General features: G+C 35.0%; 13 protein-coding genes and 2 pseudogenes across 16 annotated transcripts; 9 read left to right on the plus strand and 6 right to left on the minus strand.

The window, feature by feature from the left end:
* Window positions 1–1219: 1219 nt before the first annotated feature.
* Window positions 1220–3380, plus strand: LOC8289465 (caffeoyl-CoA O-methyltransferase). The gene is made up of 6 exons (XM_015722001.3): window positions 1220–1507; window positions 1615–1725; window positions 1854–1933; window positions 2030–2174; window positions 2546–2677; window positions 2786–3380. The coding sequence occupies exons 1-6, from the start codon at window positions 1430–1432 to the stop codon at window positions 3077–3079; spliced, it is 840 nt and encodes a 279-aa protein (XP_015577487.1). The 5' UTR covers window positions 1220–1429; the 3' UTR covers window positions 3080–3380.
* Window positions 3381–4677: 1297 nt separating this feature from the next.
* On the plus strand, window positions 4678–7409 carry LOC8289466 (caffeoyl-CoA O-methyltransferase). The gene is made up of 6 exons (XM_025158144.2): window positions 4678–5047; window positions 5160–5270; window positions 5832–5911; window positions 6010–6154; window positions 6737–6868; window positions 6957–7409. Exons 1-6 carry the CDS (start codon window positions 4970–4972, stop codon window positions 7248–7250), a joined length of 840 nt encoding a protein of 279 aa, XP_025013912.1. The 5' UTR covers window positions 4678–4969; the 3' UTR covers window positions 7251–7409.
* A 2174-nt stretch (window positions 7410–9583) lies between these two features.
* On the plus strand, window positions 9584–11809 carry LOC8289467 (F-box protein At5g67140). Its single transcript, XM_002523575.4, has 5 exons — window positions 9584–9888; window positions 10027–10173; window positions 10797–10932; window positions 11163–11261; window positions 11333–11809. The coding sequence occupies exons 1-5, from the start codon at window positions 9800–9802 to the stop codon at window positions 11543–11545; spliced, it is 684 nt and encodes a 227-aa protein (XP_002523621.1). The 5' UTR covers window positions 9584–9799; the 3' UTR covers window positions 11546–11809.
* A 385-nt stretch (window positions 11810–12194) lies between these two features.
* LOC8289468 (PI-PLC X domain-containing protein At5g67130) lies at window positions 12195–16390 on the minus strand. Its single transcript, XM_002523576.4, has 9 exons — window positions 15814–16390; window positions 15586–15708; window positions 15343–15480; window positions 14877–14975; window positions 14480–14783; window positions 14161–14384; window positions 13991–14077; window positions 12836–13314; window positions 12195–12428 (listed from the first exon to the last, which is right to left on the minus strand). Exons 1-8 carry the CDS (start codon window positions 15919–15921, stop codon window positions 13135–13137), a joined length of 1263 nt encoding a protein of 420 aa, XP_002523622.1. The 5' UTR covers window positions 15922–16390; the 3' UTR covers window positions 12195–12428; window positions 12836–13134.
* Window positions 16391–17425: 1035 nt separating this feature from the next.
* Window positions 17426–28410, minus strand: LOC8289469 (histone-lysine N-methyltransferase CLF). Of its 3 annotated transcripts, none has more exons than XM_048376395.1 (17): window positions 28074–28410; window positions 27661–27762; window positions 27215–27540; window positions 26549–26710; window positions 25680–25764; window positions 25313–25462; window positions 25179–25226; window positions 25021–25092; window positions 24209–24918; window positions 23537–23690; window positions 23199–23422; window positions 22872–23003; window positions 19487–19577; window positions 18424–18471; window positions 18216–18344; window positions 18048–18125; window positions 17426–17940 (listed from the first exon to the last, which is right to left on the minus strand). In XM_048376395.1, exons 2-17 carry the CDS (start codon window positions 27742–27744, stop codon window positions 17749–17751), a joined length of 2685 nt encoding a protein of 894 aa, XP_048232352.1. In that variant the 5' UTR covers window positions 27745–27762; window positions 28074–28410; the 3' UTR covers window positions 17426–17748. The 3 variants fall into 3 exon arrangements, with proteins under 3 accessions (XP_048232352.1, XP_048232351.1, XP_048232353.1); XM_048376394.1 differs by having other exon boundaries at window positions 28115–28409; XM_048376396.1 differs by lacking the exons at window positions 27215–27540; window positions 27661–27762; window positions 28074–28410 and having other exon boundaries at window positions 26545–26666.
* A 2762-nt stretch (window positions 28411–31172) lies between these two features.
* On the plus strand, window positions 31173–33413 carry LOC8266599. The gene has a single exon (XM_002540260.3). It carries the CDS (start codon window positions 32401–32403, stop codon window positions 33274–33276), a length of 876 nt encoding a protein of 291 aa, XP_002540306.3. The 5' UTR covers window positions 31173–32400; the 3' UTR covers window positions 33277–33413.
* A 1270-nt stretch (window positions 33414–34683) lies between these two features.
* On the minus strand, window positions 34684–35307 carry LOC112535548 (annotated as a pseudogene).
* Window positions 35308–36057: 750 nt separating this feature from the next.
* Window positions 36058–37061, plus strand: LOC8289473. Its single transcript, XM_002523581.3, has one exon. It carries the CDS (start codon window positions 36122–36124, stop codon window positions 36953–36955), a length of 834 nt encoding a protein of 277 aa, XP_002523627.1. The 5' UTR covers window positions 36058–36121; the 3' UTR covers window positions 36956–37061.
* A 1152-nt stretch (window positions 37062–38213) lies between these two features.
* On the minus strand, window positions 38214–39193 carry LOC8289474. Its single transcript, XM_002523582.4, has one exon. The coding sequence runs from the start codon at window positions 39191–39193 to the stop codon at window positions 38342–38344; it is 852 nt and encodes a 283-aa protein (XP_002523628.2). The 3' UTR covers window positions 38214–38341.
* Window positions 39194–39810: 617 nt separating this feature from the next.
* On the plus strand, window positions 39811–40956 carry LOC8289475. Its single transcript, XM_048376569.1, is given in 5 exon segments — window positions 39811–39895; window positions 40067–40126; window positions 40129–40216; window positions 40373–40454; window positions 40633–40956. Coding segments are annotated over 5 exon segments (639 nt in total).
* Window positions 40957–43503: 2547 nt separating this feature from the next.
* Window positions 43504–44430, plus strand: LOC8289476. The gene has a single exon (XM_002523584.3). The coding sequence runs from the start codon at window positions 43537–43539 to the stop codon at window positions 44359–44361; it is 825 nt and encodes a 274-aa protein (XP_002523630.2). The 5' UTR covers window positions 43504–43536; the 3' UTR covers window positions 44362–44430.
* An 11063-nt stretch (window positions 44431–55493) lies between these two features.
* On the minus strand, window positions 55494–56413 carry LOC8289477. The gene has a single exon (XM_002523585.2). The coding sequence runs from the start codon at window positions 56343–56345 to the stop codon at window positions 55494–55496; it is 852 nt and encodes a 283-aa protein (XP_002523631.1). The 5' UTR covers window positions 56346–56413.
* A 517-nt stretch (window positions 56414–56930) lies between these two features.
* LOC125370593 lies at window positions 56931–57887 on the plus strand (annotated as a pseudogene).
* Window positions 57888–58035: 148 nt separating this feature from the next.
* LOC8289478 (protein IN CHLOROPLAST ATPASE BIOGENESIS, chloroplastic) lies at window positions 58036–60827 on the plus strand. The gene is made up of 11 exons (XM_002523586.4): window positions 58036–58241; window positions 58345–58428; window positions 58975–59049; window positions 59142–59184; window positions 59261–59318; window positions 59424–59591; window positions 59662–59724; window positions 59811–59905; window positions 60012–60093; window positions 60167–60277; window positions 60362–60827. Exons 1-11 carry the CDS (start codon window positions 58127–58129, stop codon window positions 60500–60502), a joined length of 1035 nt encoding a protein of 344 aa, XP_002523632.1. The 5' UTR covers window positions 58036–58126; the 3' UTR covers window positions 60503–60827.
* Window positions 60828–61287: 460 nt separating this feature from the next.
* On the minus strand, window positions 61288–66732 carry LOC8289479 (filament-like plant protein 7). Of its 2 annotated transcripts, XM_015722018.3 has the most exons (6): window positions 66261–66732; window positions 66034–66182; window positions 65044–65188; window positions 62397–64884; window positions 62199–62250; window positions 61288–61971 (listed from the first exon to the last, which is right to left on the minus strand). In XM_015722018.3, the coding sequence occupies exons 2-6, from the start codon at window positions 66133–66135 to the stop codon at window positions 61471–61473; spliced, it is 3288 nt and encodes a 1095-aa protein (XP_015577504.1). In that variant the 5' UTR covers window positions 66136–66182; window positions 66261–66732; the 3' UTR covers window positions 61288–61470. The 2 variants fall into 2 exon arrangements, with proteins under 2 accessions (XP_015577504.1, XP_015577505.1); XM_015722019.3 differs by lacking the exons at window positions 66034–66182; window positions 66261–66732 and adding an exon at window positions 65534–65969.
* Between the last annotated feature and the right edge of the window lie 1091 nt (window positions 66733–67823).

Raw genomic sequence — 67823 nt, forward strand, 5'->3', positions numbered from 1 at the left:
GTATTTAAATCGTCTCTTATCTTTTATTTTATTTCTTTATATGTTTTTCTTCATTCTATGACTTTATATATCAACATTTAGTTAAAACCATTTGGTTTTTTTGAATCATATTGTCAATATTTGATTGGATTAATTCTTTTATATATCTAGAAAAACACTTCTTTTTTCTAATTGATTTTTTACTGTACATAAGAAAGAAGCTAAATGCATACTAAACACTTGAATTTTGTCTATTAATTTGATCAAACCGTCCACTATATTATGTATGGATATTTAAATGTTACCAAAAAATAGAATTTAAATGTAAACTAACAGTTAAAGGTAGTTATGTAATATAAATTGATTGTAGGTGTCTATTAAGTTAAATTAAAAGTGTAAACATTATATGCTTTGACATTTCTTGGTTCCTTGGCACAAATTGATGACTTACAAAAACATATATTTGAGGCAGGTGATACCTGAGGATGGAGGATTCTCCGTCTGATTGGAACCACATTAAGATTTGTTTTCTTCCTTACTTGCATTAATTACAACGAAAATACTCAGTAACACTTACATATTTCTGTCTATAAGCTTAGATGATGTACGTAATATCAAAGCCTAAAATACCACATAGCAGAAAAGACCACAGAAGAGGAAAGGAAGACTTATCATTTAGCAATTAGCAAATGAATGGCTCCAAGTTTGGAAGCGAAGCAAAGCCAGGAAGGTGGCCATACAAATATTACAGAGTCTTGCTATTTCCAAGGCAAGCAATAATGTTTTACATCTATTCCAATATTTGGCTTTTTAGCTTTAAGAAACAATATCGGTTGTTTTAGCTTTAACCTAATATCCTGTTCTTCTTTTACTTCTTGCAGGATATACCTGAAATTAAGGAGCCTAAACCAAGAAGAATGTCCGTTCTCTTAATTTCCATGTATAAATTTTGATCATTGTAAGAAATAAAATGTATTAGACACTATTATAGCAATATAAAGTTGAAATCATATTTAAGCGAAATGCAACTTATAGATGTTAGATGGATAATAGAGTTTTGGTGCTTTCTATGGCGACAAGGGTGCTTTCTGGGCACCCTTACTCTGAACTTGACGTCGTCCCGCGCTGCTTCCAGGCATTTTCCATGAACAAAATAGGTTAGAGAGTTGGTCGATAGTAGTGCTTGTCCTACTGTAAGTGTCAAGTTTTTGTATCACACATCAAAGGTCATCAATCTGTGCACCTCACTTGTTATCCTATTTACTTGTTTATTCAAGCTTCTTCTTTTTTTAATTTCCTTAATTTTTTCAATAAATAAACTACACCTACTCGGTATCGAGTACCAACTACGACATACACCATCTATAAATTCAGATCATGTAATATTCAAAGCCCACAACAAAGAACAAAGAAGAAGAAAGTAAGACTAATCGTTGGCAATTAGCAAAAAATGGCTCCAGGTTTGGTAGAGAAGCAAAACCAGGAAGGTCGCCATACAAGTATTGAACAGAGTCTTGCCATATACAAGGCAACAAAATTTTACATCTTTCCCAACATTTCGTTTTTAGTTTTATGTAACAATGATGATTGTTTTAGCTTTAGTCTAGTATGCTGTTATTTTCTCATTTCTTGCAGGACATACTTGAAACTAAGGAGCCGGAACCAACACAGGACCAAGAAAACCAAGCTGGTAGGCATCAAGAAATTGGACACAAGAGTCTTTTACAAAGTGATGCTCTTTATCAGGCAAGCATTGCCTATATTTATTAACCGACAAATTTCAATAAAAACTATATTGCATGCACTTTTGAAATTAATTTACAAGTAGTTTTTAAGTCTAAAGCTAATGCCTTTTTGGTTCCATCTTTCTGTAGTATATACTTGAAACTAGTGTTTATCCTGGGGAGCCTGAACCAATGAAAGAACTGCGCGAGTTGACAGCAACTCATAAATGGTAATCTTAAATTGTTCTACATATACATATACTTCTTTTTTCTATTCTGGTGCCATATGATTATTGAGATAGAGTTTATCTTCAATAAATGGACAGGAATATCATGACAACTTCAGCTGATGAAGGGCAATTCTTGAGCATGCTGCTTAAGCTAATCAATGCCAAGAACACTATGGAAATTGGTGTTTACACTGGTTACTCTCTTCTTGCCACTGCTCTTGCTCTTCCTGAAGATGGCAAGGTATTTAATATGTCAGCAAAAGATCCCTTATGCTTGTCTTTTTAAGGGAAAAGAAACATGAAACTCTTTACAGTTACGTTATTTATGATTCCGGTAAAACAAGACTTCAGTAACCAGTCACCTAGAAATATACCGAAATTATTAGCCCACAGAGTGATTTTGGCTGCAAGAGATATTTTCACTTTCTTTTGAATCTCCTTATCTAATAGAATGCACAAATTAAATCTAGCAATAATAAATAAATAAATAAATTTAATCGTAATTGAATAATGCGTGACATATATGCATGATTATGGGTTCAAAATCCTGATTACTTCTTCTATAAAAGTTTATGTAATGTATAGAGAACAATTTTTTGTTGAATGTTTCAGATATTGGCCATGGACATTAATCGTGAAAACTATGAATTGGGTCTTCCAATCATTAAAAAAGCTGGTGTTGCTCACAAGATTGACTTCAGAGAAGGACCTGCACTACCTGTTCTTGATCAATTGATTCAGGATGTAAGTCTTCTCTTCAATATGTACATATCCGTACCCTCTATATTTACAATGGAAAAAAAAATAAAATTCACTTCATTCAACCGTAACTAAAATTACAAATATTTGCAGGGTAAACACCATGGAACATTTGATTTTATCTTTGTTGATGCTGACAAAGACAATTACCTGAACTATCACAAGAGGACAGTCCAGCTTGCTAAGGTCGGAGGAGTCATCGGCTACGATAACACCTTATGGAATGGTTCTGTTGTGGCATCACCTGATGCACCATTAAGGAAATATGTCAGGTTCTATAGGGATTATGTGATGGAGTTCAACAAGGCCATAGCTGCTGATCCAAGGGTCGAGATCTGCCAGCTCCCTATCGGTGATGGCATTACCCTGTGCCGCCGCATTAGCTGATCATTTCAAGTTTGCAGTGCTATATTACTGCACTTGTATGATTTATGCAGTTATATATTTGCAGAATTACAAGCATCCCCTTAATTATTAAAAGGGAAGTAATAAAGTCTCAGTGACTCGACCTAATGCAGGGAAGCTTCGCAATTATGCTTTTGTAATGTCTCAAAATGGGTTATTTTCTTCTTTATTACAATAAACTAAATTTGAGATCTTACTCAAATTGAGTGCCTATAAATACAAAGTTGTCTTTAATAATATCATTGAAGTAAAAGGATTTTAAGATTAATGTCTCCTTACATAATGTAATGTGTATATAAATACTAGGAAAAATATATATTTTGCTGCCTGCACTTTTATATTTTTTAGACAATTATCTCCTACACTTTTTGTTGTCTACATGCAATTTATGCACTTTTACTTTTATTAACATTAAGTCTTTTATAACGTTCAATTAGTGCGTGTGAAATGCAGCCAGAATATAAATGATTTTTTAAATTTTATATATTAATATTCTTAATACATTTGCTCTTATATATATATATATATATATATATATATATTGATATTAAGTCTTTATATTTATTTTTAACAATGTTGGCCCTTCCAAATTTTTATTAGCATATACATTCTTAATATATTACTAATGAAAAAATAAAATTATTAAAATAATATTTAAATGGACATCCAACTACCATCGTATATAATCTAATTTATTGTATTATTTTAATTAAAATATTTATAACATTTTATTTTCATTTGAATTAAAACGTCAGCCATTAAATAATTCTATCTGTTATTTGGCTTCGCATGGCTTGTACTTGCAAACAATTGATTGATTATTAAATTTTTCTGAATCACGTTGAAGTTAGATAGCTTCAAGGGATTCAAATTTTGTCATCTTGTTTCAAATGGTCTCATATTCAAAAATTTCTTAGGATAAATAGTTTCAACAGTACCCAAACTTCGTCATATTCTTTTTAAATAGTATCATATTTTTAATTTTCTTTTAGTACTCAAACTTTAGTAATAGTTTTAGATGAATGGTACCCAAAAGAACTTTATATAATTGTGACTAAAAAGTGAGAGTAAGTCAAAATGGAGAGACAAAAAGAAAATAGATTTAGGTGATGATATGGCATTTAACATGGCAGCTGAAGTTGAGGATATATTTTAATATTCTTTCTCTGGCTTAACAAATTTATCCCTTTTCTTGAGTACATATTCTTTTTGCCTGAATTTAAATTTGAGATTTGGGTACTGAAAAGAACAAAAGCAAAAATATATAGTATTATATTAAAAATATGTTAAAATTGAGGTATGTTAGTGGCGAAGCCACATCATGGAGAAGGAGAGTAATTGCCCTTTTTATATTTTGATATCTTTTTTAGTATAAATGTTATGTAAGCTTTTAAATTTATCCTTTATAAAGAAAAAATAACAATTGCCCTCTTAAATTTGGTGAACTTAAGCATTTAATTGGGTCCGTTTATTGTAAGTTTGGCTCCCATGATTTATATATAGCCACCGTATATTAGTTGAGCTATTTTCCCCACCAAATTTGCATTTTTTTAGTCTTTGGATTATTAATATGCAGTCGTCAGTGGGTCTTAATATTCTTTCATTATTTACGTTCTGGGTGATGACTGAATGATTAGATTCCAATATATAGCTCAAAAAAAGAATAGATTCCAATACATTACTGGGTGATGAACTAAACGCCATTGGCGCGGCGTGCAGCATGCTGGTTCATGAAGCATCGGTCATGCTGTAACTACTACGAACTCCCATCTATAAATTGAGATAATGCAGTATCAAATCCCCACAACGCCACACAAAAGAACAAAGAAGAAGAAAGATAATATTAATTAGCAATTAGCCAAAAAAAAAAAAATGGCTCCAGCTTTGGAAAAGAAGCAAAACCAGGAAGGTGGCCATACAAATATTACACAGAATTTCGCTATTTACGAGGCAATAAACTTATGCATCTTTTCCGACATTTGGTTTTAACTGTAAGTAACAATGTCGATTGTTTTAGCTTTGGTCTAATATCCTGTTGCTGTTCTTCTTTTACTTGTTGCAGAATATACTTGAAACTAAGGATCCCGAACCAACACTGGAGCAGCAAAACCAAGCTGGAAAACATCATGGGTTTGGACACAAGAGTCTTTTACAGAGTGATGCTCTTTATCAGGCAAGCATTTTTCCTATTTCTCATTATCCAACTCATTAAAATAAAAACTATATTGCATACACTTTTCAAATTAATTTGTACTAAAACAAAATTCATATGGAGTCACATTCTTTTCTTTCCTGGAAAGAACACAAATACCTACCTGTGGATTGACGCATTTTCCATGGAGACATGTGACCTTTGTTTTATCTTTTATCTTTTTGCCAGAGAGATTATGGAATATGGACAAAAATTGACTAACATTGTTTAGAAAAAGTAATATAATAAGAGGTGAAATAGAGAATCACATTGAAAATAATTTTTTAATTTCTGCTTGTTGCATTAGTTTTTTAAACACGTAGCTCGTTTTTTAATTATGTCTATTACCAGAATCAACCATCAAGATTTAAAAAGAAATTAACATAATTTTATGTAAAAATATATTAGAGAATATTGTTTATATATATATTTCAAAAATAGTTATAAGAACTGTTAAAAATAGAAGATTGCAATATGATTAGAGTAATTCACGAGTAATTTTAAGTCTAAAAACTCTGCCCCTTTTGTTCTATCATTTTGCAGTATATACTTGAAACCAGTGTTTATCCTAGGGAACCTCGACCAATGAAAGAACTACGCGAATTGACAGCAACTCATAAATGGTAATCTAAATTTTTGTCTCCATATACATATACTTCTTTTTTTCTTGATGACATACGGTTATTTATTGAGGTAGAGATTATATTCAATAATTGAACAGGAATGTCATGACAACTTCAGCTGATGAAGGGCAATTCTTGAGCATGCTGGTTAAGCTAATCCATGCCAAGAACACTATGGAGATTGGTGTTTACACTGGTTACTCTCTTCTTGCCACTGCTCTTGCTCTCCCTGAAGATGGCAAGGTAATTGTTATATCAGCAATTTGATCCCTTAACTGGTTTTTTTACGGGGAAAGGAAAATGAGAGTCTTAACAATTACTTTGTATATCTTTATGGCAAAACAAGTCTTCAGTAACAAGTCACCTTGATATAGAAATCATTAGTCCATTGAGTGACTTGGTTGGCTGCAAGAGATATATTTTTATTTTCTTGTGAGCCATTAAACATCTGAATGTTGATGATTTGGGTCCAAAAAAAAAATTAATGTAATACATTGTATAAATTATATGTAGCTGTAATAAATAAATGAAGAATAATTAAATCATAAATTGAAAGATGATGATGTATGACATGCATGATAATGAGCAGTGAAGGGAGCTAAACTGAAGTTTTTGGGAGGAACATATTAAAATTTTTCTTTTAAAGAAAAAAGATAAAATTAAAATATTAAAGATTAAGAAAGCCCAAACTAAAAATTGAAATAAAAAGAGTATAAGATAAAACTAAAATTTCGAAAAATTGTCATCCATCATGAGTTGAAAATTGAGATTATTTTTCATATAAAAGTATGATTAAAGAATAAATTAATTGTTGAAATGTTTCAGGTATTGGCCATCGACATTAATCGTGAAAACTACGAACTGGGTCTACCAATCATTAAAAAAGCTGGCGTTGCTCACAAGATTGACTTTAAAGAAGAACCTGCACTTCCTGTTCTTGATCAATTGATTCAGGATGTAAGTCTTCAATATATATATATAATTTATATTTGTATATTAGTTCAAATAATAGTAACTAAGAATTTCTTTTTAAAACAAATTGCAGGGAAAACACCATGGGACATTTGATTTTATCTTTGTTGATGCTGACAAAGACAATTACCTGAACTATCACAAGAGGACAATCGAGCTTGTTAAGGTTGGAGGAATAATCGGCTACGATAACACCTTATGGAATGGTTCTGTTGTGGCACCACCTGATGCACCATTGAAGGACATTATCAGGTTCTATAAGGAATATGTGTTGGAGTTCAATAAGGCCATAGCTGCTGATCCAAGGGTCGAGATTTGCCAGCTCCCTGTTGGTGATGGGATTACTCTGTGCCGCCGTATTAGCTGATCATTTTAAATTTGCAGTCGTATATTGCTGCACTTTTATATGATGTATCCAGTTATATGATATTTACAAAATTGCAAGCATCCCCACTATTATTAGAAGGGGAATTATGAAGTCTTAGCGACTCAAAATGCTACATAATAAAGAATAGTTATTTCAGTATTTTTATTTTATATTATTATTTACCAAACATCTAAGTTAATTTTTATTTAAATCAAGTCCATCTCATGAACTAAAAAATTATAGATACTATCCCGTCATATTTTTATAGTTCATAATGAACTAAATCTAAGCAAATTTTTTGTTGATAGTTATATAGTTATACTTTTATAACATTATATGTCAAAGAGATCGTGTTTTAGCAATGTCAATGTTCTTTCATTTCTTTTTCTATTTGTTGCTTCCTCTTTTTAATCCTATTTGAGGCGTATGCTTTTGTTATGCTTAGAAAATAAGCTTTCAATTTTGATCTAAGTATCTAAAGTGGTGCATTCCACATTTTTACTCCAAAGAAACATAGATATGATAGTTTATTTTTTAGAATTTTTATTAGAATTTTTGGGCCAGTTTAATATTTTAAATTTATTTTTATAACTAGTCGTTTAACCGTGCATTGCACAACTTTTATTATTATTTTGATTATAAAATTAAATTGATAGATATAATTTAATAAAAATTTTAATATTTGATATTAATTTATAAAATTTTAAAAAATAATAGCAAACTAAAGATTTTAAAATATTTAATTGTTTTAAAATTCTAAATTTCTATTAATACAAAATAAATTTTAAGAATTATTAATTTTTTTATTTGTTAAGAGAATAGTGTTTTTCACTTTCTCAACTTGGGGGGATTTTGAACAAAAAAAAAAACAAAGTTCTGGGCTTATTTAAACAGAAGAAGTCAAAATGAGTGAATTGATCTTTTTTAAAAAGTTGGAGGGGGAAATTGAACCTTATTCCTTTTCCTTTTATTGCTTCAATATAAATTTTGTTCTTTCCTGCCTTCTTCATACATTGTATTTTCGTAGTAATTTATTTCTCAGGCACAGAGAGCTAGAAGAAGCATTGAACCTTCCCATACAGCACCTCCAACCACAAATGAACCTCCTACTGGAATTACATCTATGAATAAAATTGCACCTTCCAAAACAGGGAAACCTAGTGCCACTTTCATCTTCTTTCTTGTTACTTTCATCTTCTTTCTTGTTATTTTACATGATTGTGTCATGAGGAAATTGATGACCCTACCTCATTTGGAATAAGGTCTTCAACCCACAAATTTTGTTTATAAATAATAATATTTTCATATTTTTTATTCTTTATTTATTTGTGGTCATATTAAACTAATAAATTTATTATATATATATAATAACAAACATTTGGTGGCTCTATTTTGCAACCTTTATTGCTAATTCATATTTATTTATTTTTCCTTTTCTTTATTCTTACTAATAAAGGCAATTATAAAATAAAAACTAGTTGAAATCAGAATTAAAAGAAAATATACAAAAAAGAAAAGAAATAAAGTGCTTTAATCATAATTTTGAAATTAGAGGTAGATCGGCATAATTAATCAAAATATAGAAAGTAAGATAGATATGAGTGAACAAGAGAAAAATAAAAATATATATATATATATATGAAATATGATTGAAAATGGAGAGCAATTAATAAGAGCCCATTTAATTAATAAAATCTTAATGAAGTGATGGACTAGCAAAATAGGTTGTAAAAATAGAGTCACTCATGAAAGTATTAGAATAATCTTTTATTCATTAAAATAAAAAAAAAAATTATATAAAAACCTATCTCCTATTTCAGTTTTCAGAATCTCTCATTTTGATGTTTTATTTTTATTTTTTTCTTTCTAAGATTTTTAGATGAATTGTAAAATTTATTATTTTTATTTTTGAATCAAACAACGAATTTTAGCAAAAAATACATAAATTCTACTAAATTTCTTAATCTTATTATTCTTTTCAACTAAAAGAATATTCAAATAAAAAGTGAGAAATTTGAGAGAAGGGAAGCAAAGTAGGCCAAGGAAAGTTTCAAGAAAGAAAAGAGTAGACCAAGGCAGGATTAACGTCCACGTGGGATGGGATATTTCAATCCCAATACACAAAAGAAAAAGAAAACTACTAATTACGTATGACGACTAATACTCAACTCAGTAATCACGCAAAGTTTTTGACCTTTTTTTAAATATAAGAAAAAAGAAAATTCATTTTCTTTTTGTTAAAAGATGCATCAAGATTCTATACTGTCACAAAATAAAATATAAAATATAAAACAGAAAATAATCTCAAATGAATGAAATTATGACAATAAGATGTCCACATCTTTTCCCCTTTTCTCTTCTTCTTTGCATAATCTGAAGAAATAATTTGTTAAGAGTTTAAAGAAGAAAAAAGCCCCACCCTCTTGTCCAAGAAACTATACAACCACAAGTTTTTGTTTTTACGTACTCTTAAGGATTCTCTTTCCTTCTCTCTCTCTCTCTATATATATATATATATCTGTTTCTTGGAGTAGAGAAAGCAAACAAACATGGAAGAAGGAACAGAGATTGATAGACTGCCAATTGACTTGTTAGCTCATATCTTTGTGTTGATCAATTCTTTCACTGATTTAGCACAGTAAGTATTAGATTACTTCATAACTAACAGCTTCTTGTTCTTGTTATTGTTCTTGTTCGTGTGGTTATAATTAACAATACCAAATTCTGATTATTGGGTAATTATGTTTTTGGTGTTTTATATATATATATATATTAGTGCGAGCAGTGTGTGCAGGAAATGGAAAGAAGGGGTGAAACGATCTTTAGGTAGGAGAAACAGTTTGAGCTTTGCAGGGTTAAAGATGGATGATCATTCTACTGCCAGAGTTGTACGCTATGCTTATAGTCTTAAAGAACTTGACATGTATGTATGTATGTTCTTTCTTGTTTTTGTTTTCAAGATTTGGAAGCTGGGTGGTGGTTGTTGATTTGTGTATTACTTCTAAGTTTATTTAATTATTATTTTCAGTGATTTAGATTTTGTTGGTTTGATAAAATCAGTTAGTAGATGCTGGATGTTAATGAATTCAGAAAAGTACTTATGTTTGATTATTGAATTTTAGGATAATTTGAACCAGTTATTAGTTTTGAGTATAATATAATCCTGGTCAACTAACCCTTCAATGTCAGTAATGCCAACTCAGCATCATATCCACTTAACACATCCATTAGCCATGATTTTCATTTCCTTGCATACAATTGAAATCAAATTTAAAATATGTGCCATGAATAATTGAGTTTAGAAGAATTGGATAGAATTAAATCTGGGGATAAAATATGGGTTTGAACCCACATCAATTTGATTGCCAGTTGCCAGTGCTTTTAGTAGATATTGCAACTAAGTGGATCTGGATCTTCTGTGCATTCACTACTGTGTCTAATTTTTTCCAATTGGTTTGAAGTTATTATGTGAGATGTGGAGCTTGCCTTGCATTGGCAATGGCAACGGTAAGTACAAAAGATAAAATCTTTCTCATATGTTTCCAGTTCAAGAAGCCGTTGGGGTTGCCAGATAACTGACAATGGACTGTATGAAATATCTTTGGCAAAGTGCATCAGCAACCTAACATCCATTTCCTTATGGGGCATGACAGGGATCACAGATAAAGGTGTTGTTCAATTGGTAAGTGATGATTGTACATCATTTGCATATGCTCAACTTGCACAGTTGTTACAGCTAAATCCTTAGAAGCTGAACCAAACCTTTTTCTCTCTATTTTGCTACCTGGTATTTGGTATATATAGTTATCAGTGCACTTCAGCATTGCTGTTGTTTGTTTCTTTTATTTAGTTATCCACTTTCCTGTTACTACTTTTTGGATATGATCAACTTAGATTCAAATTTTTCAACAGATGTCGAGAGCCAATTCATTGCAACACCTCAATGTTGGTGGTACATTTATCACTGATGAGTCTTTATGTGCTATTGCAGATAGCTGCCCACATTTAAAGGTAAGTTATATGACAACATTTTTCAGTAGATATGACTATGGATATAAATGTATTATTGTTCTCTTTTTCAGAGCATCGGCTTATGGAGCTGCCGCCATGTGACAGAGATCGGACTTATTTATCTTGTAAATAAGTGCCGCAAACTGGAGTCTATTAATGCATGGGGAACCAGAGTCCCCATAGATTGCTTTCTTTGTTTGCTTACTGTTAGTCCAGCTCTTCGAATCAAGCATGGGGGATTTCTGCTAAACATTGGAAATGCATCTATGTTGCCTGTTGCATGAGCTGCTCATCTTAATTTACTCGTCTCTGTACAGATTATTCTTCTGCTTTTTTATTTGCATTGCAATTGAAAGTTGAGAATTCCAATAAACTAGCAAGTTCTTGCTTTCACATTCTTGTGTTGTAAAGCTGCTCTATGTTGGTGGGTTTATTTACTTATGTCAGCAAATTATTTGGCATTTGGCTCTGTATTGTACCCGAATTTTGTACAGTCAATGTTTTACATGTTCAGGTTTTCTGATTCAAATTCCTGAACTCCAGTTCAATCCGTTTCACCAAAATAAATGGAAATATTGTTATGCTTTTGCCTAATACTGGCAGATATAACAATGTCAGTTCATAATGAGAATATTTCACTCCCCTTTTTATTCTACCTTTCATTCTCATTATGCACCTGAGGGAGGAGCCGTATGAGATGAAATGTTCGTGTGACATTTTTCAACAACATTAGTAGTACACACAGGACGGAATATCTTTACTTCTACCAATAACATTTCCATGCTACAACACAAGGGCAATTAATCTGGCTAGAAAGCTGGTAAAATTGATATTTAGGGAGAGTAAGGGCAGGAAACTTCTTCAAACTGCATTTCACCCAGGTGAAGGAGATTTTTTTTTTTAAAAAAAGAAAAAAAAGACTCCTGGACATGCTTAGTGTAAAAAACAAAAGTAAATTCCATATCAGTGGCCTAAATGTTCCAGAGTGATCAACCACATGGAAATATTAAAACCGACCAGAGTATGTGTGTGAAATCAAACCCAAAGAAATAAAATATTGAAATACAAGTATAAGCATAACCCAAATAAATGAAAGTGGAAGAACCCTTAATGCATGCCGCACCAAACAATTTGCATTATACTCAAAAAGCATGGCCAATAGAAAACCTGAAAGAAGCAAAATCAGAAAGAAACTGTCAGCATTAGAAACAAAGAAAGGTTATTTGTTTTGACGGAGATCCATGATTGTTAATTTTTTTTCTAGCAACAAAGTAAAGCATGTAAAATGAATTGGCAAGATGCTGCAGAGGGCAATTTCTGTGGCTCGGATGGTTTCTTATATTATGATTAGCTAGTACATTAATTATAATAAAGTTGAGAGGCACTCGGTGAGTTTTATTTAGAAGAGTGCAATGAATCATATGCTTTTGGATGTTTTCAAAATTATTTGAGGCGTATTTATTGATGTCAGTCTCCTGATCAAGACACAAAACACAAGAAGAAGAAATAAAGATTACTATTGCATGAGAACCAAGATGTCAAATGTCAATCTAAAAGATGCAGGCATTGCATACCTGAACCATATGTTGATATATCCAGATCTCCTTTAGCCGCTATATACCTCGTTTTGCTTTACGAGTCTTTACTTTTTGCCTCCATATAAGAATCTCAAAAGTTCTCTGTTCACAATCACATCTCGTACCTCTGGCAAGTATATCTTTGCCTTCCTCTATTAACACGGGGATGTGGTATACCAGTTCAGACTAGAGAATACATACTGACACTAAAACACTATACCCGAAGAGCAGCTAACTAAATATTTAACTAATGGAGTAGCAACCTAACCACCTACACTGCAAATCAGTCATCTCATTCATAATAAAGATGCCATTAGTGAAACATAAAACAAGTGGAAAACCAAGTAATTCGAAGAATGGACTGTTGATGCAGATTTTGAAAATTGAACAGATCCTGAAAAGCTTCCTGTAGCAGTTGTCACAGGACTTGTGGTGGGTACTGCAATATTCTTGCAAGATCCAAAAGGCGCACCAGCCTGCATCATCAACAGCATATTTATATACATACTAGAATATTGAAACCAGTGTAAGAAACTTTTTGCAAATCAGATCCTATAAAACCAAGATGAATTTGAGCACAAGAAAAAATCATGTTAGTTTTGCTTACTACAGGTTTTAATTAAAACATGTGCCATGTTAGGTCTTTATCATGCATGTCATTGAGTTTTTATTAAGACCTCAGCCATCACCAACCTGTCTTTGCACAAAATGGGCTGCTTCATGATTTTGAACTGATTTTGATAACTATGGGCTCTTAACTTACATATTTATAAAAAAGAAAAAAGAAAAAAAGAGCAGATGTTGGAACACTGAAATTAAATCAAATATGTTCTATAAATCCAATGATAAATTGGACATAAGAATAATTAACTTCACTGGCTCCACAGGCAACTAAAGTATCTGTTTAAAAAAGTTAAAAAAGTGCAAGAATTAAATATATTCAAGTTCATCTTAGTCAATTTTCATGTTTGAAAAGCATATCAGTTGTTAGAATTTAGTTCTTGAGTTAATAAAGTTACTTGAAGGAAATGATATCATAAATATTGGGAAAATATATCCTAAGACCATTTCAATTTAAATCTTTTATTGACTTGATTGAATTCTAGCACAAGATCATTCCAAACAGGGGTAAAAGAATGCAGTGTAACAGACCTGGCAGGCAGTCACAGTACTGCAACCACACAATGTCTGGCCATTCATTCTATCCACAACATCAAAAACACCACCACCGTCACTTCTCTGCATTGTTTGCATTGCAATTAGAATGCTTAGCTATGATATGTCCTCAGTGCATTATCATTATCCATTCTTAAAATTAATACCATGTAAAAGTTGACTGCCAGAAAATTGGGCATCACATTTCCTGCTGCTTTATAACAGGTACCAACCATCTGAGCAAGCGGAGTTGAATGCTCTTTGCAAGCTTCACTCTCGACTGGATAAGTTGGGAAGTAATTCTCTAGGAAAAGTGATGCACTTTTGGAACTCAGTAGCTTTGACTCTTTTCTATTTGGGCAGGAGCCTGGTTTTACCCCAGGATCTCCAGCTGGGATCAAATACATAATGGTGTTATTATGGTGTTATTGAACAACATGTCCACAAAATAATAAAAAGGTAAATGGTTATGAATATAATGCTTACACTCATTTTCCAACATATACTTCCATTGATAAGCAATGCCTTCCTCTGCTTCCTTAGAAGCAATAGAAGTGAAAACCAGAAGCCGGTGATTCTCTTGCACCATCTCAGTCACAGTGGGCCAATCTTCACCTTTTTTTGGCATTTTGGAAACAGGAAACCAATACTTATCTAAACCAGCATTGCTGAACAGATTTGATAACCCTTTTGGTATACGCACATAGTCCTCAATAATTATGGTCACAATCGCAGTTGGATTTTCACTCAAGAATGCTTCCACTTCCCTCAAGGTGTTAATGGCAGGTCCCTGAGAACAGCCCATAAGAATGCATTGCAAACTAATTCCTAAAACCACTTAAATATATCAATTTGATAAATAGTAAACGGGAAGAAACATTACAAAGGCTGTGAAGTTGAAACATTGCCCTCGGAATGAATGGCAGAGCCAGATATCGTCCTCAAAATCATACATATCCAGCATTAGTCCCCTTACACCATTCTGGAAAACAACCACAAAACACAAAAACATAATATCAAGCAAATGAAAAACATAAAAACATAATATCAAGCAAATGAACCTATCAGAGCTTCTCTCTTTAACACCAAAAAAATTTGGGAAATTATCACTGTTTGTGTAATTCCAAGCAACCAAGTGCAACTTAGAAACGATATGTGCAATTTAACATTTAATCTACTACGACTTAGACAAAAAGAATGAACAGGACATAAACCAGACTCTCAATTTCCTTTCACATTTGTGTCTTAATTCTAGATTCCTAAGTACCAAATAAAGCCATGACAAAAAAAAATCAAGAATAAAAAAAGGAAAAGAAGGAGAGAGAGAGAGATAGAGCAGGACCATATACCCTCAGCTGGTTAGTAACAGTATCTTCTTGATTATAAAAGGTGAGTCTTTGAACACCAGGTAAAGGAGGTGCATCCACAATGCTAAAAGAGTTATGAGTCACTAACCAGGTATACTTATTAAAAGGCAGCCCATCAATCTACACAATTTACAATACAGAACATTAGACAAAGTTTTAGGCTTTAGCTTAACGAAGAGGAACGCAGTTAAAGAAAAATAAAATCTAACACCAAAGAAAGCATACAATAGAAGTGGGAATTATAGCTTGGCCTCTAGTGCAAACGGGTTGATTCTTGCCTAAAGCAGGGCAATTTCCACAAAAAAGGCCAGCCCCACAATTGGTAGCTGCTGTACATGAGTCGAATACCTGAAATTATTTCACATTTAAGTTCAATGGCTAAAAAAGAGAAGTAAAACTGTACGGATCACAGATTAAAAAAAAAAAAAAAGAGTAATGGCGAATGGGGGTTACCTGTGCATTTGCTGCTATCATGAAAGATGAAGAGAGTAGGAGATAGAGGTACCCAATTGAAAGATGGGCTCTGCATAAACTACAGTAGTCCGCGAAGCACGCAAACATGGCCAGCGTGCTTATGCCGAGCTCGAGAACTGAGGGAGAAAGAGGGAGAGAGAGAGAGAGAGAGAGAGAGAGAGGTGTACTACAAAGAGAAAGAGAAGGTTTACTGTACAAGGACAAGCGTTGTTGTCTTTTCTTTTGGGTATTAAAGGCGGGCTTAATGCCTTAATCACAACAACGCACTTTAATTTTTATTTTCTTTTGTCTTTACAAGTAACGATTTTTTCTTTTTCTTTTTCTTTATTTCTTTTTTTAACGTGAAAACTTTTGTTTGTTTTTCTTTTTTTACGGTGCAACGACGCCGTTTTCTGGTTTATTTGTGCTCATTGGTTTTGTAAATCTTGATTTCATGTGTTCAAGCTTTGCCGCACTTTGTCAGTGCCTTTCACGTGGTGGGGTAGGTTTGCCTCTGCTAAGGCTAAGGGACATGTTCTATTTGGACACAATCTTTGTGATTTCTTGACCCTCTTGGCTTTTTTCTTTTTTTTTTCTTTCGTGTAATTTCTTTTATCCTATGTTTTTGTCAAGTCGAGTTACTTTTGTATTTCTTTTCTATCCCAATGAAACCTATCTTTGGTTATAAATAAAAAAGAGAAAAAAAAAAAAAAGGAAACTGGAATTCTGTACCCGAATCCCATGTAGCAGGGGGAAATTTGATGGTTGGTTGAGTTTGATGCCGTTCTTTTGCAATTACTACTTTCTATATATATCACATCATATGCTTTAAATATTATATATAAATAATAAAATAATTATTTTTATACATAATTATCCAATCTATAGTTAAATGTAAGACGTTAGAAGTAATGACGAAAAATCCTTCTATTTTTAGTCAACAAAGTTGGTTTGGGAGATTCGGACAAGCAATACATTTTTATTGCAAAAACTGCAAGCGCGTCCGGTAGCTTGCTTTGGCCGGTAGGAATGCTTACTCTCCTTCATTAATTGTAGTTAGGCAAAATATAAAGGACAAGAATATACCAAGAGATAGACTTCAAGTTTAGGATTGGACTGTAACAAATGCATAACCATAATTGTTACTTTTTCTTTTTCAAATGACAATTAAAAATAATACATATTGTTTTGCGTTTTCCGCTAACGAGAAATAAATCACACAAAATATAATTAGAATATCCCTTTCTCTCCTTAGCCCCCACCCCCTTCAAATCAATTAGAACAATGATCACCTCTTTTGGTCCCCAAAAGACCTGCTAACTAGAGGATTAGCATCTACACTCTCAATCCCTAATTTACTTAAAAGACTTTGAAGTAATGTAACCCTGAGCTAACAGCTAGACCCAAACTTAACCTGAATGTCAATATATAAATAAATGCAGACTCTTGACTCCTACGAACGACTAATACCAATTATCTTTCTCATCACTCAACAAGCCAAAGTTTATTACAAGACTTTGTCGGAAGAAACATAAATATCTTTGATGAAAAAGATCCTCTGAGTCATCTGGGATATTAGAGACTCAAAAAAAAGAAAAAAATACAAGCAAAGTAGAGAGCCAACAATCCTTGTCATTGAAAGAGAATTGATGAGATTGCTTAACAGTTATCCCGTTACATGAATGCTTTGATGTTAGATTGTATTGTATCACTGGACTTGTAGGTTTCTTTCGCTTTAGCGAATACAATGTGCTCAAGAATAAACAATAATTGAGTGAAAAATTTAAACAAGTTATAAAGGGAGATGACAATGGCCTCTCCGACAACAAAATGATTTTGCGTGCAACTATCCTCTAAGCTATGAGAATGACGACATTTTTGCCTGTAGAAAAAATGATAAAAATTTCGAATTGAGGATATAAATAAATAACCAGATTAAGCCACCTTCTTTGCACGACCACTTGTATGAGCTCCATCTTCTTTTTTAGATCCAGATGCTTCAGGCTTCCTGGCCCAAGCAGGGGCCCTGTCCGGCTCATATCGATAATCATAGAAAAGTTCTTCTCCAGCACTAATTCGTTCTTTGGCAAATATGCCCACACGATGATCCCCAGCAACCATTATCACCTGCCACACAATGGATGGAAGTGATAAAAAGAAGTGGTAAAACTATAAGAAAAGATAGAGAAGTGGTAAAAATATCAGAGATTCCATGTGCGCCAGTCCATCTATACCTTTGCATAGCAATTTGGGTCCGGTGAGTGGTTGGCAAACTTCAGTTTGTCACCCTTCCGGTATGCATCGAGAACAAACTGCATAATGAAATCTTTGAATCATGAGAGCAAGAAAAGATAGCGATTGAATATTCATGCGAGATCATAACATGATCCAAAAACTCATGCCTGATCATTCAGATTGAAGAGAAATGATGAATTTTCACGGTCATATATCTTCCCACGCTTATCTGCTTCTCTATGTGAAATCAGCTCCCCAGTGTATTCACCAAGGTACTCGTGCTTGCCAACACTATTCTGGAGGGTGGCCAAGTATATACATCAGCAAGATGAAATGCAATCAAATAACAAGATCCTACGAAATTACGAATATTACCTTCAAGAAAGCTCCCCAACCAGATACATCAGATCTTCCAAGTAAAACCTGCACATGTATGAGAATCCATCTCAAGGTTTCACCAGGATATGAAAAAATTATCAATAGCTCATTTTAGGCAAAATTCATGAAGATAAACAATTCCAACATCATAGCATATTGTGAAACCTAATGTCAGCAGATGAAGTAATGTCTGCAAATGGAATGTTGTAAACAGATTCAAAACCAAAAGAGTTAATAGAAGCTCTGTAGGATTGAAGTGATTGAGATAGGCTGAGTTTAAATTAAGTCCCAAAAGATATATGAGGTCTGTAAGACTCATTCTGTCATAAAAGAAATATGAGTTGCATCCAAGTCCATTATTTAAGAAAGCGGGCCCTATAAGACCTTAAATTTTAGGTGAACATATCCTGCAAAACTACAGGAGAATTTCATGAAAATTATTAAAACTGAAAAGTCCAAGAAGAGACATGCAAGAAAAATCGAGAACAATTTCCAACTTGCTGGCACTATAGAAGCTTACTGGCTGTATTTCTAACACCAACTAAGAGTGGAATTCTACTCTTTATTACCCGGGATGTACTGGTAACATTTCTGCATCAGCTCTGCTTAGGCACAAACTTTTTACATGGCAGTAGAAAATTTTAAAAATTTCTCAATGTTGCAGTCATCATTTTTGGTCAACCATCCCAGACTTCTCCTTTAGATGTATTCCCATGTACACTCAACATCATGAGATCTGTTCTTGTGTTTCTACACATATATCTTTACATTTTCCATCACAATCAAGCCATGCTAAAAGAAACATATTATTTTCCATTGTCACAAAGCACAATATACCAATTGCCATTCTTAGAGACATTATATTCAGCCTAATAAAAGCTTTAAAATCACATTGAACACTTATTGCTTGGTATTGCAAAAAACAGCCTCCACATAGAACTTCCCACTAAAACATTACTTAGAAACCTTAAAAACTTCATATGGCAGAATATTATAACACCATGCATCTCGATTGAATGGTAAACAATGAAAATAAATACAAATAAAAGAATGTAGTTACCCTTTGTTGTTGTTTGAGAAGAAGCTTCATGTTCCTGCATTCATAATTATCACCTCTTTGGTTAGGAACCCCAAGAGAACCATCACCGCAACTGCAAAGAGTTCAATTTAATCAGCTCACAGCAGTAGAAAGAAGCAAGAGAGAGAGACAGAGGAAGAGAAAGATAGAACGACAAGGTATTTCCGGACAATCAATGAACAAGAAACTATTAGAAATTGAGATGTTAATCACATTATGCTTCCTTGATAATGTATAGAAAGAAAAAGTTTTGAATCCTAGAAACATTTGAATAGTATAAACCCATTGCTTAACACACAATGCAATAAATTGAAAACAAGAATACTAAATCATGAAATGGACACAAAAAATTGTAACTTTTTACAATGCAAGCAATTAAGGTAGTGTGAAAAAATGTTTATGGATTCTCCTAGTCTCTGAGGTATTGATATTAGTGAAAGTACCGGTTATGACAGATAATTATGACAGCAACAGAAATAACATATTTGGAGACGGAGTGAATGGTAACAAAATGAAGGTGGCTGGATATAGAATTGGTGGTGCAAAAGAGGGCCAGCAAGAATGGGGGATAAGCTGATGACAATAATATGATGGTGGTAGAAACTAATAATGACATCAGAAGTAGCGTCTAGCAGGAAGGTGGTGACAGTGATAGCAGTGGCACCATGAATGATGGTGGTGAAGGGAACAAAAAAGGAGTTGATGGTAGACAGTGATGGTAATAACAAGGTGGCAACACAAGTATGAACAGCAAGACTTTTGACAAGTGACTTTTGGAAACTGGGACTTCCATCTCAGGATGTTTACAGCCCCCAAATCCACATATATTCAAGGGGTAAAACTTCCAAGTTCATGATCTGTGGGATAATTTAATGCCTTCAATAATAACCAAAACAAAGAAAATCAATATTCAGCATATTCAAATTCCAAAAGCAAAATCAGCCCCACATGTGAAAGTTGAGGTTCTAGAACTTCAATACAGTTTCAGTTATGAAGAGAAGACCAAATGCAGCAAGAACTTGCCAAAATACCAACCTACTTCAATCCAACATTAACAGAAAGAAAACAATTTAAAAACCTCCAAGTAATTCTAGATTTAATTGAACTTTGATCAAAAGTACTTGCACATTTTGAATTATAAGGTAAAGAGACTTGATAGTATACACTCTCAATTTACTTAAAAGGAAGCATCTTGTCAACAGTCACTATATGAAGTTTAACCAAATTGCTACAAATTAAAATCAACTGTATATTCTGGAAGCGCACTATGCTAACACTGATATGTTATCTAATTGTTGATCTTTTGCAATTCTTCTTGCGGTTATTGCATATAATACGTATCTCGCAATTTGATTTTTGTTTTGAGCAGCAATAATCTGGTTTTTATTGTGATCATAATAGCTAGTTTTCTCTTACTAAAGAAATTTAGGTTCTAAATTATGACTTGCTACTAGGAACAAGAAAACCTTGATAGTAAAGGTCTAATGATATACAGGTACCCTGATGTAAATTAGCATATCACAATGTAAATTAGCATACCCCTAACATACTAAGTAATAAGCAAAGCGCTTCATTGGCTTCTCGGGTTTTCAAAGCTCGTTATTTTCCTTCTTCCTCTTTTCTAGAGGCAAAGCTTGGGCACAACCCTAGTTACATTTGGCGTAGCATCATAGAGGCCCAAGAGTTAACAAGGAAAGGTTCGAGGTGGAAAATAGGAGTGGGGAACAAAGTCTCAGTGTGGTCAGATCCTTGCCTTCCAGACACTGTAAATCCTTTTGTAGAAGCTCCGAGGTGGATTCATGCAATTGGGATTAGGATTAATTGGTTGATCTATTTAGCCCTCGGGACAGGAAACTCATACTGAGCATTCCGTTGAGTTTTCAAAATGCAGTAGATAGGTGGCAGTGGACGTTGGATAGAAATGGTTCTTATACGGTTAAAAGTGGGTATCGTTTTCTCATGCAAAACCATGCACGTCAATTTAGCCTTTCAATCAGTCTTACATGGAGCTCAAAAACTTCATGTGGCGCCTGTGTACTCAGTCCCTTCCAACCATGGTGGCTCTTCGCTATAGGAAAGTTGAGGTGGATGTTTCTTGCCCTATTTGCCATGGTCGGGCAGAAAATACCGTTCATGCTGTATTTTCTTGCCCTTTTGCAAGATCTATATGGCAAGCTTCTGTTGTGGGTGATCACCGTTGCTCTCTAAGTAATGTGGCGAAATGTTGGTCAAGCTTGCTGCGGAGTTGTAGTAGAGAAGAGTTAAATATGGCAGCTGTAATTGCATGGAATATATGGAACAACAGGAATCTGCAGGTCTGGAATGGTGCCTACAAGCCTCCTACCCAGGTGCTTCACTCCTCCATGACAACTCTTGATGATTGGCAGAAGGCCCAAGTGAAGCAAGATATTTCTTCTGAGAACCAATCAGATCCTTCTTTGATGAAGTGGCATCGCCCTCCTGTGGGTAAGGTAAAATGCAATATTGATGCAGCCATTTTTAACCACCACGATTTTGTTGGATATGGCTGTGTTATCAGGGATCACCAGGGTCTGTTCTTGGCGGCTAGGAATGGCTTACTTAGAGGAAATGTAGAACTGGTGATTGCAGAAGCCTTAAGTTGTAGAGAGGCCCTCAGCTGGATTAAAACACAAGCAGTGCCTAACATGGTTATTGAATCAGATTCGCAGATCCTTATTTCTGCCTTGACTCGAGGTCACAATGACAATTCTACGTCTGGTATAGTAGTTTCCTTAGCAAAGGATATTGGCAATTGTGAATTCACTTTTGTTAAAAGATCAGCTAACATGGTTGCACATGAGCTTGCTCGTGCTTCCATCAATGGTCCTGGTCTTGAGGTTTGGGCGACTGCTCCTCCCAGTTTATTTGTAATGCTCTTGTTTATGATTTGCTTTAATGAAAGTTATTTTGATCTCAGAAAAAAATAATAATAATAAGCAAAGTGATACACCCTATTTGTATATTTGTACCACAACCCAAAAACTACTATGTGTGTACGCTCAACTCAATTCAACTAAGCCTTGATCCAACTGAATTGGGTTGGGCATATAGATTCTCTTTCTCCATTCCAACTGCTTTTGGGCTACATCTTCGGGAATATGTAAGGCCTTGGATCAATTTTCTTTAATTATCTTCTAAGCTATTGCCACAAAATCCTTTTTTCTGGTAGACATTCTGACACAGTGAACTAAAAATGCAAAATATAGTAATGCTCATGATAGATACAGTTAAGCAATTATAAGCCTGAAAGCAAAAGGCTCAAAAAGATATAAATTCGCATTCCAAAATGATAATTCACTTTTTACTAGCTCAAATATAACTTTAAAGAGAGTTAAAGATAACTCACCTGACCCAACAGTTCCTACATACATCTGGATCACATTCCCTATCTGCAGCAAAGCATGGACACTGACGACTTCGACATTGACTTTTAGCACAATGGCAGCCCCTGAATCGGTTCTTGCAAGTCTTAGGACATCTAGATGCATAAGTAAAAGTTAGTTGACAGTATTATTATATCATCACTAATATCTAGTTGCATGCATTGTTTAAGAATGCAGCTGTATGGGCCAAGACTCCACAATTTTAAATGCGAATGAAATCCCACTCATGGATAAGAAAACAAGATCTTAAGAAAGTCTCATATTTATTTCATCGTTAACCAATGACTCACCCACAGTACTTCTCGCAGCATGTGCCATTCAGTAGACATGCACACTGCTTTCCACAAGCAGTTTGACAATTACATGGATTATACTGGCGGCATGGCTGATCTTTTCTCTCAGTAATCCGTTTCCTAATAGAATGGTATGCAGTAGACTTCCACGAATACTTCAAGCGACGAACCCTTCCTCTTCTGCGTAAGAATCTTGATCTTCTTCTTACTTCATTACTACCCTGATGTCAATTTCAACCACCCCATCACACCAGTGGAAAAAGGAAAACTTTAATTCCACAAGAGGAAAAAGGAGTCATATTTAAGATGCAGACAAGTTGAATAAAAATGCTAACCATTGCTCCATTAAAGTCAAATTTTGAATACCCTTCAAGAGAATTTGCAGCATCACCTGCTTGGCAGGCCAGTCTATTCTCAGAACAGGTCATGTATTGGAAAACCTCCCAACAAGTCTTTAAACCATTTAAAAGGTTCCTAGCAATTAAACAACTGCCATGAAGAAACAAAGATCAACATTAGAGAAGAATGGTAATTTAATCTCTTGGAATCAAAATGTTAAAAATGACAACCAGATGATGTTAAAAATGACAACCAGATGATGTCTAATTTAAATTAAAAAAGAGCATGTTATTTTGCACTAATCGAGGACAGCTTCTTCCAACAAGTATATCCTCCTTGAAACATACATAACCAGGTTGCTTATTGTACACTTTTAAGATCTGATGAAATTCAAACCAAAAATATAAGGTGAAACAATGTTGTACATTTTTAAAGTATATTGCAAGTGCTTAATTGACTGCCTATTATATTTCTCTTTCCCCTCTCTTTCCATTCTCTCTCCTAATCTCTCTCTCCTACCTTTTTCAATAAAAGAAAGAGATGAAGAAGAGAAAGGAGAGAGAAAATGGTTTCAGAAAGCCATATTACATCCAAAATGTCAAAACAAATTCAAAAGGCAAAAAGGGAAATGTAAAGCAATAAAGTTTGCAAAAAATACACCTACTAACCTATTCCTGCCAAAAATCTCCACACCTTTCTCGAACAGGCTTTTCTCAAAAGCTTTCCAAGATCTGTTATCACTCAACTCTTTTTTACATACATTTTCATCTATGAGCTCTTCTTTCCTTGATGTGTCATTACTACTAGTTGCAGGTGGATCAGTGATAATCTCACTTGGAGGACCATCATTAATTTCTCCCCGCACCAAGTTATTGTTGTCCTGAATTGTTGATTCCTTCCTCCTAGACCTTCCAGTGGTAGGAGACTTAACATTCTTATGGGAAGAAGAACTAGCATCTTCATTTTCTTTGTGTGAAGTGGATCTCAATTTCATATCACCTGGTAAAAGGCCTCCACTAGCAACAGAATCTGAATCAGAAGCCACTGTCTTCTTCTGCCTTTTGCGCATGCAACTTAAAACACGTTCAGCCACTCGCTTGCTATTCCTCTGACATTTTCCTGCAAGCTTAGCCTTGGAAGGAGAAGTGGCATCCTGCCGCGGTCCAATTTCTGAGTCACTGCTCTCTGAAACATTTTTTGCATTTGAGGAAGCACTTTCACTTTGGCTGGATTTCACCCTCCTCCTGGCAGATTGAGCAGAAGATTTCTTCCTCGAGGAAATCTGCACCACCATCCCATCGGATGGCCGAACAGAATTTTCTCCAATATCACCATACTGTGGAGAATTCGCAGTATCTATTCTTTCCAACCTCAAAACCTGACATGAAAAAAGTGGAAGTTACTTGCATATTTTCTCACCAATGCCTAAATTAGAAAACACCCGTAAACAAGATCAGATTGATGAACATCAGACATATACCGATTTGTAGCAGTGCGAACCGCACGGTACATTTTCCTCATCTGGATGGTTCCATGTGTGTTGTTTATCAGCCTAGCAGTATGTGTATTAACAGAACATGTAAGATTTTCCCACCAGATACTCGTGCAACATCTTGACAATACTCTTACATAACTTACAGGAAAGACAAGATCCTGTGAGCATCCATGCAATCTGCAATCAAAAACCTGCAGATATAAAATAGAAGAACTCATTTAAGTACTAGAAGGTAACAGAAGACAACATGAAATAGGAACAAGAGCATGAATGTTACAAGACATCGACGACAAAAGAGGTTGTCAAAAGAATCCAAAGCGGCTTCAAGATCTTTATCCAGAAAAGAATTCACTATTTGTGCCTCACTATCTTTATTCTTTGAATCTCCCAAAGCCTTCTCTTCTTTTGTAAGAATTTCATATCTTGCCTGTATAAGATGTTTGATGGTGTTTCATATCTGTGTAAAGCAGCAAAAAGCAAATGGGAAAACAGCTGGACCAAAGCTTACACAATGACCAGTTTTTAGTATAGCATAAAATGCAGAGAAGATGTATATAATAGCTATACCTATGTAGTCCTTTAAACAAATACAAACGAAAAGACATAATAGATATTAAAAAGAAAAGAACTCAAACTACCAGTACCTTGACTTCTGAAGGGCTTCTGGAAAGGCATTGTGCCAGCAATTCCATTACAGGATCAGAAAAACCAACTTCTTTCACAGTCATGCTGGTAAAACAGTATCCAACAGGAATAATCAGTTTCATTTTGAATGAAGTATTAAGCATAAAACATTCCTCACAAATATTGGGAAGAATTTAGAACGAGAACAGAAGCTATATGAGCTGTTTTATATTTGTGAGGCAATTAGTAAGCATATTGATGGGTACTATGGACCACCCCCAACAGAAAAAGCCGAACAAAAAAATAAGAAGCTCTAAGCTTCGCAGATTTTAAGAGAACATTTCTAAGTCCCCAGTTGAACTGGAAAAACAGATTAAATCTTGACAAAGCTTTGCCCATTTTTTAATACCATTTCTCCCTAAATATAGCTTTAGCTAAAACCTAGGGAAACTTTCCTTTCTTTAGGATTAAGGAACCATCCAAACAGAACATTTGAAAATCAGTTTACAAGAAAAAGACTAGTAAGTATCACCTTTCCCATCAGTACAGAAATTAGTGCTTGAAGTATGCACGGTACTCATGCAGATGCTTAACAAGAAGAGAGGATAAAGAAATGTGGTTTCTTGAAAAACTAAGATAGAGCTCAAAACATTCATTAACAATAAAAAATGCGAATAAGTGATTCACTGTTGCATCTTCTTGTAGTTAAAATTGTAAGGAATCAGAAGTTAAAATTAAAAAGGAATTGGGTTATAGTAACAAATGCACATGAAAAGAACCTAAAAGACAAAACAAATGTTACACTGAAGTAATATACAGACAGGAAGTAGAGAGGGAAAGAAAGGACCGAATAACCATATATGACATTGGATAGCATGATTATACCAACCGAAGAATATAATCTTCAGAATCTATGAAACTTCTTTTTTCCTCCTCATCGTCAATTATTTCTTCCTCGCTGTCACTGCAAATAAGTGCTTCACCACCATTTTGATCATAATATATTCTCCTTCGACCAACCACAGACTGATCCTCCGTCATTCTTTGATTTCTGCACTTGGAATATCATAAATTAATAAGGTAGATATTAATGGAAACTACAATAAAATAAATAAATAAGTCAACAATATTTTTACTTGAAATGAAAGTAGTTCGAATTGAGAATTCACGAGAGTACAGGTCTTGAGAGCACAAGTTTATCATCACATTTGTCACTAGAATACAATAGCACATGAGACTTCTTACACTGAAGGCTCCAGGAAGGGTCACATGTACACAAATTATTCATGGATCACTGAAATGCTGTTTTCATAGTTTGAATTTGACAAACCTAAGAATAAATTTCAAGTGCAAGTGCAAGTGAATATGCATTTCAAAGTGGAGAGAAAATAAGCCACCATCAAGCGACAAAAAGTGAATGCACTTTGCTCTGAAATTTGATAATCTTACACATAAATTAATGAAGGTGTTCAATACAACAGTATTACATACCCATAAACTTATATATAGGCAAAAAAGAAACTTCTAAAGTGGCTTTTATTGATGAAGTAAATACCTATCCAAAAAAATCCATGTAGTATAAGGTGGCAATCTCTTAATTTCTGGCAGCTTAATAGGCCGAACAGCATTCTTGACAGGAATACTGGATCCCAAGAGAACTGCAGTAGAAGCATGACCGTCTTCTTGAGAGCTATTACTATCCTTATCCCCATTACTTGCATCAACACCACTATGCATGCCGAGCGCATCTTTTTGCCTCTTAGTTAGTAAATCTACACCGCTATCAGTAACGTTAATCCAGCTGTTTCTTCTTTCCTTTGACAACTTATACAGATGGTTTGTAACACCAATCAACTTTTGTTTATTCTCATCCATTCTTTTCTGAAAAAGGTAATAACAAAATCCCTCCATTAATAAAAAAAGACTTGATAAACCTAAAAAACATTTCCTATAAATTGATGAACGCTCTAACAAACTGACACCATAGAAATAGGTATGCACCTTTATGGAAACACACCGGTTAGCTGCAACTTGCTTCTTTATAGAATCAATAACTGATAGTATCTCCTTTGATGTTAGAGACATTTCTTGTGCTTCTACAGTCTGTAAAAATAATAAATAAATAACTTTAATTATCACTCCGAATCATACACATCCACCAAAAATGTTGAAAATTATGAAAAGGAATTTAATATAATAACTGCTTTATACAATGCAGGCAGCGAAATCTACCTGAATTAAACTACATTACGTTCTAATATAACACAGCTATTAATCAAAGACACGTTCTATTACTGAGTCAAAAAGCCTAGCGAGTCAACGAAAGCTAGGTCAACATACAATAAAATTCGAATAAAAGTAATTGCAAGAGAACAAAAATCGCAAGAGAGTAATTAAAATTGAAATGTAATTACGGATTAGTGAGCGAGAGAGATGATAACTGAGAAGCGAGTACCAGAGAGTCCTTAGGAGGCTCCGATCTACTAGCGGAAGCAGATGGCGAAGATTTGGACGCCATTGTTCGTTTGAACCCGAATCAGAAACGAGACTCCGGATCAGGATCCGATTCATGCAGGAACAATGCCGTAAATGAAGAAGAAAAAGGAAAGAGGAGGATTTGGCGGGTCGGCCTGAAACCCTAAAGTCACATCTATCTTTAAAAAATTTTGGTGAAATTAGATTAATTTATAATTTTGATTTAATCTTTTTTATATATAAATGGTTCTTTAAAGGAAAAGAATAAAAATAAATAAAAAAATAAAAGTTTGGTGGATAGAGTAGAGAGATAAAAATTGGGGGGAAAAGGAAAAGGTGGGACTTTATTTTTGAATTATAAACTGTGGAAGGAGCCAAAGGAAGGGTTGTTTTTGTTCTTTGTTTGGGCTAAACAACCACATGCTGTTGTTTTTGTCTGTGCTTTCCTTGTACTCGCTTTTTTCTTTTCTTATTTTTCTGAATAATAATTTAATTATATAGCTCATTTTTCAACTAATATTGAAGACTCTAATCTTCCCCACAAATAATGTCTTGAATTGATCAACCAAACTTTAGAAATTTCAAGATTATCCGTTAGTAAGAAATTTCCACCTGTCATTAATACCATGAAAGCAGACCACACGAGTGGGCCCAAAATTGTAAAAGATTTTTATATATGGCTTAGCAGGTTAAATACATAAATTATTTAATAACTTTGCTCATCTCCTTATTGCTTATTGGTTCAATTGATTAATACAATTTATAAAAATAGCCTATAATTATATCGTAATAAAAACTAATAGTCAGCAATTAATAAATTAAAATATTTTATAAAATTATATTAATTTTTATTGTTCGTATATTAAATTATTATTAATATAGATAATATTATTTTTAATAATATAAATTTATAAAAATAAATTATACATATTAAAAATATTTAACATATTTCTGTTTGGACGGCCTCGAATAATTTTGTTTTTTCTTATAAGAATCGATACGGTCTTTATAAGGTTCCTCTTCTAAATGAAATTTAATATAATTATTCTATTTAATTTAATAATTTTCATTATTATATTTTTAAAAATTATATTTTTAAAAAATTAAATTTAAATCCAAATTTTACAAATTTTATAGTTACAAATATTATAGTTATTTAGCTCTTGGCTATAATTCTAAAAATAATTTATTTATTATATACTAATTAATATTTTTTAATATTTTATTTTAATTAAAAATATATTTAATAAATATGATTATAAGAAGTAGTTAACTAAGACTAAATTACCCTTCTAAAAATATTTTTAAAATTTATTATATCTTTTAAGACTGATAAAATTTTACAAAATTAATTATAGGTAAAGTTAATATAAAAATAAAATAAAATAAAATAATTATCATTGTATTGAATATAAAAAATGACAAATAATTTAAAAATTATTTAGATAAAAATGGAAAGTAATTATTTATGATGAATAATAAAAGATTAATTTTATAAAATTAATTTAAAATAATTATTATTAATAATTTTAATAATATTATTATTATTATTAAATAAGCTCTATTAATAAGATAAAATTGATTAAATTTTACTAAAACGGAGTAAGGATTATTTGTTTTTATATTATTTCATATTACGCTAGTTACTTTTTAATATTTAAAAATTATATTTTTTTATTCTTCAATTTTATAATCATATACTTAAATACTATTTCTCCTGATAATAATTATTAACTAGATTTGATTATTTTTTATTTTTATATTGCTATTATAGTTTATTTATTACATCAGAATTCTTTTATTTAATCTTTATATAAAAATTAGTTTTAATATTTATATAAAAATAATTAATTAGTATTTTTAATTGTTTTAATTTATAATATATTAAATCTTAATAAAAATTTAGATATTTAAAAATATATAATTTTTCTTTAAATTATCAAAAATAAAATAATTATTTATTTTTATTATTAATTTTATTATAATAGCACAACAAAAAATATAGATAGGAGGTTATGAGATTTGACTCCAAATCATTTATTTGGATAGTTACTTTCAGCTCCAAATCCTTCATAATTTCAAGGGCAAAAGATAAGGATTTCAAATAACTTCAAAATGCAGGTTATTTGAAATCCAATATGTAGGGAAGTAGATGACGTTGTCAATATTCACGCATTTTAGTATTGTTTTTTAAACTGATTTTTAGCTCAACTATTTTTTATTTTATTTATTTAATTTTAGTGAAGATTGCAGATTATTTAAAAATTAATTAATAAATATTAATAATTTAGCTTTTATTTAGAAACTAAAAAGACACATGCTTTATATATACACACACTATTTTATGATCATAAACTATTTTTACATTGTCATATAAATATTTAAATCTAATAACTATTTTAATATTTTAAATTCAAATTTATGAACTAAAGGGTTATAAGTAAATTTGAAACATAAGATTTCAAAATCTTATACTACCCAAATAAGAAAATTAAAACTGATGGAATTCAAAATAAAAAATTCCAATTTTTAAATTCCAAATCCAAATCTATATATCTAAATATAATATTTATCACTCTTTTATTCATGAAGTAACCAATGCAATAAAAAATAATGTTACTATTAAAATATAAAATACTTATAATATTTATTATATTTCTATTTGCTGCCGGGTAAATATCAATTCTAGACATAAAAAGCAAAGGAAGATATTCATTGACAGCAGTGGGAAGAGGGTTCTTCAGAGGTACTTTTGCTAGCTATGAATAATATTTGTCTATAGTAACAGCATTATGACAAAAATCCCATGCCCATATAGGACCACCCTCTCTTGGGCTTGATGTGCTCTGGACACTTACGGCTTCACGCCTGTGTGTGCGGCATGGCAGGACAGGTCAAAACTACTTCGGTAAAAATCGATCCAATTTGTGAACATTACCAAACACAACAAATAATAGTAACAGTAATAATACAGCACAGCAGTACAGTATTAAACTACAGTACCCCGTACCTAATAGCCCGTCGAGAAGATAGAAAAAGTGTCTTCTAACTTTGAACTTTGCCACCCATAAGCGTCATGTCCTTCTAGATATATACCAAAAAAAACTACAATATACTCTGCATATAATTTTCCAAGTTCCTGCATAGATTCTTTCATCTGGAAGAAAGACCCAATGTCCTGAGGGATCTATCCAATGCTTCCTTTACTTATTAGCTTCGCCCATCGTGAAAGAGGTATTGATGCTCTTATTATAGATCCTTTAGGCCACTCAACTTGTACCCCGTCAATGAAAATTCTGATATCTTCAAATTGTTCAGTTTCTCTGCGACACTTGAAATTTACAAGTCGAACGAAGACGACAAGCTGCCATTGTTCCTTTGGCAGAAAAGCATTACACAAAAACTTGAATTTACAAAGTTTTCATTATTGTTGAGCTTGAAGCCACGTCATTTGCAACTCTCTCTATATATTTATAGAAGAGCAATGGAACATAACGAATACCATTTTCCTTGATCTACATTAGCTGTCATGTCCTGAGTTTTGCGACAATCCCGCTATTTTCTCAGTATTGTCATGTTGTGATTATTATATTGCTGCATGGCGCATCATGAGGAATAAGTTGGTATATATCCACCATCAAGAAGTATTTCTTTTGAGTATCCATTTTTTCTTTATCATAACCTAAACATGCAATTTTTTTAAATTTCTCTGGCAGTTGGCTCATTGTTCCCTACTTCATTTGCATGATTAATGTACAAGCATTGACTCTAATAGAAATATATCCACCCACGAATTGCCAGACACAAGAAGAACCAACTCATAAATGCTATATTTCTTTTCTTTCTTTTTAGATTCTGTATAGCAATTCTGCTCGTGGAGTTACTTTTATATCTAGCAATGGCAGCATTATATTCTGCTCGTGGATGCACATATATGAATTTATTATCTTAAAAGTCACTTATTGGCTTCTGCATTCATCTTGCAAACCAAGCAGGAAAGAGCTCTAATGGTAACATGCACGGATTCTAATTCAACGCTGTACAATTGGGTCGCGGTCTCTTTGTCTGGGAGCCAAGAAAGCAAGGTATTGAAATTGATAATTTTATAATCCACAAGCAATTTCTTTAATGGGATTACTCTTGATAGGAAGATAACAAAGATGAGAAATTGGTGGATCTGTCATAAAAATTGACACATGACAGCTAATATAGAAGGAAGGGATCGATTGCCAATGCCTATTATTGTTTCTGTAGATAAGAGGTACAATGGGGTGTTCTCAACAACAACACCTCCTTTGCAGAAAGAGAAAAGAAAAAATGGCTTCTTTTCATATCCGTTCAATCAGTTTGCCCTCTAGATCTCATCCTCTAACTGTAAGTGTAGTGGAGCAACTTGACAAGTTAAAGGCATCACAATCATCATCATTAGGCCACAAATTGGCTGGCCTGAAAGAGCTGTACGAGTGTTTTAATGACTTTCTTCAACTATCACTCACCCAAAAAACTCTCTCCCAGGAGAAGCAAAACCAATCTGTAGAAGAGGCATTGAATGGCTCCTTGGGCCTGTTGGATATGTGTAGCACCATAAGAGATTTTTTCTCACAGATGAGGGGATGTATGCAGGGGCTTGAAGCATCTCTCCGGAGAAGAAAAACTGGAGAATCTGTCTTCAATGAAGTTGACACGTACATGGTTACTAGAAAGAAATTGAAAAAAGTCATATATAGGTATCTTAGAAATCTGAAGAAACAGGAGAAGAATAGTAGAACAACTGCCTCGGCCAATAACTCCGATGTTGTTGACATGCTGAAAGGTGTTGAGGAAATTAGTGCGGTTTTGTTTGAATCCATCTTAGCTTTCATTTCTCTGCCAAAGGAAAAATCAAAGTTCTCTATTGTCCCAAGCTTTTTTCAATCAAAGCATGTATCATCTAAGGAGGAAGTTGAAGCCAATGAAATAGAGAAGATTGACGCTGGTTTGCTGGTCTTGAAATCCAGCGAAGACATCAATCAAGTGCAAAATGCTTTGAAAGGAGTGAAGGCAATGGAATTGAGCCTTCAAGAAGCAGAGGAAGAGTTGGAGTGTGTCTATAGGAGATTGGTGAAAATTAGAGTGTCTCTTCTCAACATTCTGAATCATTAGGGGTTGCTTCCATCAAACTCCAACACAATTTTGTAACATACAGTTTTCAATCAAATTGTAGAGATATATATACAAAGCAAATGAATATACTCATATTGAGAACATTTTCCTTATTTATAATTCATTTTGATGCTATATTTCAGTGCAAAAAATTTCATTAACTGATGGGTAGATCTTGCTTGTCCTTGGCTGTTTCCAGACAGCAGCATTAATTCTTGATATGTAAAGGAGACATATAATTGACCGTAAGAAGAATTCTATCAGAAAGAATCTGTAAGTTCATCATAAAGGAGATACCATTGACCTTAAGAAAATTGAGTTTCTCGAGTAACAAGGAGAAAATTAATCGAGGGAACAACATGCTACTAAATTACCAAGAAGGAAATGGCTAATCACTCTTGATTATGACAACAGGATAAAGGTATAACTACGTAGGATCTTTTCATCCGGAGCATTAATATTATGATACTGTTTATGAACGAGTCATTATCACTCATCAGAAATTCATTAATTGCCTATCAGATACATGGGGTTTGATCTGATTTAACACCTGACGAACACCTTGCATCTGAGATAAATCGATAAAAGGAGTATACTAAAGTTTCTGATATATGACATCTGGGATCTAAAAAATTTCAAATATGAAACAAGTGGACGAAATATTCACTGCATATTTTCAAATTTCTAAAACTCATCCCATCGGTTGGATAATCTCTGTTTAGTATTATAAGTGTAATGCTTTTTTAAAACAGTGAACTGGTAAAATAAATATATCTAAGAAAGTTAGGTAGCCTTCTAAATTACTTAGACCCTTTTGAAAGTAGAAGGGTATAGTATAGTGTTCTGATCATTTCATCACCACCTAGATCACTAAATTACAAATTTGGTTACTATTTTATTGATTTGCAGCATGCAGTTTTTGGACATCAGGCACTAGCTTTTGTTACAGTTGGAGTTCTTCAAGACACTCTGGCAATGTGTATGCAAAAATTTAAAGAAAAAGAATCTATTTTGCATGGCAGGAGAACTTTATGTCTTCTTTAAATGACAAGGAAGCTTTTTCCTGTTTTCATGGTTTGTATATAGATTGCTTCATTTATAGAACTCTTAGATAGTGAAGTAGAATGACGACGAACCGCATGCTTTACATGCGTTTATCTTTACAGCAGCCCAGGTATGTTACTTCATAAGGAATTTCTTTACAGGATTAATCTTAAGAATGAGCGAAGGTATGTACTGAGATAGCAAAGATGGACAGCATATTGAGAATTCTCGTTTTCTTTTGAAATTAAAATATGTTTATATTGAATCTGTTTATACTTGTTTGCTATTATACTGTGTATATACAATTGGGAACCAAATTTTCTGATACAAAATTTTGGTGGGGTTATTACGGATGTAACTCCACTAGTGGTTTAAAATGTTAAGAAGTGGAACTCTTGTTTTCACTAGTCTTCTATAAACACATTCTAACTCCTCTATTTCTTGAAGACTTGACTCTAATGCCTCTAATCCTGTCAGAACATTGTGCACTTGTACTGAATTGATGTCTTTGCTGGACTTCAGGACACCCAATTCTAAATCAGTCTTTTCTACTTGATTGGCTTCTGTTTTACCTTCACTTAATACACGCTTAGCTTGCAATATGTTCGACACAATAGACCAGCCTAATGGCCTTGATTTCACCTTTGGCTGAGAAATGAATGATAAGAGGGACTCAAACAATGAAAGACTAATTTCCTCAGCACCTTTTCTTTAATTATTAATTTCACAATAGACCCAAACGGTCATTTTCTTCTCTTGTCTCTTCAAGTTGTTTAGATATTTGAATATCACATTGGTCAGCTTTTTTCTAGATACCATGTATGCGTCAACTTCACTTGCACCCAATCAATGAAGATTCTGGTGTCTTCAACTTATGTAGTTGCTCCTCAATACTTGAAATCAGAGGATGCGATCTAGAGCATAAACTGATTGAACGAAGATGACAAGCTGCCATTTTCTTTTTCTGCAGAAATACCTTGCACAAGAACTTGAATTAACGAGTGGTCTTGGTTATTTTTCAAGCTCTCTCATTTTGCTCCTCATATATAAATAGAAGAGCAATAGAACGTAATGAAAGTATTGATCTACATTAGCTGTCATGTTGTTCGTTTTGAGACAGTTTGATTAATAATTTGGTGCATCTCATCAATGCCTCATCATCGTACATGCATAATCAATTGGTACACACCAGCAACATGTATTTATTGAATATGAATCTCTATAATATAATTATTTTGTTATAAAAACCAAAATGAGCAATATTTTAGAGTCTCTGATATACTTGTTCCCTAATTCATTTGCACGGTGAATGTACAGGTATTCTTTCTGTGTTTGTCGGACACAAAGAATGATATGGAAGCATTCTGCTCGTGGATGGATATATTTTAATTTCTTACAAGTCTTGCTGCCTCCTGCATTCATCTTCTGAATCAAGCGGGAAACAACTCTGTCAGATATGCATGTCATCATAGTTATAATAACATGCACGGGTTCTAGTTCAAAGCTGTGCAATTTGATCGGGATCTCTTTGTCTGGGAGCCATGGAAACAAACATTGAATTTGACAGTATTACAGTCCACAAGCAGTTTTTTTAATGAGATTACAACTGATAGCAACAGGACAATGATGAGAAATTGGTGGATCTGTCATAAAACAGTGGAAACATGACAGCTAATATAGAAGGAAAGCATTGATTGCTTGCGCTCATTATTGATTCCATTATATAAGATGGGTTGGTTTAAACAACAAGACCACTTGTATATTCACATTTTTCATAGCCTTCCTTTTCAGAACAAGAAAAATGGCTTCTCTTCATCTCCGTTCGATCAGTTGGCCTTCAAGATCTCATCCTCTAACTGTAACCATAGAGGAGCAACTTCACAAGTTAAAGACATCACAGTCATCATCAATAGGCCATAAACTGGCTGCCCTTAAAGACTTGTCTGAGTGTATTGATGAGTTTCTTCAACTATCACTCACTCAACAAACTCTCTCTCACGAGAAGCAAAACCAATCTGTGGAGGCGACAGTGAATGGGTCCTTGGGTTTGTTGGATATGTGCCAAACCACTAAAGAATTTTTCTCACAGATGAGGGATTGCGTGCAGGGGCTACAATTGTCTCTCCGTAAAAGAAAAGGCGGAGAATCCGGCTTGATTGGAATTGATTCATACATGGTATCAAGAAAAAATTTGAATAAAGCGATCCGGAAGTACCAAAAACATTTAAAGAAACAGGACAAGAATCGCAGAATAACAACCTTGGCCAACAAGTCCAGTTTGGGGGATGTTGTTGTCACGCTAAAAGATTTCGAGGAAATTAGTGTTGCAGTGTTTGAATCAATTTTATCTTTCATTTCTAAGGCAAAGGAACAATCAAAGCTCTCTGTTGTCTCAAAATTATTGCAACCGAAGCATGTATCATGTGAAGGGGAAGTTGAAGCCAATGAGGTGGAGAAGGTTGATGCTGAATTGCAAGTCTTGAAATCCAGAAAAGACATCAATCAGATGCAAAATGCTTTGAAAGGATTGGAGGCATTGGGATTGAGCCTTCAAGAAGCAGAGGAGGAGTTAGATTGTGTTTACAGGAGATTGGTGAAAATTAGAGTATCTCTTCTTAACATTTTGAATCATTAGGGTTAGGGGATGCTTCCACCAGCACAGATTTTGTACTATAGAATCTTATACCAAACTGTAGATACATATACACATATCAAATGAAAATACTCAGAACGAGAAGATTTCTCTCATTTTGTATTCCTTCTCCTATGAATTTAATTTTATGCATATAAATTTTGTGCAAAAACTTATGAACCGACAGGTAAAACTTTGCTTATCTTCCAAACAACATCATCCTTAAATATGTGAAGGTGATATCATTGACCTTAAGAAAACTGAGTTTCTTGAGCAACCAGGTAAAATACCAAGAAAAAGATGTATTATCACATGATATTTCTGTAGTAGAGCTTTGAGAGAGATATATTTCTTGTTTTATGGGAGTGTCCTTATCATTCGTCAGATATTTGTTATTCAGGGACATGAGGTTTAATCTGATTCGCTTTTAATTAAACCTCGATTCCCAAATAAATCAACAGAAGGCGCAGACTAGAGATTCTGAAATATAACATCATTATCTGAAAACTTTCAACTTTATAGCAGGTATACCAATTTCTCAGGTTTTGTTCCTTGTTTATATACAAAGCTACGATAGACTCTGATTCTACAAGCAAGAAAGAATATGGATTGTTTTGTTGCTTTTTTATGGTGATTTTACCATTTACAACTTCATCTTTTAAAAGACATAAAGAGAATAATTTGGAAAGACTAACTGAACTTGTATGAATAATGGAACCAAATTTTTTTATATACACAGCTTTAAGAGAAAAGACCGTCTTTGGTCTTATGACACTGTTCATGACAGGGTCATTATTAGTCATCAGAAATTCATTAATTGCCTATCAGATACATGGGGTTTGATCTGATTTAACACCTGAGGAACACCCTTGCATCTGAATCAATGGAAGAGCATACTAGACATTCTGATATACGAATGACATCCATGGTCTGAAATATTTCATCTTTGAAGCAATTGTACCAAATACACACCTTATACTTTCAAATTTCCAATACCCACCCCATCAGTTTGATAATCTTTGTTTAGCTCCAAGTCTTGATGCGTTAGCATCTATTACTGCAATGACAATATTTTAAAACAGTAAATTGATATCAGAGATCAATTACTTAAACCCTTTTGAAATGTAAGGTGTTGACCTCTATCATATGCATAGGGATTCTCATCACTACGTACAGGACTGTTATATATTTGATCAATAATTTACTGATCTGCAGCATATACTGAGATTAAAAAAAAAGGTGGATGGCATACTGAGAATTCTTTTTTTTTTTTGAATTTAAGTATATTTATACTGACTTTGTTTGTACTTGTATGTTGTATATATACAATTTGGAAATGATATTTTCTGATACAAAATTGTGGTGGAGTTGTTAACGGAAGTAACTCCACTAGTGATTTAAAACGTTCAGAAGGGAAACTCTGGTTTTCACCAGTCGCCTGTATACACACTCTAACTCCTCCTCTGTTTCTTGAAGATTTGATTCCAATGCCTCTAGTCCTTTCAGAATATTGTGCACTTCTGCTGAATTGATGTCTTTGCTGGCCTTCAGGGTGATCAATTCTGCATCAATCTTCTCTACTTCGTTGGCTTCTACTTTGCCTTCACTTGAGACACGCTTAGCTTGCAATATGTTCGACACAAACGACCAGCCTGATGGCTTTGATTTCACCTTTGGCTCAGAAATGAATGATAAGATGGACTCGAACAATGCAAGACTGATCTCCTCAGCACCTTTTAGCATGTTGATCATGTTTGACAAATCGGAGTTATCAGACGAGATTGATGATCTGCAGTCTTTTTCATGTCTCTTCAAATTTCTTAATTTCTTGTAAATCACTTTATTCAATTTTTTTCTAGATTCCATGTATGCATTAACTTCAGTTGTTAAGCCAGTGTCTCCAGCTCTTCTTCTTCGAAGAGATAATTCAAGTTCTTGCACAGATTCTTTCATCTGCGAGAAAAAACCTCTCGTGGAAGCACACATATCCAACAGCCTGAGGGATCCGTCTAATGCCTCCTCCGCACACTGGCTTTGCTTCTCGTGGGAGAGAGTCTGTTGAGTAAGCGGCAATTGAAGCAAATCGTCGATGCAATCGTACAAATCTTTTAGGCCACTCAGTTTGTAACCGATCAATGAAGATTCCGATGTCTTCAACTTGTGCAGTTGCTCCTCAATGCCTGAAATTAGAGGATGAGATCTAGAGGGTAAACTGATTGAACGAAGATGACCAGCTGCCATTTCTTTTCTTTGCGCATAAAAGCCTTGCACAAGGAAAGAATGTGAATATTCAAGCGGTCTTGGTTATTGTTGAAACCATCTCATTTGCACCTCTTATATATATAAAAGCAATAAACTATAAAGAATACCATATTTCTTGATCTACAATAGCTGTCATGTCCTGATTTTCGTAACAGTCCCACCAATTTCTCATATCATTGTCATGTCCTTGATCTCATCAGTCTATCACCATGCATAATCAATTGGTATATATACAATCAACTTGTATATCATTGAAATTATAATCTCTTAATTTTTATCATTTGGTTATCGTAATCAATTAAGGGAGCACTATTTTAATGTTTCTGACAGAACTGTTTCCTAATTCATCTGCATGATAAATGCACCTGCATCAACTCCAGCTGTATTTTGGCACAACAAACTCATAATTTGTTGTTATTCTATCTGGTAAACCAGGCGAGACTCCCCTCGTGCATGTTTATATTCTATTCTTTAGGTATCAATTATTAATTGAAAGTCAATGTGCTCCTGCATTCATCATTGAAACAAAGCAGGAAGCAACTGTGTCGGATGTCTATGTTAATTATCATTCGCAAGGGTTATTATAATTAAATACTATGCAATTTCTTGGTGATTTCTCTGTCTGGGAGCCATGGAAGCAAAGTTCTGATTGTTTTGGAAATATTATAATCCTGTCAGGGAGTTTTTCACAGGATTACTGTTAATTGCAGTACAACAATGATCAGACATTGGCGTGACTTGTCACATAACTTCGAACATAACAGCTGGGGATACCATATGCTGTATTAGTCTTCCGTATAAAACAGCAAAATAATTGTACATTCACTTTCTTGATATCCTTTGCCTTTGCAGAAATAGAAAACTGGCTGCTTTTTCATCTCCGTTCGATCAGCTTGCCCTCTAGATCTCATCCCTAACAGAATGCATTGAAGAACAGCTTTACAAATTGAAGAATTTAAAATCACTATCAATACGTCACAAACTGGGTAGCTTGGAAGAGTTGTATGAAAGTGTTGATTACTTAATTCAACTTTCGCTCAAAGCATGCTAGGAGGTGCTGAGGAAATTACTGTTACAGTGTTTTGAGTCAATCTCTTTGTTCATTTCTAAGCAAAAGGAAAATTGAAAGCTCTTGATGTCGAATTACTGGTATTGAAGTCAAACAAAGACATCAGTCAAGGTTGGGAAAGAATTGGAGGAAATGGGGTTGAGCCTTCAAGAAGCAGAGGAGTCAGTTAGAGTGTGTCTACAGGGAATTGGTGGAAAACCAGATTTTCTCTTCTTAACAAAATATCTAGAGAAAAAATTGAATAAAATGATCTACAAATATTTAAGCAACTTGAAGAAACAAGAGAAATACTGCAGAACAATCAACTCGGGCAATAACTCTGATTCGGCAAATGTTATTGCCATGCTAAAAGGTGTTGAAGTGTGCAATGTTTGAGTCCATAGTATCTTTCATTTCTCTGCCAAAGGCAAAATCAAAGGTTTCTATTGTCTCAAAATTATTGAAACCAAAGCAGGTATCTTGTGAAAAAGAAGTTGAAGCCAATGAAGTGGAGAATATTGATGTTGAATTGTTCGTCTTGAAATCGAGTAAAGACATCAATCAGGTGAAAAATGTTTTGAAAGGATTGGAAGCATTAGAGTTGAGCCTTCAAGAAGTAGAGGAGGAATTAGAGTGTGTCTATAGGCGATTGGTGAAAACCAGAGTATCCCTTCTCAACATTCTGAATAATTGACAATGTTGCTTCCATCAAAACCCCAGTACAGTTTTGGTATTTTATTCCAAATTGTAAATATGTATGTACTCATAGAAATATATTCAGATTGAGGACATTTCTTCATTTTTTTTCTTCTGTCCTATAAGTTTATTTTGATGTTTTATTTCACTCATTCCCTGCAAAAGATTTCATTAACGGGTAAGACTCCAGCAAATCAAGTTTCTCGAGCAGTCGGACATATGAAATTAGCATGAAGGAAACAACAATCACTTTTGATTATCATAAACAACAATTACATTAAATAGGAGCATTCTGTTCAGGAGCATTGACAGTATTGTATTGTTTGTGACAATGCTATAATCAATATCAGAAATTTCTTTATTTGCCTATCAGATTCCTGAGGTTTGATCTGATTTAACACCTGAAGAAGTGATCAGGTCACCTGCAAGACTACATATTGTAAATTTCATTAATGATTTATTGATCTTATTTATACTGATTCCCATCAGGCCACTCGACAGCATGCATGGTGACTCTTTCTAATTTCAATAAAAACCAGGGATGTTAAGATTATACTTATTCCGGCCACCAGCAGGAATTCCACTGAGAGTTGCTTAAAGAGTCTCATTGTTAATTTTTCTGCAAGAATTAAAGAAACAGAAAAGTTTGAAACAACAGTGAAAAATTTGTGACTTGTTTTTCAGAATCTTTAAACTAAATATGTTGCCTCATGGGGAAGAAACTATACACATGTTAATTTAATTGTTCGAAACATCTTTGACGGAAAGAAGACGGACAGCAAATTCTGAGAAGTTTCCGAGTGAAAGTATATTAATGACTTGTCTTTTACTTGAATGCTGAATTTTGTACACATACAATTTGGAACAAAATCTTCAGATACAAAATTGTTCGTGAAGTAACTCCATTAGTGGTTTAGAATGTTGAGATGGGAAATTCTGGTTTTCATTAGTCACCTATAAACAAATTTTAATTCTTCTTCTGCTTCAGGCTTGACTCCAATGCCTCTAATCCGTTCATAACATTTTTGACTTCTACTGGATTGATGTCTTTACTTGAGTTCTGAGTAAACAATTGAACATCAATATTTTCTACTTCATTGCTCTCAACATCCCCTTCACATGATATGTGCTTGCCTTGCAATATGTTTTAGATAGACCAAGCATCATTAGAGGGCCATAATTTTTCCTTTGGCTGAGAAATGAATTATCAAATCTGAACTAGAGCCCAAAGCTGCCCGCTATGCTATTCTCCTGTTCCTTCAAAATTCACATCATTTTACTCCAATATTTTCTAGATACTATGGTGATAGTTCACTTGTCAAGCTTAAGTCCCCACTTCTTGTTCGAAAAGACAATTCAAGTTCCTATATGGATTCTTTCATCTGCGAAAAAAAATCTCTTGTGGTGCCACAAATATCCAATAACCTGAGGGATCCATCCAATGCCTTCTCTACATATGAGCATCGCCTCTCAAGGAAGAGGGTTTGCTGAGTAACTGACAACTGAAGCAAAATATCTATGCAGTCATACAGATCTTTTAGGCCCAATTTATGACCTCCCAATCAAGATTCTGATTTCTTCAACTATTTTAGTTGCTCCTTTAACACTTAAAATTAGAGGATGAGATGTAGAGGTTGACTGAACAAAGATGACAAGCTGCTCATTTGCAACTCTCTCTATATATTTATAGAAGAGTACTAGAACATAAAGAATACCATTTTTCTTTATCTACATTAGCTGTCATGTTCTGAGTTTTGTTGGACAGTCCCGACAATTTCTCAATATTCTCATGTTGCGATTATTGTATTGCTGCATTTCATCAATGGCGCACCGTGCTCAATGATTTGGTATATATATATCCACCATCAACAAGTATATTTTTGAATATTGATTTCTTAATGTAATCACTATTTTATCATCTCCAAAATCAGCAACTCTTTTAATGTCTCTGACATAGTTGTCCACTCGGTCCCTACTTCATTTGCATGATGAACGCATAAGCATCGACTCTGATAGAATAATATACACCCACGAATGAAAATGCTGGTCTGTTTGCCAGACACAACAAGAACCAGCTCATAAATGATCTTTTTTTTCTTCTTTTGTATAGCAATTTGGCACATGACTCTTTATGTACATGTTAATTTACTATTTAGTAATATGGCAGCATTATATTCTGCTCGTGGATGTATATATTTAATCCTTTTAAAAGTCACTTATTGTCTCCTGCATGCATTCATCTTGAAAACCAAGAAGGAAACACACACTATGGTAACATGCACAGATTCTAATTCCCACGCTGTGCAATTTGATGCCGATTTCACTGTCCGGGAGTCATGGAAGCAAGGTATTGAGTTTGACAATTTTATAATCCATAAGCAATTTCTTAAAAGGATTACTCTTGATAGCAAGATGACAAAGATGAGAAATTGGTGGATCTATCATAAAATTTGAAACATGACAGCTAATATAGAAGGAAGGGATCGATTGCCAATGCCTATTATTGTTTCTGTCTATAAGAGGTACAATGGGGTGGCCTCAACAACAAGACCTCCTTTGCAGAAAGAGAAAAGAAAAAATGGCTTCTTTTCATATCCGTTCAATCAGTTTGCCCTCTAGATCTCATCCTCTAACTGTAAGTGTAGTGGAGCAACTTGACAAGTTAAAGGCATCACAATCATCATCATTAGGCCACAAATTGGCTGGCCTGAAAGAGCTGTACGAGTGTTTTAATGACTTTCTTCAACTATCACTCACCCAAAAAACTCTCTCCCAGGAGAAGCAAAACCAATCTGTAGAAGAGGCATTGAATGGCTCCTTGGGCCTGTTGGATATGTGTAGCACCATAAGAGATTTTTTCTCACAGATGAGGGGATGTATGCAGGGGCTTGAAGCATCTCTCCGGAGAAGAAAAACTGGAGAATCTGTCTTCAATGAAGTTGACACGTACATGGTTACTAGAAAGAAATTGAAAAAAGTCATATATAGGTATCTTAGAAATCTGAAGAAACAGGAGAAGAATAGTAGAACAACTGCCTCGGCCAATAACTCCGATGTTGTTGACATGCTGAAAGGTGTTGAGGAAATTAGTGCGGTTTTGTTTGAATCCATCTTAGCTTTCATTTCTCTGCCAAAGGAAAAATCAAAGTTCTCTATTGTCCCAAGCTTTTTTCAATCAAAGCATGTATCATCTAAGGAGGAAGTTGAAGCCAATGAAATAGAGAAGATTGACGCTGGTTTGCTGGTCTTGAAATCCAGCGAAGACATCAATCAAGTGCAAAATGCTTTGAAAGGAGTGAAGGCAATGGAATTGAGCCTTCAAGAAGCAGAGGAAGAGTTGGAGTGTGTCTATAGGAGATTGGTGAAAATTAGAGTGTCTCTTCTCAACATTCTGAATCATTAGGGGTTGCTTCCATCAAACTCCAACACAATTTTGTAACATACAGTTTTCAATCAAATTGTAGATATATATACACAAAGCAAATGAATATACTCATATTGAGAACATTTTCCTTATTTATAATTCATTTTGATGCTATATTTCAGTGCAAAAAATTTCATCAACTGATGGGTAGATCTTGCTTGTCCTTGGCTGTTTCCAAACAGCAGCATTAATTCTTTATATGTAAATAATTGACCGTAAGAAGAATTTTATCAGAAAGGATCTTTAACTTCATCATAAAGGAGATACCATTGACCTTAAGAAAATTGAGTTTCTCGAGTAACAAGGAGACAATGAATCGAGGGAACAACATGATACTAAATTATCAAGAAGGAAATGGCTAATCACTCTTGATTATGACAACAGGATAAAGGTATAACTACCATAGGATCTTTTCATCTGGAGCTTTGATATTATGGTACTGTTTATGACAGTAATTATCACGCATCTGAAATTTATTAATTGCCTATCAGATACATGGGGATTGATCTGATTTAACACCTGAGATACACCCTTGCATCTGATCAATAAAAGGAGTATAACAGAGATTCTGATATACGAATGACATCCATGATCTGAAAAGTGTCATCTTTGAAGCAATTGTACTAAATATACACATCCCATCAGTTTGATAATATCTATTTAGTATTATAACTGAAATAATCCTTTAAAATTGTAAATTAATAGACGTAATATATCTAGAAAGTTAAGTAGCCTTCTAAATTACTTAGACCCTTTTGAAAGTAGAAGGGAGTTGTATAGTGTTTTAATCACCTCTATATTGGGCTGAGCATGGATCTCGGTGATTCCCGCCCGAACCGAATAACCGTACCGAAAAATACCAGAACTGAAATAACCGAAAATTTTTATAACTGAATTGAACCGATCCGAATTTTTTTATTATTACGGTATGGTACTGGTTTTTTAGTAAAAACCGTACCATAACTGTACCAGAACCGATCCGTCTTGTACTGATCCGGATCAAATCGTAGGACCGAATTTTTTACATATATTTATTAATAATTATTTATATTATATAAATAATACATATTAAAAACAACTATAATATTATAGAATACTTTATACTCTATAAAAAATTATTTTATATTTATCATTTATATAATTCAAGCAATTATTATCGAAATAAAAAAATAATACATATTAAAAATAACTATAATATTATAATATATTTTATACTCTATAAAAAATATAAGTTATATATATTAATATGTTACATAGTATATTGATACTAGTAATCCAGTATACATACTATAATACTAGATTTAAAGTACTTGAAAGCTAGGTGCAAATTAAAGTACTTGAAAGCTAAGTATACCATTTATTATGATGAAGATGAGGCAAAAAATTTGGAAAAAATGGTGAAAACAGCTTTAGAGTTGATGGTGGATGAATACAAGATAATTGAAGATCAATTATATATGGGTGAGGTTGTAGGAAGGTCAGAGAAATCTGCATATGATAGTGGGCCAAGTGATACGGAAACAGAAGAAGAGATTGATAAGTTCTTTTTAGAGGAAAAAGCGCAGCATAATTTGTCTAAGATATCTGAGTTAGATAGGTACTTCGAAGAATTTGCAGAAAAATTCACCATTGATTTCGATATCTTAGCATGGTGGAAGGTGAATTCAGTAAGGTATCCTATCTTGTCCAAGGTTGCACGCGATGTATTGGCTATCCAAGCTTCAATAGTAGCCTCTGAATCTGCATTTAGTACTGGAGGACGAACTCTAGATTAATATAGAAGTTCTTTACTTCCTACAACAGCGGAAGTCCTCATTTGTTGTCAAGATTAGCTTAGAAGTTCAAATAAACCTATCCAACTAGAAGAATCAATAGAGGATATTGAAAGCATAGAGTCAGGTAATATTTCTTTACTTCTTACATATGTTTGTTTATTGTTGATGCTGTTAAGTTTTATTGACGTAATTTTTTTACTTTTATTGTAAAAATTATTCAAGATCCTCAGATTGGTGAGTCCCTTATACCAAGATTAAATATGGAGTGCTAATTTTGAGGGGAGGTAATAACATTCCTTTACTAATTTTGGACATGTATTTTAGTGCTACATAAAGTTTGTAAATTTATTTATTTTAATGATTGCCATCTGCAAAATATTTTTATGCTAGTAGTAACATATATTTTAATGGTTTGTATTTGAATATTGAATGAATTATTATATTTGCAAGTGACTGAATTGCAAAACAGGTTGTTCAAGAATGTGATTGCAATTCTAATTCAGATTTTCATGCTACTTTTTTTAGGTTGGTAATCATATTTTCTCTAAATGTATTTGATTAAAGATGATATTAAAGTTGTATTTTTTAAATTTTTTAGAACCGAAAATAGCACCGAACCAAACTGTATTTAACCATAAAATTGGTACAATACAGTATTGGATCCTTTTATGTTTGGTACGGTACTGGTACCTTCAATTTTAAAATAACAAAGGTTTAAAATGGTACTGGTGATTGATAGATAACCGAATTGGACTGATTCGTGCTCAGCCTACCTTTATATATCCATAGGCATTTCATCACCATCTAGATGACTGATTTATAAATTTGATTATTAATTTATTGATTTGCGGCATTTAGTTTCTGGACACCAGGCACTAGCCATTGTTGCAGTTGGAGTTCTTCAAGACACTCATGGAAATTTACGTGCAAAAATTTAAAGAAAAAGAATCTATTTTTATGAAAAAGATGAGAATGGTTGTTATATTGAACTGTTATGATTTACAGATTAAGATTTTGAATTCTATTAGAATGAAAATTATCCTTATATATACAATTGATGCTAACGGTCTTATGGCTATAGACTTAGATCCTAAACTCTATGATAACGTTCTTATTCCTTGATCTAACATTAGTAGAAGTGACCTTTCTTGACCTTTCTTCCTTAGTGAAGAAAGGTTGCTCCTAATTTCAGCTTGGAGGCCTGTGATGATAGGATGGTCTGAGGCCATGACCCTCGATCTTTATCTGCTGGTTAATACATGATGTGTTATGCTTTTGATCTTCAACACTCTCCCTCAAGATGGGTCCGAATAGATTGATTGATCCCATCTTGTTAAGAAGATATTAATGGTCAGCTCTGTTCAAGGCTTTTGTGAGAATATCTGCCAACTGTTCGTTGCTTCTGATGAATGGAGTTTCAATTTCACCAGATTGGACTTTTTTCCTTATGAAGTGGCAGTCTACTTCGATGTGTTTGGTGCGTTCATGGAAGATAGGGTTTAAGGCAATGTGCCTTGCCGCTTGATTATCATAGTGCATTTTCATTGGACTGTTGCAATTAATTCCCATGTCTGCCAGAACTTGTTTGATCCAAATTAGCTCACTGGCAGTTGATGCCATTGCTCTGTATTCTGCTTCTGCGCTGGATCTAGCAGTTACAGTTTGTTTCTTGCTCTTCCAAGTTACTAGGTTGCCACCCACAAATGTACATAAGCCAGAAGCTGACTTTCTGTCACAGCTTCCAGCCTAATCTGCATCAGAAAAACCAACAATATCATTTGAACTATTATTTTTCATCCAAATCCCTTGACCAAGGGTGCCCTTAAGAAACCTAAGAATCCTATCGATGGCATCCAAATGACTAGTGCGAGGAGCATGCATGAACTGACTTACCATACTTACAGCATAGGTGATGTTCGGTCTGGTTACAGTGAGGTAGATCAGTTTCCCTACTAGTCATTAGTAATGCCTTACATTGTCTAAAGGGTTGCCATCCTCAAGGTTAAGCTTGACTCTGGTTTCCATTGGTGTATCTATAGGTTTTACTTCTAGTTTTCCTGTTTCTTTTAATAGATCAAGGACGTACTTTCTTTGGGACAGAAATAGACCTTTATGAGATTTGGCTATTTCTATTCCAAGAAAGTAGGATAATTGCCCGAGATCTTTGATGTCAAATTCCTCTTTTAGCTTTTGTTTAACTTCTTCAATTTCTTTATTGTTATTACCAGTTATGATGATGTCATCAACATAAATAAGAACAATGATAGTGCATGCATGAGTATGTTTGACAAACATAGAAGAGTCGGATGCACATTTAATGAAATTGATTTTTAGAAGGAAATGGCTTAGCTTAGCATACCATGCTCTTGGAGACTGTTTCAATCCATATATGGCCTTTTTTAGCTTATATACCAGAGATTGATCATTTATAGGCTCATAACCTGGAGGTAAAGTCATGTATACTTCTTCGAGAGAGATCTTTGGAGGAATGCGTTTTTCACATCCATTTGATATAGACTCCATCCTGAGTTAGTAGCAACAGACAATAGAATATGAACGGTGCTCATTTTTGCTACAGGAGCAAAGGTTTCCTGATAGTCTACCCCATATGTTTGAGCGAACCCTTTTGCTACTAGTCTAGCCTTATATCGCTCAATTGTCCCATCATGTTTATATTTGATTTTATACACCCATTTGCACCCCACATGATTTTTATTTTTTGGTAGAGGTGTTAGATCCCAAGTGTCATTTTTTTCAAGAGCTTGAAGTTCTTCCTTCATAGCCTTACACCAGTTAACATTGGTGTTAGCTTCATAGAAGGAAGAAGGCTCAGTGTGAGTGGTGAGCTTACTTAAATGGGTCCTATATGAACTAGTCACAGAATGATAGCTAATGAATCATTGAATGAGATACGATACCTGATGGGACACATAGTCCCTTAGTTTGATGGAGGGGCGAGTAGGCCGAGATGATCGTCTCGGGGCAAGATCTTCAATTTGGTCAACTCGTGACTCATTGTCTCCCCCTGAAGAGGTTGCCTCAGGAATGGTACTAGCTCCCCCTGAAGGAGAGACGTCCGAACGGCCGGAGGGGCTCCTCGCCGATCAAGGTGAAGTCCGACTGCCGGAAAGAGAATCGTTATCGGAAAATAACATAGTAGGACTGACATTGGGAGATCCCTTGGTGTAGTAGGGGGTACATTCGTCAAATGACACATCCCGAGAGATATAGGTTTTATGGGCAGAAGGGTCATAGCATTTATACCCCTTCTTTTCAGAAGAGTACCCTAGGAATACAGTTTTTACAGAACTGGGGGCAAGTTTATGAGAGCGTCTAATATGGACAAAGGCTATACACCCAAAAACTCGAATGTAGCCTAAGTCTATTTTTCTCCTTTTTAGAATTTCCAAGGGGCTGAGATTTTTGAGCTTGGGACTAGGTAGGCGATTAATGAGGTAAGCAGCAGTCAAGAGGGCATCCGACCAGAATTTATGGGGAACATTATTTTGAAAAAGAAGTGATCTGGTAACTTCAGGAAGATGACGATTTTTTCTTTCGGAAACACCATTTTGTTCAGTAGTGTAAATGCATGTGGTTTGGTGTAAAATTCTTTGGTTGGAGAAAAAATCAGAGAAATTTCTATTTACATATTCAGTGCCATTATCTGAGCGAAAAATTTTAATTTTGGCGTTGTATTGAGTTTGAATGAAAAGAAAAATTGCAAAAGCAAGAAAAAAACTTCATTTTTTCCTTTTAATAAGTATACCCAGGTGGTGCGAGAATGGTCATCAATAAAAGTGACAAAATAGCAAAAGCGATTATAAGAAGTAACAGGGGCCGGTCCCCAAACATCGGAATAAATTAAATCAAACATGTGATCAGATGTAGTAGAGGAAATGGGGAAAGGTAATCGAGTATGCTTGGCAAATTTGCAAATGTCACAACAGCTAGTATTGATTTTGAGGGAGAAAAGTTAATTTAAGACATGATCTGATGGATGCCCAAACCGCTGGTGAAGCAAAAAGTCGTGATTGACAGGATTGGATGAGACTAGACACTGATTGGGAGAATTTATGAGGTAGTAGAGGCCATTTTCGAAGCGCCTTTCACCAATCATCTTCCCTGTGATTCGATCCTGAAATAAGACTGAGGCTGGTGAGAAAATAACATTGCAATTTAAATCCCTGATGATCTTACCTGTAACACCTAGAATTTTTTTTTTTATATATTAATAATGAGTTTTTATTTAAGTTAATTTTAGCTTTATTTTTATTGGGTTTAATTTGAAATGATTATATTTTGGCTATTCAAAATTTCCCCAAGAGCATATGTATATAAGTAAAATTATATATCGGAAAATTTTGGAAGAAATTATAAAGGATGCTTTTATAAAAGAATTTTGGGAAAATTGGTATTATAATTGATTAGTAGTATTAAATTTTAAGTTGGAAATTGATTATTTAATTTAATTGTGTGTAGGATTTAATTGGAAATTTAGTTTGGAATAAGGATTGAAATTATAATTTTATTTTTGTGAGGGTTTAATGGAAATTTGTGAGCTTGGTATTTTTGTAAATAAATATGTTGGTCAGGGGTATTTTTGTAATTGTGTATTTTCAGTAATTCTAATTTGGCCCAAATTAAATAGTTAAGGGCTTAATTGAAAGGCTAAAAAGAAGTTTGGGGGTCAAATTGGAATTCTGCAGGATGGAATTGTAAGTAATTAAGAAAGTTGAGGGACCAAGTTGTAATAGGAAAAGGTTCGGGGGCCTAATGTCGATATTGAAAGGAATGGAAGTCGGGGAAGGAAGAGAGGAAGAGAGAGAGAGAGTCAAGAAGAAGGAGGAGTTGCGGTGCGGCTGCCTGGCTTGGGGGGGTGGCATGGCAAGGCACCAATGGCGACGCAGCAGCTCATGCGAGGAGGAAGATGCTTCCGGCTTCGGATCCGGTGCCGATCGACCTCCTACCTCGGCTTTGTTTTGGCGGTGTCGACAGTGGTGGCCGAATCGAGATTCACGGTGGAGAGAGGAAATGGTGGCAGTCGGCGTTTTGGCTTTTCCGCGAGATCCGTGGAGGAGGATGATCGGAGGATGATCCCGACTCTCCTCGCTTCAAGCTTCGCGATGGCACTGGTTTCGTGGCGATCGGGCTTCGTTTGCAAATCGACGGTCGAGATCGTCCGCAAATCTCTCCCGGATGATCGAGTGTCGGATCGGAAGATCTAAGGTGGATCGCCATCGCTACGTCAGGAGTCCGATGGTGTGTTCGGATCGTCGATCGGACTCCTAGTCGACCGAGCGACCGAGCGCCCTTGTAATTTTCTTTGGCCCGTTAATTTTAGAAATTCTTGGTTTAATTGTGTCTATTGGATTATATTGAGTATTTGATGATTTTGTGAGTCAAAATTATTGTCACGCTCGCCTCAGATTTTGTGTTGTGTGGCGAGTCGGAAATAGTGAAGTTCGGGGACCCGACTCCCGTTGTTTTAATTGTTGGTTATTTGGAGTGTTCTTCCGGCAGTCCCGGACCCGTCTTTACGGGGGGGTAATGTTCGTGTTGTAGGGAGGTTCTCACGGATTTTCGGTAGAATTCTCCCGAGTCGAGATTCTTAGACAAATACCCTGGTGAGTCTAGACCTAGGATTAATGATGGATTGTTTCATCGTTTTGATAAATTGTTTTCCGTGACTAGATTATCGATTGCTCGGCCTCCTACCGAGGCACCGGAGCGAGCTAGGGGTCGCCAAACCCTGTGAGTTAAAGTCATATATCGCTTACGCACGTGTCATGCATAAAATTTGATTCTACACTCGTGAATATTTATTTGCAATTTCAATTTTTCATTCAATTATTATTATTATCATTTGCATGATGCTTTTAATTACTATTTAAATATGTTTTTCCTTTATTTACCAATTTTAATATTGCATGATGACTCAGGATGGGACGGCAGTAGAACATAGGAGTTAGATGAGTGTCCAATATAATATGAGAGAGATAGGAAAAGGGTAAAGAGGTAAAAATTTTGAGAAAGAAAGATTAGGACCTGCCCTGGTCGAGCATCGCTCTCTGGGCTTAGTAGAGTGTGGTTGCCGGAGTAAAGATCCCTGGTCGAGCATTGCTCTCGGGGCGCCGGCTTATTTGGATATTTAAGTGACCAGACTGGAGGTAAGGTCCTTGGTCGAGCATTGCTCTCGGGGCGCCAGTCTTATTGGATTAAGAGAGCCGAATGGCTACTAGATTTCTTATTTGGATACTTAAGTGACTAGACTGGAGGTAAGGTCCCCGGTCGAGCATTGCTCCTGCCGGCCTTATTGGATAAGAGAGCCAAAAGGCTAAGGCCGAGAGTTAAGTGACCGGACTGGAGGTAAGGTCCCCGGTCGAGCTTTGCTCTCGGGGCGCCAAATTCCTGTTGGAATGAGAGGTTTGAGATGATAGAGTTGAGGTTAGTTGAGACATAAGTGTTGAAATAATCGAGATTTTAGAGTTGGGATTAGAGTTCTACCAAGTACTCATCCCGCTTGCATGTGGAATAAATTTTGTTTAAGCATGGCATGACACATATGTTTTAACATGACACGTATGGTTCGCGTGATTTATTAATTATTTTAAAATTAAATGAATGTGACATTGAGATATTTGAAACTGTTTTAGATATATGATTTTAACTCACTCTAGACCCATACTCCATTTATGTTTTTTTCGGATTCGTGATCGCTAGTTCTCCCGCGACTCTTATTCAAAGAATCCGACTCCTTCATCATCGGGTGATGTATTTGATTTGGTATGTAAATTGGTAAATCTTAGATTCTCCGCAGTAGTAATAGTAGATGTATCGATTGTAATTTCGAGCTTCTAGTCTCGCCTAGTTTTTCCGGCATCAAGTATTTATGTAGAATGTGGCTATTAAGATAATTTATGGTTTTAATAATATTAATTTGAGATGAGGTTGTTTAAGTCAGTGAGTGTCAGGCTTACTACGGGTTTCGGTGGCCTTAAGCCTACCCATTCCCTAGTGCCGGTCACGGGCCCACGGGTGGGGTCGTGACATTACCAATAGATAATAAATTGGATTTGAAATCTGGTAGGTGGAGGATATTGTGAACGTCATTATGAAACAATTTTAAGGAGTCAAAACCAGAGATTTTAACTCGCTGTCCATTGACAACAGTTACATGACTGGAATTAGTAGGGACAAAATTTCGCAATTTTGTGGCATCCCATGTCATGTGATCCGTTGCCCCGGAGTCAAGAATCCAATTTAAGGGGTTATTTATGCAATTCATATAATGTTGTGATACCAAACCTGATCCACGGGAAGGTGGAGACTGAATAATTGACCGAGGTTGAGTGATAAGTTGCGAAATTTGGGATTTTTCGGTTGGAGAAGGTTCAGACCAATTGAGGAAGTCGGACCAGGTCGGTTCGCTCCATATGGGTCGGGTTGGTTCACTGCTCATGGGCCGGGCCGAATTAGAGTTGTTGGATCGGGCCAAATTAAGGAAGTCGGATCGGGTCAGAGTATAAGAGTCGGGTCGAGTTAAGTTGTAAGGACCCGACCCGCTATATGCCGACCCGACACTCATTTCCTTACCCGATTCATCCCCTTCATAACCACTAGGGTTATTTGTGTATGACATACCCATGCCGCCAAACTTATTTCTTCCTTCCCGTTTCTCATTTCTTTCTCTGTCATTTCTGTGGATGCTTGGCCGAAGCTGCAGATGGAGGAGCCAACAACGCTCCTAAGTATGCCCCTGCCGTTGGCAGTGGCTGCACCTCTCGGCGTTGGTTGGCCCCCCTCGAGCTCGGGTTGTATCGCGGTTTTGCCAGAGGTAAGCGTGTTCTGTGTTTTCTTGACCACCTATAGTCCTCATTGTTGCCCGTCTCGTTTCCTCGTGTTGGATTATTGCGATGACAGCATCGATGTTAGGCAGGCTATGTGATAATAGAATCTGAGATCGAAGGGCTTCATATGTCGAATCGAGCCCCCCCAAGTAGGTATAAACTAAGTTTTGCTCTTCTCTTCTTCGTGCTTCCTCTTGGTCTGTGGTGGGTGGGAGGTAACTCTGTAGTTCCTCCCACCGAGTCAGGACTTCAGTGGCATAGCTTGTGCTTGTTCGAGTTCCTTGACGAATCTGAGATAGTTCCTGTTTCAAATGGAAAATGTGAGCATAGTTTCGGTCATGCCCATACAGGTTTTTTACCTTGTCCCAAATCACCTGTGATGAGGCCAGTAGCATGCACAGCCTGGCTATCTGAGGCTCTATAGCGTTGGTGAGTAGTGACATGACCTGATGGTCGGTCGTCTGCCACTCTTCTACTGCTTCAATTTCTTCCTTCGATGGCTCATTGGGGTTATTAAGTTGTGGTTTGCATCGGGTTCCTGTGATGAACCCTAATTTTTTTCTGCCACTCAGGCTTATATATACTGCCCTTGACCATTCAAAATAATTCTGGTTGCCTTTTAATGTGATATTGGTTAATTTAATATCACTGTAAGACATGGCTATGAAGAATTTTGAGTGATTGTGGCTGGGTAAATGATGGCAGGGTCAGACCTGCTCTGATACCATGTGAAAAAGATGAGAATGGTTGTTATATTGAACTGTGATGATTTACAGATTAAGATTCTGAGTTCTATTAGAATGAAAATAATCCTTATATATACAATTGATGCTAACGGTCTTATGGCTATGGACTTAGATCCTAAACTCTATGATAACGTTCTTATTCCTTGATCTAACATTAGTAGAAGTGACCTTTCTTCCTTAGTGAAGAAAGGTTGCTCCTAATGTCAGCTTGGAGGCCTGTGATGATAGGATGGTCTGAGGCCATGACCATCGGTGTTTATCTGCTGGTTAATACATTATGTGTTATGATTTTGATCTTCAACAATTTTGCATATGACAGGAAAACTTTGTTGGTCTTCTTTAAACGACAAGGAAGCTTTTTCCTATTTTCATGGTTTGTGGTACTACAGGAAATTGATTGCTTCATTCATAAAACTCTTAGATAGTGAAGTACAGTGATGACCAACCGCATACTTTACATGTGTTTATCTTACAGCAGCCTAGAGGGAAGAATGTATATGGAATGATACTTTATAGGTGTATATGAAATGCTACTTTATAGGGAATTTCTTTAACAGGATTAACCTTGAGAATGAGCAAAGGTATGTACAGAGATAGAAAAGATGGACAGCATAATGAGAATTCTGTTTTTGTTTATATTGAATCTGTTTTATACTTGTCTGTCGTATATTGTGTATATACAATTTGGAAATGATATTTTCTGATACAAATTTGTGGTGGAGTTGTTAATGGAAGTAACTCCACTAGTGATTTAAAATGTTGAGAAGGGAAACTCTGGTTTTCACCAGTCGCCTGTAAACACACTCTAACTCCTCCTCTGTTTCTTGAAGACTTGATTCCAATGCCTCTAGTCCTTTCAGAACATTGTGCACTTGTGCTGAATTGATGTCTTTTCTGGCCTTCAGAACGATTAATTCTGCATCAATCTTCTCTACTTCGTTGGTTTCTACTTTGCCTTCACACGATACACGCCTAGCTTGCAATATGTTCGACACAAACGACCAGCCTGATGGCTTTGATTTCATCTTTGGCTGAGAAATGAATGATAAGATGGAGTCGAAAAATGCAAGACTGATCTCCTCAGCACCTTTTAGCATGTTGATCATGTTTGACAAATCGGAGTTATCAGACGAGACTGATGATCTGCAATCTTTTTCATGTCTTTTCAAATTTCTTAATTTCTTGTAAATCACTTTATTCAATTTTTTTCTAGATTCCATGTATGCATTAACTTCAGTTGTTAAGCCAGTGTCTCCAGCTCTTCTTCTTCGAAGAGATAATTCAAGTTCTTGCACAGATTCTTTCATCTGCGAGAAAAAACCTCTCGTGGAAGCACACATATCCAACAGCCTGAGGGATCCGTCTAATGCCTCCTCCGCACACTGGCTTTGCTTCTCGTGGGAGAGAGTCTGTTGAGTAAGCGGCAATTGAAGCAAATCGTCGATGCAATCGTACAAATCTTTTAGGCCACTCAGTTTGTAACCGATCAATGAAGATTCCGATGTCTTCAACTTGTGCAGTTGCTCCTCAATGCCTGAAATTAGAGGATGAGATCTAGAGGGTAAACTGATTGAACGAAGATGACCAGCTGCCATTTCTTTTTCTTTGCGCACAAAAGCCTTGCACAAGGAAAGAATGTGAATTTTCAAGCTGTCTTGGTTATTGTTGAAGTCATCTCATTTGCACCTCTTATATATAGAAGGCAATAGAACATAAAGAATACCATATTTTTTTACGTACAGTAGCTGTCATGTTCTGAGTTTTCGTAACCGCCCGCCAATTTCTAATCACTGTCATTATAATATTGCTGCATCTCATCAGTGTGTCCCATTATGCATAATCAGTAGACAGAACTGATTTAATCATTTTATTATCGTAATAAATTATGTAAGCAATATTTTAAAAGATTTTGACAGAACTGTTTCCTACTTCATCTGCATGATAAATGCACTAGCATCGTCCCCAGCTATGTTTGCCAGAATCAGCTCATAATTGCTCTATTATTTTCAGGGTTTTGTTTATCAATTGATTACGTAACTCATAAGTGCTGGTTCTTTTTCTTATCAAGTAAACGGGTGCATTTCCCTCGTGCATTTATATCTTATATTTATTCAAATATCTATTATTAATTGGAGGCTATATGATTTTGCATTTATCATGGAAAAATAATAATCGAATGAATGATAACTTGTACAGATTCAAAGTCAATATTATACAATATTTTGGTGATCTCTCTTGTCTGGGAGGCATGGAACCCAACTATTGCTCGTGGCAATATTATAATCCAACAGGAATCACTTTGACAGGATTACTCTCTATTGCAGCACGACAATGATGAGACATTGGCGGGACAATCTCAGAAAACTTGGAACATTACAGCTAACAGAAGAAAGGGATTATATTTGTTGTATTAGCCTCCAATTGTCTCCAATGAAAAGCATAATCAATCCGCGGAGGAGGCACTGAATAGATTTTGGGGCTCTTAGATATTTGCAGCACGACAAGGGATTTTTTCTGACAGATGATGGAATGTGTGCAAGGACTTGAATTCAGAAGAAGAAGAGGCGAACAATTTGGCTTGCGCAGAATTGATGCATGCACTGAATGTAGGAAAGCATTGAATAAAGTTATTTATAAATTTCTAAGCAAAAACTTGAAGAGACATGACAAATGTCGCAGAATATCAATCTTTTCATTTCTCTGCCAAAGGCAAAACCAAAGCTTTCTGGCTGGTCTATTGTCTCAAAAATTAGTGCATGTCTACCGAAGAAGATGAAGCTGATGAAGTGGAGAAGATTGAAGCTGAATTGCTTGTCCTGAAGTCAAGAGAAGCACTAATCAGGGGCAAAAAGTTTTGAAAGTATTGCAGGCAATGGAGTTGAGCCTTCAAGAAGCAGAGGAGGAATTAGATTTTGTAAATAGGAGGTTGGTCAAAAACCTGAGCTTCTCTTGTCAAATCATACAATTTGGTGCGTTATTGTGCATATCCTACAGATTTAACTAAATCCAAGCCAACAATAATACACTCTTAAAGTATTGAATCTATTTTACTAAACATTTATACTTTTTATTTCTACAAAAAATTTCTATACATAATTTATAAAATCTTTGTTTGTTTTATTGAGGTTTATATTTGTTTTTTTTTTACGTTTGCTAAAAATTATTGTATCATTTATTAAAATAAAAATAAAAATATAAAAGATTTAATAAAATTAAATAATTAACCTGAGAAATTTAAAAAGTTAAAAATGGATTTTGCCTTTTAAATTCTATTGATTGACAAGTGCAAGACGTTGGGCCTAATCCTTGACCCATTTTATTACGGCAACAGCGTGACCAGTGTCAGTGAGCAGAGTGAGCACCACCGTAAGTGAACATGAAGCTTGGCGGAGGAATAATGAATGGAACTCCACGCGCCACCACTCTGTTTCTCCGATACGGCAGACCAACTCTTCACAGCTTCTCTTCTGCCTCATGTTCTTCATTTCGTGGTGAGAATCATATAACCAATTCAAACTTAATCAGTTTCTTTAATTATTCTTTCACATCGTTTCTTTTTTCTTCTTTTTTAATTCTTGGTGGTGGAATTTGCAGAGCATATAAGTTTTATAAAAGAAATAGCTGCAACTGATCCTCCTAAACATTTGTCTCAGTTGTTGAGATTGCTCAGTGCCAGAGGTAAATATAAAAAAAAAAAAAAAAATAGAAAGAAAAAGAAAACAACACACACTATTGTAGCTCATTAGCTTTTTCTTTAGTCCAAGCAATCATGACATTCAGACCTTTCTTTTATCGAATGTTAATTCTTCTTTGGGGTTTTTGCCTTGTGGGTATTGTTTTGTGGCTTGCAATATTTGGGTTTGATCTCTTAGTTACTATTGATTGTATTTGTATTTAAAAAGCTATATGACAAGAGTGTCATCTTGGTCCGTAAAGTACTTATCTTATTTCTTTTTTCTAAATAATTCCTTCTTTGGTATTTATTTTGAGCTTCCGCTATGCATTGAGTGCTTAACTTAACTACTCAGCGAAGTGAAAGTCTAGTTTGAGATTCATATACTGGTTAATTTTAGTAATACCTCATAGTTTCTGATGAAATATTTGATCACCTGGTTTACAATTGTATATCTCGATTAGGCATTCGTTTTCTTGTTTAATTGTTTTCATTTTCAATAGAATTCTTGCATAATTCTGTTTTGTTTGGCATTTGATGCTTGTGAAAAGGTGAGTCCATTATTTCTCCTGGAGTCAGGCAAGGATTGATCCCTCTTGTCTTTCCATTGGCTAAAAATAGGTCAGGTATGGATGAACTTCTGACAATTTTTGGAATTTGTTATTCCTTGGAAGAAACCAAGTCTTAAGTGGCATATGATTTCATTTTGTCGGTATAGGTGCTGTAATTGCGCTGCTGAGATGGCCAACAGCACCGGCTGGGTAAGAGAGTCTAACTGTGGACATCCATTTGCTATTAAATCTCTTTGGTTTAATTATTTTTTGCTGATTTGTGCAGAATGGAATTGCCGGTAGTGGAGGTTCATAAACATGGAATTTGGCTTCTGTCAAAGACTGTAAGTGGAAGGTGACGCTATTATTATAAACTTGATAGAATTATTATTCAAATTTAAAGGGACATACATAACCCCCTAACATTGTACTTTTGTGTCAAAGTACAGGTAGATCAATTTATCCATAGAATCCTTGTTGAGGAAGATGCCAAAATGTCATTGAAAGGAAATGATGACCAATTTAATGCTGCAGGCAGTGCTGTGGAGAATCTATATAAGAAGGGTGACTTTGCTAAATCTCAGATTGCAGATCTAGATGTGTATCTCTTGAAAAAGGTATAAATGATGAATATTGTACTTTAATTGGCTAAGCAAACAAATTGCTAAGTAAATGGTTTATTTGCAGGTGGGTTTATTTCCTGATATCCTAGAGCGCATAGCAATGCGCCACTTTGAGAAAGGAGACCATGTAAGACTTACCCACCTCTGGTTACTGTAATGCAGCACACATTTGTGAGCTTACTTGGCTGATTTTCCATACACATCCTTTTGAAGGTTTCAGCTTTGGTGACTGGAGAATATTATACAAAGAAGGAGCATTTTCCAGGATTTGCTCGACCTTTTGTATTCAATGCTGAGGTTTTGCTGAAGTTCGTGAGAATTTTCTCGTTTACTTCTCCAAAGTGTGATTCTATGTTTTATAGCAGGCAATTTCTTTGCTGTGGTATTCTTAGAATCATCTGTTGGTTTCTATAGGATTGGGCGTAGGCTAGAAGCCAAAGATGCAGCCAGAGGGGCTCTGAAATCACCATGGTGGACTCTTGGTTGCAGGTACCAGGTATGATTATACGCCTCATGTTATCATGAGGAATTCTTTTGCAGAAGTAAACTTAAGTTCTGTTCCACTTCAGCAAGTTGCCCAAATAGCAGAATGGGAGGATGAGCAAATTGAGTACATTAAAGAAAGAGTGACAGATGAAGGAAGACAGGAAGACGTCAACAAGGGGAAGGATCCTGCTCAGGTTTTTGAAGTTGAATGTATCCATCTATTGCATGTGCCTATATTGGAATTTGATAGTGTTAATCTCCATCTTTCAAATATGCAGATTGCACTGGATGAGGCTGCTTTTCTATTGGACTTAGCTTCTGTCGAAGGGACATGGGATGATTCTGTGGAGAGAATTGCTGCTTGCTATAAGGAGGCTGGACTTCAAGATGTTGCAAGATTTGTACAACATAGAGATTGAGGATCTTCAGTGCTGGCTATAGATCAGCTCAACGATTTGCTTGGCGACAGCTCTTTGAGTTAGTTTTTGCTTCTAGATATACAAGAAACCAAATTTTGGAAAAGATTAAAAGATTCAAATCGTTGTGGCCAGTGCCACACTTCTTAGTTTAATCTGTAGTAACTGCTACCGCTTGCTGTGGCTTAATGGAGCCATGCACGAGGAGTCACATAGGCATTCTGTTCAGGGATCTCCCTTGGTAGATTGAAGAACATATTTTGCAAGACAAATTGTATATTATTGATTTTGAAATTGAATCCATGCATTCGAGCATTCCATTACAATAGATTGTGGCGTATTGATGAGGAATCTAATTTTTTCCACTTGCAAACTAAAGGAGTGAGATACAGAGGTAAGCTGGGTGATTCGGTGTGACCTTGAGCCATTTTTATGTAGAAGAAACTTGTCATAGATTACAATCAGTCGAGCATTCTACAACCACAACTGTTTGTTTTCCTCTCGGAAGCAGTACAATAAGCCTTTACTACATTGTCAAGCTACTCTTTCAGAAGAGCAATACAATCACAAAATAGCTAGGATCTGAAACAATCGCCTTTTTCAAAGTTTCTTGGGCAAGTGTTTGTTTTTTTTTTACCATGATATTTCAACCTTCCCACTTCTCTTCAGGCTTCCTTGCACACTAGAAAGTCACTCTTCAAATTTCAAATTCCTTGAACACTAGAAAATCATGCAGTTCAACTTCGTCCTGTGAACAAAAGTATAGCTGATAGCTATGCACACCATAGTGAAACTCCATTATTTAACTCTTTTACTCTTTTGTTTGGCTATAGTACAAAAACCTTATCTACGCAACATTTATATCTACAGAAGGAATACACGCAACCATGCAAAATTCTCCACCAAAGACAGGCTTTGTTGCATCACATCCGGACCTAAACAAGTCAGAACAAACTCCATAAAGTGATGATCTATTGCGAAGGAAATGGAAGGGTTGGATTCTTGCTGTTAGTGTTCTTCTTTCTCCATAATAGCTTTCTCCACAGGTTCCCACCTCCTCTTTTCTTGCGCGGCACAATAGCCAGAGACCTAATTGCAACATTATCATCTTGGACTTTAGTTTCATTCAAAATGAGTATCTTTTCAAGAGGCTCAACCTTCCCATCGGAAACAAAGCCAACGTTGTCACTCTCTTTCGTCTGAGGGGATCCACCACTCTTTGTCTTAGCATTGTCCTCGGCTAGCATCTGATCTCGAAGAGAGGACCTTTGGTTCATAAGTTTGTTCCTAGGTGCACTCAAAGTCGTGTTTGTGCTGATTGAGTCACCATTTCTATCGGGGGAGGAAGAGATGACCTTGTCAAAAAGGCTTGCTTCACTCGGTGCAGCCAATGCCTTCAACTGCTTCCCTAGATTTAGAATAGTCTCTTGGCACTCTGCCAACTTTTCTGAAGCAGCTGTTATCTCCCAATCCTGAAAAGATTAATCTTAAGGTCAAATATGCTCTTCAAATGTTACATCTTAAAAAAAATACTAATCCGATTTTCTTTAAAGAAAAAGTGCATTGCTTCATAACCTCTCAAATGAATTGTGTCACAAGGCTTTCCTTGATTGAAAACCATTATAAGAACCCCAAAAAGCAACATAACAAGCCAAGAGAATATCATTTGTTTAAACATGATATATTCGCATGAACTTACAGTTCGAAGTTGCTTTGCTTCCTCAAGATCGGGGATTTCTTTCTTTCCTATGCTGAAAACAACATTATCAAATAAGTGAGATTTCTCAACAACGCAAGGTACTGTAACTGCTATTTCCCCTGTATCATCCCAATTACATTGGATGTCCTGAGGGAAGAGCAACCTATTATAAGGGAGATTGAAAAATAATTCTAGTACCTTTCAAGTTGAAGCTGCAATTCAAGACATGTGGCCTCCAATTCCTCGCAGCAGCTAGTTTTATTCTCAAGTTCCACTTCCAGGGAAGAAATCAATTTGCGAGCCTCATCTAACTCTGCTTTGGCTACTGCAAATTGTGTATCGAGATCTTCTCTCATCAACTTCTGATTTTCATTTTGATTTTCACTCATTGCTTTTGACATTTTCAGAGAGTCCAACTCTTTTTGCAAGCTTGCAATAGTTTCCTCAGAATCCTGAAGTTGATTCATTAACGTTTCGCTCTTATCAACAGCTGACTGAAGCCTTCCTTCCAAGTCTTTCTTTGTAGATTCTATGTTAATCAATTCATCTCTTAATTTTTTATTTTCATCTGCATTAGTAGAATGAAATTCATCCCTTTCAGGAAAGTTAAGAAGCCCATTTGAAGCAGAAACCATAGGCAGACATGACAACTGCTCACGAGGAAGGCTCAGCTTATCCACTTGAGAGAATTGACTCATCGTTCCAGCTTCTGCTTCACTTTCACTTCGTGTTTCGTCCCATTCAAAATGCTTCTTAATTGCATCTTTCATGCTAGAAACATCTTGAAGGGAAAAGCAATGGTTCACAATCCAGTCCAAAGCAGCACTTAATTCTTGGGCAAACCTGTTCACATCAGATTTTCCATTCACGAGATCACAACAAGCATGAACAAATTGCTGTACTACAATACCAAGTTCAGAAGTCTTCCACTGGAAAACACGAACCATGTAGCCTGAAGATGTTTCATTCTTGTATGGGAACAAACTCCCATCCTTTCTAGATAAAGCCTCTGAAGTATCATAATTGGGTGAAGTGATCCCTTCAAGATGCTCAATTATCTTCTGTATTGATTTGCCTAGATCTGACTGGAACTGCTGATTGTTAGTATCTGTGAAAAATGCATCATCATCCGTTATTCCACATGATGAGTCTACTGGTGCTGACTCATCTATAGGCTTCCAAGAGATGTATCCAGCAACATGAGGGGAATTTTTTGAGCTCTCTCTTGTATCTGCACACTCTGCCTGCCTCCCATTACTTATGTCTGCCAAAGCTCCTTTAACATCCTCCAGTATTTTATCAGGTTTTCTTTGTGTCATACGAGTTTGCTCCAACACTGCTTTCAAAATATTCTGAAGCCAATCAGGAGCTTTATTAATCAGTACCTCTGTGGACTTGATTTCCTGGTCAGATACCCCAGAACCAATGATCTCTCCACCTGTTACCTGTGATGGATGCCCATTCAAACCTGTTCCAATGGGGTTAACAGGTTCCTTTGCATCATCAGATGTTACATGAGGGCTTCCTGTCTTCTGATCGACTGAGACTATAGCAAGTCTTTCCATTTCTATGAAATCATCCATCAGATTTATATCTGAAGCTCCGACAGTTTTAGCAGAAGGTGACCCCCCTTGTTTCCCATGCTTGAAGTGGTCTAGTTCAGAAATCAAAGCAGAAGCCCACGATTCAGCACAGCTAATCTTATCGTCACTGCCAACGTCAGACATTGAGGTCAGAGATACCTCATGTGGTGGAAGACCACTCCTTGATGGCTCCAAGCATGTCTGGCTTTTTGATAGTTCATCGAAATGGAAATCAACCTGGGATAACTTCGAAGCTGCACGAGCATACATGGATCTTAAAGTTTGAAGTTCATTTGCTTTTCTGTTGAGGGCTTCCTTGAGAGTCTTGTTTTCTTCTTCAATAGCACATAACTGCTCAGTCAGAAAGTTGATCTGTTTGCTGAGAGTGTCTGCAGACCTGTCAACAGCAGAGTCGACCATTAAGCCATTAGGACTAGAACTTGTTCTCCTCCTCCTCATTTCAACAGAATCTCTTCCCAGTATATCAACTTCACTTTTCATCTTCGCCAACGCAGCAGGACCTGGCAAACGCTTGCGAACAAGCAGACGTAGCCTCTGACATTCTGATTCTAACTTCGCAATTTTTTTCACACTCTCTAAGTGTTGCTTACGTGATGCATCAGCTGTTCTACGATTAAATTCTCTCTCTTCATTCCGAATCTCAAGCTCCTTTTCTAAAACTCGTACTTCATATTTCAATGACGCATTATCTTTCTCAATGGACTCTAACCTAGTCATTAGAGCACTAATGTCTGCATCCACCTGAGCCTTTTGTGTAGTCAAATCGTCAATTGTCTTTTCCTTTGCTAAGAGAGCCTTACTGAGATGAGTATTCTCAACACCTATTTTTGCAAGCCTTTTACTGTTATCTGCCAACTTCTCCTCCAAAATCATTTGGGACTTTTCAAATTCCCCTGATGCCTTCACCACAGCATCATGAATCCTACGCTCCTGCTCTTGTCGAACAAAATGCAGCTGTTGCATGCACTCCTTGAGGGCAGCCTCTGTTTGAGTTAATCGTTCTTCTCCAGCAGCTCTCTGCTGTAAGGCTTTATCTAACTCTTGCTTAAGGGACACTGCTTTTGCTTCTGCCTTCTCCAGGCCTAGGTATTCAAAAAACACTAAGGGATGGTTAAATTATTCATTCAAGTACATGATTTTACAGAACGCATACAAATGTTTAATAACAACTTACAAACTGGCATGACAGAGAACCTCCCATGAAGGTACTGGAAAAGGAAAAGAAAGTTCAATAATTTTACCTGCCATGGCTTCCTCTGTCATCTTCATTTGTTTCTTTATAAGGTCATCTTTAGCGTTATTCTCAGACAGGGCTGACGAAAGTTTTTCATTTAAGCTTTTCAGGTCATTCTCCAATTTTACCTTATCAGTCAAAAGTGTGTGAATCTGGAAAAAGAAAATGGTAATGAATTAAATATATAGTATGAACACATTGTGTGTTAAATTCTTCTATAATCTGCATACCACTAAACCTCTCCCAAAAGAAAAAATTGCATCACTTGGAACTAAGACAGCTAAATATTGGGAATTACAAATTAGAAAAATCAGTTTGTGTTAGTTTCTCTTAGTTGAATTATTAACAGCAGATGAACTTCTATGTTAATACACATATTTTTGAACTGATCTTAGTACCACAATAGGGTAAGAGATAGATGTTAGTAAATTACCATGATGAAGATTTTTAAAATTCAAGCATATACAAAAACATAACGTATTTTAGACAAGACTTACAGGCTATAGCCTATGCTAGGAGGCATCTTCTTCATCGGTTGGACAACAGGAAAGCATCTATGATTCATTAGTGATGATGAGGGTTGTCACAATTTTTTAAATCTCCAATCAAAAGAACTCTATCAAGAATAAGATTAAGCCTCACGGAGCCACTACTCAATAGCTGATTCTGAAAAGTCCATCATTTATCTGGGAAAAGAAGCCATTTTGTTGGGTTTTTTCATTCGAATAGAGATTTTCCTTGTCTAATTAAATTCTATCTGACCTACAAAAGACAAGAGTTTTCTATCGAAAAAGGCCTCTCCTACAAACATGCTTTACTTGAAGCATTGAACTTCACTTCACATCTTATGTTGAAACACAGAATCCATATAACAGTATTTTGCATTTTGAAGTTGGAAAAGTCTAATGGATTGCAATATAACATACAACAAAAACAACTACACAAAATACAAAGCCAACTACACCAACATAATCTTCTCATTGCTAAAATTTTTTACCTCATCTTCATTTTCCTTAGGAGACATATTTACTTTATCAGATGAAACAATCATCTTCTCTGTAGATTTCTTTCTCCATAACCATGTACTCTTATGGTCCATTATTTTTCTCACTTACTCCACTTCAGTACTCGAACACATAAAAATATCTGCATCAAACAAAACAAAATAACTAAAAAAGAAGTTGAACAAGCAGTAATACAAGAAACACACGCGCATGCACTCACCTATTAACAGTAGAAACACAATGCCAGCTCTGGTGCTAACTAAAATGAAACCAGATAATGCATTTTCTCAAAGGAAAGAGAAAAAAGATAGAAAGAAATAATTAGAAGATGCTAAAGAGAGATAAAAAAATAATAATGGCTTTTGCTCCGATCCTACCGACTAATTAAAAGACGAGAGAGAGAGAGGCAGAAGTAGAAGAAGAGATTCGATAAAACAACAGCTAAGAGAGAGAAACTGTCAAGTGTGTATATGTGTGTTTGGTAAACGAGAAAAAATAAAAATAAAAAAGGTGAAAAAGTAAGGTACAGTAGAGAAAGGCAGAAAGTGAAGTAAAAACTAGTAAATAGTAAAGGATTTGCGAGGGAGAGGTGTCGGTACTGATCTGACACTGTAATTCTTTTGGGGTTAAAACTTAAAACATAAGCAGTAAATATTGGCGTTTTGCGCGGGGGATTGGTAATTGTTGCTGTCATCAGACGGACCGGAAAAGCGCGAGTCTTTTTCTGTTACTTTTCAGTTCACTACGCTAGTTTCATTTTAGGTAATAATTCCATCTCTGTTTTACACTTTTACTCTTAAGTTAAATTTTACACTTTGCTATTTTCAACTTAAAAATAAATAAATAAATACTACTATTATTATGAAACGTACTGATTAAAAATATTGCACCCAAATTGAAAATTCAGTTCCAGTTTTAGTTTGATTCCAATTCATTGGGAAATCAATCTGATACTAATTTCTCTTAGCCTAATCTAAAATAGCATAATTTAATTAAGTTATTTTAAAAATTTTAAAATGATATTTTACTGGGTGCAACAATTATATCTGATATATTATGAATTAGTTAAACTAAATCTCAATACTAAATTAAAAAAATAGATAAAAGTAAAGGTTTTAATTTATATTTTACTCCATGGTAATAGAGATTGTATCTATTTTTTTGTGCGTAGATTCTATCCAAATATGTATAATTGGAGAATTGAATTTAAGGTATGCAATGTTATTACCAAAAGATTAGTACAATTATGAAACAAGTTCATCTTTTACCTTAATTAGAATTTCTGAGACCATTCAAGAATGGAGATGTTTTTTTTGTTTGTTTGTTTGGGAACATCTTGTTTTGTATTACCAACAAAAAGTATAAGCTCTTAGTATAAACATAAAATATAAGCTCTTTTATGAAGCTTGTCTTAATAGGAGATGTTGAAGTTATTGTAATTAAGTGCTCAATTAATTTATGGTCATAAGCTGAATGCTTTTTTGTTGTTGTCTAGTGTAAAATAACAACAATAGACAAACTCTAGAATAAAGAATTAAATAGGATATGGGAAAGCATTCCAAAGTGAAGATATTTAATTTAAAGATAAAATAAATACAGAAGCAGGTGCTTTATTATGTCATTTTAAATATATAATTTGTGGTAATGGCATAGAGGATAAGAGGCGTACTAAACCATAATCTCAAAAAGTAGGTAATGTCTTCACTCTTGGTATCTCTTTAAACTTGCTTTTAGCTTAATTAAATATAGATTAGTGAAAGTGATGCTTAATGGGTTTTGGTTG

This window comes from Ricinus communis, chromosome 7 (assembly GCF_019578655.1).
Source record: "Ricinus communis isolate WT05 ecotype wild-type chromosome 7, ASM1957865v1, whole genome shotgun sequence".
NCBI lineage: Eukaryota > Viridiplantae > Streptophyta > Magnoliopsida > Malpighiales > Euphorbiaceae > Ricinus > Ricinus communis.

Excerpts from the sequence above, each read along its gene's own strand:
- LOC8289465 (XM_015722001.3), top strand. The coding sequence starts at position 1,430 with ATGGCTCCAGGTTTGGTAGAGAAGCAAAACCAGGAAGGTCGCCATACA. Across the intron at positions 1,508-1,614 it reads AGAGTCTTGCCATATACAAG|GACATACTTGAAACTAAGGA; the intron begins GCAACAAAATTT and ends CATTTCTTGCAG. Across the intron at positions 2,678-2,785 it reads TTGATCAATTGATTCAGGAT|GGTAAACACCATGGAACATT; the intron begins GTAAGTCTTCTC and ends AAATATTTGCAG.
- LOC8289466 (XM_025158144.2), top strand. The coding sequence starts at position 4,970 with ATGGCTCCAGCTTTGGAAAAGAAGCAAAACCAGGAAGGTGGCCATACA. Across the intron at positions 6,155-6,736 it reads CTCTCCCTGAAGATGGCAAG|GTATTGGCCATCGACATTAA; the intron begins GTAATTGTTATA and ends GAAATGTTTCAG. Across the intron at positions 6,869-6,956 it reads TTGATCAATTGATTCAGGAT|GGAAAACACCATGGGACATT; the intron begins GTAAGTCTTCAA and ends AACAAATTGCAG.
- LOC8289467 (XM_002523575.4), top strand. The coding sequence starts at position 9,800 with ATGGAAGAAGGAACAGAGATTGATAGACTGCCAATTGACTTGTTAGCT. Across the intron at positions 9,889-10,026 it reads TCTTTCACTGATTTAGCACA|TGCGAGCAGTGTGTGCAGGA; the intron begins GTAAGTATTAGA and ends TATATATATTAG. Across the intron at positions 10,174-10,796 it reads AGTCTTAAAGAACTTGACAT|TTCAAGAAGCCGTTGGGGTT; the intron begins GTATGTATGTAT and ends ATATGTTTCCAG.
- LOC8289468 (XM_002523576.4), bottom strand. The coding sequence starts at position 15,921 with ATGTTTGCGTGCTTCGCGGACTACTGTAGTTTATGCAGAGCCCATCTT. Across the intron at positions 15,481-15,585 it reads CTATAATTCCCACTTCTATT|ATTGATGGGCTGCCTTTTAA; the intron begins GTATGCTTTCTT and ends TAAATTGTGTAG. Across the intron at positions 13,315-13,990 it reads GTACTGTGACTGCCTGCCAG|GCTGGTGCGCCTTTTGGATC; the intron begins GTCTGTTACACT and ends TTGATGATGCAG.
- LOC8289469 (XM_048376394.1), bottom strand. The coding sequence starts at position 28,177 with ATGGCGTCCAAATCTTCGCCATCTGCTTCCGCTAGTAGATCGGAGCCT. Across the intron at positions 25,463-25,679 it reads GAAGCCCTTCAGAAGTCAAG|GCAAGATATGAAATTCTTAC; the intron begins GTACTGGTAGTT and ends CATCTTATACAG. Across the intron at positions 23,004-23,198 it reads TGCTGCGAGAAGTACTGTGG|ATGTCCTAAGACTTGCAAGA; the intron begins GTGAGTCATTGG and ends TTATGCATCTAG.
- LOC8266599 (XM_002540260.3), top strand. The coding sequence starts at position 32,401 with ATGGGGTGTTCTCAACAACAACACCTCCTTTGCAGAAAGAGAAAAGAA.
- LOC8289473 (XM_002523581.3), top strand. The coding sequence starts at position 36,122 with ATGGCTTCTCTTCATCTCCGTTCGATCAGTTGGCCTTCAAGATCTCAT.
- LOC8289474 (XM_002523582.4), bottom strand. The coding sequence starts at position 39,193 with ATGGCAGCTGGTCATCTTCGTTCAATCAGTTTACCCTCTAGATCTCAT.
- LOC8289476 (XM_002523584.3), top strand. The coding sequence starts at position 43,537 with ATGGCTTCTTTTCATATCCGTTCAATCAGTTTGCCCTCTAGATCTCAT.
- LOC8289477 (XM_002523585.2), bottom strand. The coding sequence starts at position 56,345 with ATGGCAGCTGGTCATCTTCGTTCAATCAGTTTACCCTCTAGATCTCAT.
- LOC8289478 (XM_002523586.4), top strand. The coding sequence starts at position 58,127 with ATGAAGCTTGGCGGAGGAATAATGAATGGAACTCCACGCGCCACCACT. Across the intron at positions 58,242-58,344 it reads CTCATGTTCTTCATTTCGTG|AGCATATAAGTTTTATAAAA; the intron begins GTGAGAATCATA and ends TGGAATTTGCAG. Across the intron at positions 59,319-59,423 it reads TTTGGCTTCTGTCAAAGACT|GTAGATCAATTTATCCATAG; the intron begins GTAAGTGGAAGG and ends GTCAAAGTACAG.
- LOC8289479 (XM_015722018.3), bottom strand. The coding sequence starts at position 66,135 with ATGGACCATAAGAGTACATGGTTATGGAGAAAGAAATCTACAGAGAAG. Across the intron at positions 64,885-65,043 it reads GACAGAGGAAGCCATGGCAG|GCCTGGAGAAGGCAGAAGCA; the intron begins GTAAAATTATTG and ends TTGAATACCTAG. Across the intron at positions 61,972-62,198 it reads AAGCAAAGCAACTTCGAACT|GATTGGGAGATAACAGCTGC; the intron begins GTAAGTTCATGC and ends TAATCTTTTCAG.